At 37.4% G+C, this 54498-nt stretch overlaps 3 protein-coding genes across 3 annotated transcripts; 2 read left to right on the forward strand and 1 right to left on the reverse strand.

Annotated features, from left to right (window-relative positions):
• The first annotated feature begins 14117 nt into the window (after positions 1-14117).
• LOC149004617 (uncharacterized) lies at positions 14118-34172 on the forward strand. Its single transcript, XM_089135612.1, has 7 exons — positions 14118-16026; positions 28503-28593; positions 28710-28867; positions 28957-29008; positions 29430-29512; positions 29716-29809; positions 32711-34172. Exons 1-7 carry the CDS (start codon positions 14239-14241, stop codon positions 33304-33306), a joined length of 2862 nt encoding a protein of 953 aa, XP_088991738.1. The 5' UTR covers positions 14118-14238; the 3' UTR covers positions 33307-34172.
• Positions 34173-36562: 2390 nt separating this feature from the next.
• Positions 36563-38769, reverse strand: LOC149004618 (uncharacterized). The gene has a single exon (XM_089168655.1). It carries the CDS (start codon positions 38093-38095, stop codon positions 37145-37147), a length of 951 nt encoding a protein of 316 aa, XP_089024781.1. The 5' UTR covers positions 38096-38769; the 3' UTR covers positions 36563-37144.
• An 11548-nt stretch (positions 38770-50317) lies between these two features.
• LOC149004619 (protochlorophyllide reductase, chloroplastic) lies at positions 50318-52953 on the forward strand. Its single transcript, XM_089169200.1, has 5 exons — positions 50318-50515; positions 50612-50710; positions 51240-51777; positions 51918-52276; positions 52590-52953. Exons 1-5 carry the CDS (start codon positions 50462-50464, stop codon positions 52743-52745), a joined length of 1206 nt encoding a protein of 401 aa, XP_089025326.1. The 5' UTR covers positions 50318-50461; the 3' UTR covers positions 52746-52953.
• The last annotated feature ends 1545 nt before the right edge of the window (positions 52954-54498 follow it).

The following is a 54498-nucleotide window of genomic DNA, read 5'->3' on the forward strand; positions in this document are numbered from 1 at the left end:
TATAGCTTTACCTAATGACCTTGTCATCGTCGGATGTTTTAAGGTGCCGACTCATACGAACAGCTCGATGAACCCGGTCTATCGTCCATGGTATAACACTCTTGATTGCATAATACAAGACAAAGTTGATAATCCCTTGTTCTTGAAGTTTAAACTAACAGAAGCATGAACAAACACCCAGTCTTTTCCCAGCTAAACGGGGTTGGCTACATAAATCTTTGCCTCTCAGAATCAGTTTTCTTTCTTTCTTTCTTCACTAAGTTCTACTTCTAGGATCACCAAATCCTAAGCATTTCATAGGAAGGTGCTGTTTCAGGATGACCCCAGAAAGAGGTTCACCACCAGCCTTTGGCAGCCCAGTCTGGCTCAGCAGTGAGTTCAGCAGTTTGACACGCTTTTGTGTTCAGATCTGCCGGCTCTATATTCTATATAGACCACGTAGTGTGTACAACAACAGCCTAACCTCCATCAATATTCTGACACTGGCAAGCATGAAAATCTCTGCAAAGAAGAGTCCCCCATTTTGCCTTAAAAATCATTCAGTACCTAATTCAGCTTCTTCACCTACAGTGTAGGAGGATTAAAAGGTTTCCAGGAAAACCCAACAGCCCAGTCATTGATACCTCTCTACAGCATAGGCTTCTGAGTTAAAATGGGAAACCGAGCTGTTACCTACTGCCATGTCTCATAGTGAGAGAAAGGTGCAAATGGCTTCAATCCTTATTCAATAATTCAAACAATAAGTAGTACAAAGCACATGCAAGCTTTAAACACCCCAAAGATCAAAGACCATAGAAATGGCCCATTAAAGTCTATAAGATCTCACTTTCCACACTAAATTGATCTCTCTTTCTTTATTCATCTTTATCAGAAGTAAATTGCAGGCCAATAGAGAGGAAGCTACCTAGTTACACATGGGGCCTGCCTTTGTATTATTCAAAATAAACAGACATGTGGGCTCTTCACTTATAATTCTTAAGAAGAATTTAGTGTCTGATGGTTAAAATCGCATCATTTTAGTGCCTTGGAAGCTTATTAAAGGTTATTAGACAGAGTCACTGTCTGTCCCATGCATGGGATCCCATTGGTCCCCTCAGGTGGTGTTTATGCTTTCACTATTATGCCATGGGACCTAATCACCATTTAACTGTAATACCCTCCTCTCTCTCTCTCTCTCTCTCTCTCTCTCTCTGAGGATGATCTCATCTTGATGATACTTTTGGATAAACTATGCATGTAAGAGTAAGAAAGGTAATAGCATTAAAGCATGAAAAGTCAGGTTGTCAATGGATATAGAGTCACTCATATCTGATCCAAAACCCATCAGATTTTGGTCCTGGGGTGAAGCAAGGGTAACCTTCCCTTCTACTGACTTGTAAATCCAAAAGAAGTCACCCCAAATACAAACTCCTCGATCACCAAAAAAAAAAAAAAAACCCAGGAGGGGAAGCACACATTCCAAGTTTACTATAAAACTTGCCTAATTGCCTTCACCATGAGCAGGGAATTTTGAGGATTCAGTTACCATAGCAGATCTTCAACCCACAAGTACCAAAGATCCCAGGGAGGCGGGAGGGGACCATGGTTCTTCTGCAGTAAATGAATGGAAATAAGTGGAAAGCACACCCACCCATTAGCTACTCAAAGTATATCCTTAAAAGATCAACTGTTTTCTCCATATTTATGTTCATTAAGGTTCCATAAATGACTTCTTCCGTGGTGCTTGAGCATCTGGGTTGTCAGTTCTAAGTAAAAGCCCTGCCCAGAACATGGAGTTCTTGGCACTGGCAGAAGCTATTGCCAGGTCTGATTAAGCACAAGATTAATTAGGTTAGATCAAATTAACAGAAGCATTCACAAGTAATAACCTTTCTCCAAATCTTACAGCATTTTGGGTCCTGGAAATTTATCAATGTTCAGTCACGTGGAGAACAATGTAAGACAAATATCATATGCTAGGAAAAAAGCTTGGTATCACTAGCAGAAAGGAGGGTCACATTCACTCAACTTTCTCATTAATATGAAATTAAATACTGGATCATGGATTCTCCATAAACCTAGCAATGATCCTTGCAAAACAAGTATACCTAGGTTCAAATTTTCATCTTTTTTTCTCCTTCCCCTTAAAGAGGGACCTGCTGGCATGCACTTTGAGGAAAAGCTTCTTTCAAAGAAAACATTTACTCATAGGTAAGAAAGTCTGATTTTGGGCTGAGAGCTCTAATGAGGGTGGCCCTGAACTCTACAAACCCTAAGAAGCTCCAGAGTCTAAGGGAAGTCAATAGTGGAGCCATGGCATATGTCTAAGAACTGGGAATTAATTACTCCCTGAGAGCCACCTGTGAAGAAAGTCTTAATCATGAAAGTACTTAGAAAGGTAGAAATTAGCATTTAGCAAACTAGGCAAACAAATTACAGTGATCACAATCTTACAGTTTTAAGCATAGAATATACATTGCTTGTGTCTGAAACATAGAACTCAAGCACACAGATACTTATATACAATACCTAACTTGTTTCACATGACCATTATCAGGATCCAGAAGCATCAAAAAACATGTGTGTCAGCCATTCCCAATTTAGCAGCTAAAGCTAAAAACCCCAAAGGAGGTACCTTTTGAGATGTTCTCAATAGATGTAGGTGTAGCCCAGAACTATATCATAAAGGGCCTGAGAGAGGCTAAAACCTCCCTTGCAGACAGAGTAGTTTCCTTTAAACAATTTGTTTCTAAGCCCAGCTTTTGATGTATCTCTTTCTGATATTTGTTTTCTTTCTCCACCCTGTTTGAAATCTATGTTCAATTCATTCAATAAAAGATTGAATTCCACCAAAATCTCTAGTTCTTTTGGGAAAATTTTAATGCTGCTTATCTTCTTTGTTAATAGAGCACAAAATGTAGTTGTCCACCAATACCCAAAAAGGTAGTGTAGAGAGACTTTAAATTACTCCATAAGGGGTTCTGGGAATCCACTTTTCTGATGGATCTTCTACAGGTTATATGTCACTGTCTACCATTAGAGAATTGATACAACCTTCCTACAAAAGGGTTTTCAATAAAAAAGGAAAAAAAAATTGAAACCACATGTAGCATTAGGGCATGAATGAGCTAACAAACATCAAAGATGGAGAGAGACAGGTCAAGGTATGTGAACAAAATTGAGAGGTTGTTTCATAAAGATAAGTTCCTATACAAGTGCAAGAGGGGACATGTTTTCCTTTACATTGTGTGTCAGGTTGCAGTTTTGGAAATCTAGGACACTTAAGTCAATTTAAAAGGCCAATGCAAGAATTTTGGGTTATCTGATGTGGATTGATATTTCAGAATTTCTGTTTTTTTTTTTTTTTTTTTTTTTTTTTTTCACCCATATGTATGATTGAACAATAGTTTTTCAGAATAGTGATATGTATGAATTTCTTCTTATTTTTTATTTCATTCTTTTATTAACTTTACTAGTCTTACAAATTGTTTTAACCGTTGCGATGTAGATGTAGGTGAGGTCCTCTATGATATGGCACAGGCGATGTATTCTCAAGCGGCAAATAGTGAAGTGGCATATGTTACCAGGCATGGTGACATCTTTCATTGAAAAAAAAACTTGTGGATGCAAAAAATCCCCGCTGGGTAAGCAGCTTGGTCCGCTTAAGCAAGGTTCCGGTATCGAAACCTTGTGGATGCAAAAAATCATCGCTGGGAGACTCACCCACCATAGTCAGGTGTGCGACCCGGGTCCAACACCGGATTTTCAAGGCAAAGCCTTGGAAACCGGGGTTGGTAACCAAAAAAAAAATTATTTTCAAAAAAAATAATCCTTTTATTTTTTTGGTTAACGTAAAAATCCTTTCTTTTTTTTTTTTTTTTTTTTTTGGGTAGAAAAACATCTTCATTCAACAGACGGCCAAATCGAGGCTGTAGAGATCAAATCTACAAGCCAAGGAGTGGAAGTAGACCAAACAGTCGTTACCGCCAGAGACTGGGCCTTCCTAGCTAGGTGGTCAACAACATAATTGACCTGACTAGGAATAAAGTTAATATAACATAGTTCAAAATAGGGAGTAAGATGTTTGATATCTGCAATGATGAGCTCTAAGTCTCTTCTAATTGGACTGGCATTTTGAATGTAGCCCAGCACGAAAAATTCCTTTCACTATGCAATAAAGACTCACTACGCCATTTAAGGTCGACAAACTCCTATAGAGCTTTAGTTTGATCTCAAGTAGAATTGCAACTGGTTTAGATTGGGTTGGGGCTTTTTAAAGCTTTAACCCTAACCCTGGTTTCTTAGCCCGTTCTTAATCGTAACCTTATAAGACTGAGTTGGGTCAAGCTAGACTAGACACTTAATCTTGACCCTAATCCTAACCCTAACATTGACATGTAAACTAACTATCCATATTTCAACATCAATTTAGCATTAAAAAAATAAAAAGAAGAAGAAGCAATCAATTTGTCAAAACTTGCCATTAGTTAAAAACCCACTTCCTACAAAACTTTTGGCTTTGTTTACACCTTATGATAAATTTAGTGAGATAGAGTGGCTCATGTTTAGCCGAAATTTATGGTTCTTTTTGGTCTTAACCCTTTAATCAACTTTTCTTTTCTTCTTAATTTGTCTTTTCTAAATATAAAATCAAAAAATAATACAAAACCTTATCCCAATCTTTATCAAAGAATGTAAGTAATCATCCAATCATATTTTAGTTTACCAAGTAATAGCATATTCTTCCATGAACATGCCAAACTTTTGTTTGTGTTGAATTGTGAACTTAGCAATTTTTTTTCTTCTTTCAAATCTAACGGTTATGATCTCTCCTGATTTTATGTTTTTTTGGAAGTTGAGGTTCATCTGGGCTAACTTGCGCGCACTTTGATTATATCCTCAGGGGGAAGACGTTGTTTGCAACCCACGATCTCTCACTAAGAAGTATGGATCTCTACCACTCTATCAATTCTTCATTAGCAGTGCTAGAGATACTTACACAACAACAAACAAAGATTCAAATATCACAATCTAAAAACAGTGCTAGAGATATTTATGCAACAACAAACAAAGATCCAAATATGTACACCCTTTTCATATACTTAGATGTGGAAATGATATATTATTCCTTATGTGCTAAAGCCTAGCGTTTCAATGTGAAATCTTGGTTTTTCTTCTTCCCACAAAACAAGTAACTTGAACCATAATCCAAAACTACACATTTAGGAAGAAATTAAAAGTTAACAGTAATTGATAATCATTAAAGATGTGAAGTTTAAAGACTATTAACAGAGAAAGACAAATGCAAATGACAAGAAACATAGCTTTTAGACTTAATAAGTAAAATTAAGAAAAAGTATTGTCGGCATAGCACCAGAAGGTCTTGAGGATCAACCGGAAAAGGGAACCAGAGAGACCCACCAAAAGCAAAAATTGATGAGATGAATTGAATTGAATTGCTTTAGAAGACATGAAAACGAAGAAAAGACGTTATCAAGAAGATTAGAAAGTAAAACAATGGGAATTTGTTAAGCTTTGGATTAATGGTAAACACTCTTTTAGAGAAATGTCATTGAGATGTTTCGTTTTTATCAGACATTTGTAAAGACGATTAGAAAGTGAAGCAATGAGAATTTGTTTGCTTTGGTCTGTAACTTACTTTTAGAAAGATGATAATCAAGATGCTTCCCTTTTCTATTTTCCATCGCTCTCAACAGGGAAGAACCAAACCAATGAACAGCAAAATTTCTTAGACCAGGGTTCTATTTTGGCTTTTTTTTAAATTTCCTTTTTCTAGGGTTTTGTGTTTGTAATCTTTATTTTTGTTCGTAACCCTCACCAACCCACATGAAAATTGAAATGAAATTTGATCTGAAACACCCATTATCAAATAGTTACAGAAGGTTTTCCGGTTTTCTATTGGAATGAGATTTTTTTTCATCATTGATTCCTCACTAAAGTTAATTTCTTTTATCAAAAAAAAAAAAGGATTTGGGTCTTTATAATTGTTGCGATAATATTACATACGAAGAATTTGGATCCTTGGAGACCTAACTCTGTAGGGGTGCAAGTTTGGCCCTAATCCGCTCCTAAGCTCGCCCTAAGCTCAAATAGGGTTTGAGCTAAAGATTTTGGCCATAAGGGCGGGTTAAGGCCAAAATATTATGGCCCTGAACTAGGGTCAAGGATGGGCTTAGGATTACTCTCTGGCCCGCCTAGCCCAGCCCATCCCTGATTTTGGTCCTAATCTTGGCCCTGATTTTAACCGTGATTCTAGCCCTGATCTTGGTCTTGATTTTGGCCCTGATTCTGACCCTGATGTTGGCCCTGATATTGGCCATAATCTTGACCTTGATTTAAGCCCATGATTTTGGCATGATTTGAATCTGGACCTTCTACCCATATGGGAGAGGAAATAATTATAATCCACATGGGTGAATATTTGACACATGTCAAATTTTAAAAACATGATCATGTTTTGTAAAAAATTAATAAAAATAAATTATATCTTCATTACCAATGTAGTAAGCATCCACTTAATTTTTGACCCTTATCATGTATTAGATTTTTACCCTAATCTTCACATTAACATGGATATAACTATAAGTCTTGACTTTGACCTTCAGTCATTTTGATCATATTAGACTATGAGTTCATTTTTTATATTATTTTTAAGATAATTTTTATTTTTCGAACTAAGTCATTTTTAGTTTCAAAAAATCATTGATTTTTTTTTTTTTGACTAAGGTGAAATAATATATTATAAATAATAAAAACTAGTATATAGAGAATTAATATTAGCTAGTCCTGGAGACTTACAAAAAAAGGGATTTGGGTGATTTATAATTGTTGAGATAATATTACATAGGAAGAATTTGGATCCTTGGAGACTTACTTCTAGTCTATTATGCCAGTGCTAAGAGGTGGATCTATTCTTCTAAATTAATGTGTAGTGGAATAGTGTGTGAGGAGCACAAACCAAGTCAGCCCTTTATTTTCGAATATCGGCCCCCTTCTGTTCAATTGTCCATCAATTAAATAATGTTATGCGATCAAATAAGAATCCAATGATCAATGATTTACATATGGGTTTGTAGGTCAACTTTAAATTTCATCTCAACAATAGATATAGGGGCTCGACTTCAGTGCTGCTCAATTAATGCACAACACTGTGAAATCTCCGGGAGTTGCGCATTAATTATGCAACACCCAAGCAATTTCCCATATACACGGTTTGACATATCGAACAGTGTCACCATGTTGGTGACTTGTGACACCACCGACACGGTGACATTTTTGCCGATATGTCGACTTTTGGAAGGGGTGTAGATGAAAATTTGCCCCCCGGTTCGGAGGGTATGTAAGGTCATTTTAGTTTGAATATTGTTGTGTTGCCTAATTTGAGGCTAATAAACACATTGGGAGCATTATTCTAGCCTAAAACATCATTTAATCTAAAGTTTCTGATTGACACATGCCAAGCTATATGCAGCCAAAATTGGAAGTTTGGAAAACTCATATAAACTAATGTACAAATGTAAAGAGAATAAAAATATAAAATTGATGAAGAGAAGTATTAAACTCTATAATTCATTATACAATTATGTTGAGTATGGCTACATGCTTCACATTTTGTTGTCGACAGACACGGGGGAGGCCGTCCGGTGGGGTGTGGGGCAGTGCCCCCGGAACCCATAGAGGTCTTACATCACTTTGGCAAAAATAAAATGAAAAATTGGTGAAAAACCAAATGAAATTCTTGTAAATATGATGAATTTGGCGATATATCGTTGAAAAGAAAAATGCCTTCGCGAATCGTGACGTTTTGTATAAATCGTGTCGGGGACCCCCAAATGACAGGGCAATATATCGCCCACTTTGTTCATTGCCCATATACAGGGCAATAGGGTCACGCAACACAAAATCAAAATCCTCCAATCACAAGGTAAGATGTCAAAAGATTAAAAGATCCACTCTTCACCCAAATCTTACTTCTTAAAAAAAAAAAAAAAAATCCAATGCAATAATGGGGTGAGTAAATAATTTTTCATTGAGGTCGTGTGCTCTATATGCAAAGATCACATAGAGATTTGGATCTTCACATACACCGCATATATCCTTTTATGATCCAAATTTAATTTAATCCAGTTCATGCACGGCCACTACTATTTGCCTAATCAAACCCATTTCCATTAATTTTTATATAATTAAGCAACTCTATAAAGCAGCAAGGTTTAAAATCTTAATTCAAAATTACACCAGGATTATAGATGATTTAGCTCTGAGTTTGACTCATCACGTCTTGAGATTTAATTTAAAATTCTAATAAGAAAAGTCTTCCCATTGGATTATTACAATCAAACAACTTGCTTCAATAATATGAAATATTAATTTTGAATTAAAACAGTCTGAAAAAAACAGATAGAGATTATGGTTTGATTGATTAAATTATGAGGAAGAACATGAAATAATAGAGAATTATTGTGATCTCTGGTGCAACCCCTTTTGTCTTTCTATTCTATTAATTAATTAATTAATTAATTAAGATTAGAAGTTAATTAATAATCAAACATGAAAATGGGAATCCCTTCACCCTTTGAAGCAAAAACAGGCTGTGGAGGAATCAACCCACGCGGTCTGTTCTGTTCCATTCTCTTCTTCTACGTGGCTGCTTCAACTTAAAATTTTATTATTTCAATTTATTAATAATAGTGGAAGTGGAAGTGGAAGTGGAACCATGTAATGTAAAGTGAAAAGCCAACCATAAACCATTCTTTCTCAACCCTAATTGCTACACAATTAATCTTTAAAACTAATATGAGAGTTTCTTTTTAATGAAAAAAAAAAAACCCTAAAAAGGGAGTTGTTGAGTGTAGAAAATTTGACCTGGTTATCCTCATAAACTATTATTTAATATATTTGTGATTTCACACACTTGAATTAAAAAAATTTGAGGTCTACAAAATCAATATGATAATCCCAAAGTTATAAAATTTTGATTGATTTTAGTAGGTTTGAGATTTAGAAATCAGGATGGATGGTTGTAAATTGTGATGGCTCTGTTGCTGGGGTACGGTGGTTATGGTTTTATTGGTAGAATTTTCACTGGTCAAGTCATTCTTGTAGTAGTTGGAGAAAGTCCTGTTGCAAATGTTTTGAAGGATGAAATTAGAGGCAATAAGATGTGGGTTAGCACATGCTCACCAACATGGTGTGACTAAAATTCAAGTGCAGTTTAATTCCCAACTTTTAGTCCACACTGTCATTGGCAGGTTAAGTGCCCCTTGGGTTGTGCTGGACCTCGTGGAAGATATTGTCGACCTCGTGGAAGATATTGTCGACCTTCAATCGATGTTCCAACACTGTGTTGTCCTTCACCATGTATGTGAAACAAATCATTGTGCTGACTTTCTCGCCAACTTTGCAAGATTTTCTCCTAAGATAAGCCTGAGCCCTACCGCCCTCCCCCATAGGCTAGCTGAGCTTATTCAGTCAGATGCCAAGGGAAAACATTATCTCATAATATATTATTTCCTCTCTTTTTTCCTTTCATTTTTCTTAGTTCAATATAAAGCACCTTTTACCCCCAAAAAATTAAGATTTTTTTTTTATTATTATTATTATTATTGAATTTTAAGGATTTAGTTTGCTTCATTGAAACAGTCTTTCAACAAAAATTATTGGACTAAGGTTTGCATAGAAAAATTATCTTCCAGACTTTACTTATGCGAAAACTTTTCATACCAGGATTGCTTTTATTTGTTTATTTATTTTTTTAGAGTTTCAATTTATTATAATATTAAAGACAAATCTTTATATCTAGCTTGTATGAAATGAAATGATCTTGCTTTCGTGTAGGCAAACATGGGAACTACTTAATCTATGAGACTTGACTTTCTAATGAGCTTTTCAGTCAAATTTGATCTTCTAATTCGACGGTTAAGAGTAGTATGTAATAATTATTTAAAACTAAAATTGCATATTTGCTCACGTATATTGATTATGTAAAAGGGTTCTGTCATTCGTTTGAAATTATATTTAGATAATTATATTGAACCCTTTTAAACTCGAAGGGTTGCTTCGGCTGACAAAAATCAACGCCTACTAATATGAGGTCAAAAGTTTGAATTTCTTTACGGCTAGGGAAGAAACCCACATATGTATATAATAGTTATCTCCCCATATATAAAGCTATGAACACTTTTCTAGTGGGAACTAAAAAGACTAATCGGGTTTTGCTTCGTGGAAATTATGTTGAGAGGTGATGTTATTTTTGCTTGTTCTAGTGGCCGTGCTAATGTGGGTGTTTTTCATGCTGAGATGCTTGTAATTTGCACGACAATACTGTTGTAATAAGGTTTTGATGCATTCAAACTCCCAAGTGGCAATTAGGACTTTACTAGGTACTTACCGCCCACATTAGAGAGATATTACACATTGTTGAGGATATTCTTCACTTGAGATCTTTGTTTCACGAGTGTATTTTGGTGCATGGAGTTAGGGAGACTAATAGGTGCGCAGATTATTGAGTCGGATTGGCAACAGCAGACCAAGAAATTCTGTTGGATCCTCTATCTTTGCTTGCTCAATTCTCTCAATATGTTGTAGTCTTGTAGAAGAGCAGCAGAGTCGTCGGTTCTTTAGAACATAATCATGTATTATTGTATGTATTCTATTTATTTCTATTAATATAAAGTTTCATTTTCTCCACAAAAAAAAAAAAAATCAAAACCCATAAAAGTTTGAGTTTATCCAGATGAGAGGCTGCGAGAAATACAAACTTTGTAAATTAAAACCACACAAAATCATAGATCATAGCCCTAGACTATAGATATGTTAATCTCATAGCAATACAAGACCATTTTTAAGCCATCAACAAAGCAAATATCAGAAAATGGTGAGTAAAACTCGAAATCCTATATTGAACATCATTATTATCTTTATTTTCTTTCTTTTTCCCCATTAACCCAAGCATCAAGGCTTTGGTCTGATTGCTTACACGAGTCTACACTAACCCCATAATGACATGTATCAGACCATATCGAAGTTGAATAAGAACCATTCAACTGAAACCAACGAAGAACACCACGCATTGCGTGATCCCAAGTAATTGAGAAATCAAACTCAAGACGTTATACTTCTTTAGACGATCATCCTTTAGCCAACTCTGACTATTCGCTTGGGGATTTCTCTTATAACAATTTCATGGTCACCCCATGCATTTGACTATTTTCAGATAATGAATTTGATTAATAAAAATAATAATAAAATTAAAATTAATTTTACTCTAATCCCCAACCCAACAAAACAAATCCCCTTAATTTAATCTATGAATATCAGATAAGTGGTCCAATTCTGATATGATATGGTCCTAATCAAATTCAAAACTCAAGTGATTTTATCAAATCAACCTGAAATAGAATCAACCATGCCCAATTTCTGAGTTGGTTTATCTTTATCCTTACCCTTTCGGAGGTTCTAAGGTTCAGGCTTCAGGGATTATAATTAAAAATTTTGGAGATCAAAAAAAAAAAAGAAAGTCCATTGCATGAACATGATAATAATATAAATATATAATATGAAAATGGAATAAATGAGGTGGACCAGCTTGGAAACTACTTCTTCAATCAGCACAACTGTCCCCACAAATGTTTCTATTTCTAATTCTTAATTCCTAATTCCTAAATCCTTTTGTTTTGCTTTGATAATAATGTTTCTGTTTCTGTTTCTATTTCCACCGTCTCCCACCGTCCCTCTTTAAGCTACTGATTTCAAGCTCTTTCATTCTTTCTATGCTTCTTCCTCTCATTCACTTTCTTTATTCAAAAGGGAAGGGAATGGAATTAATAACACATTTACACTTAACCACCTTCAACACCATGCTTTAAGGTCTTTTCAACTACAAGAATGATTTTTGTTCTTCTTATTTTTTAATTTTCTTTTCTTGGGAGAATATGATTTTTCTTTCATTCACATTCTAAATGTGGAAATGATTCAAGTTTAATCTTCCTAATTGGTATTAGTAATTCTTTCCTTATTAATACTTGGTTGGTTCCTTACCAAGTAGTAAAAGCTGTATTACTTTTAATTATTTTTTTCTTCACATTTTACAAAGTCAAATAATATTCAAAGTTCTATCACCTAGGTCAAATAATATTCTAAGTTTACCCCTTCCACTGTTCAAGAGGCAAGTCCACAACTCTAGGAACCCTTTAACATGCTTTAGTTTATAGCTCAAATTATATATCGGAAAAACTCTAAGAACACTAACCCCACTTGTGGAGGTCGTATAACCTGAGCTAAATTCGACTATCATCCGAATCAGACTAAATTTGTTTGAAAAATGAAGGAATATTATCCGAATTTGTCCGATATAATAAGATTTGGATATGTTATTGTCATTATCCAATCTGAATCCGATCCATTTACTCCCCTACTTAAACACGCTTTAATTTACAGTTTAAGTACAGTTACTTCACTTGAGGAGATTGTATAACCTAAGTTGACTAACACAGAAAGCCAAGCTTGAGACTTTTGCAAGAAGCACTCCGCCTAACAAACTAAGATTTCAAAGAAAAACTTGTATCTCTTACAATCTTTTCCATCTTAGAATTCTATAGAATCTTCAAAAGCTACTATGGGGAAGCTTGTGCTTCTGACCCTTTTGTGAGATTTTCTCTAGGAAGGTTTTTTGGGTTTTTTTTTTTGGGTAGGGGGGATGTATTTGCTGTTTTGTTGGGTTTAAGAATTTTACCATAAATTTGAAACCAAACAGAGATGTAAGAAAAGAGAGTGTCTTATGAATCTTAAATGAAAGAAAGGGAAAGAGAGAGAGAGGTAGAGAGAGAGAGAATGAGAGCTATAAATCTAGAATGGGCAGAGTACCATATTGGTAGTATGGTCCCAAAACAGAATGGAAATAACAACAAACACTGAATTCCTACTGGGTGCTTCTCATCCTCGTCCTTTCAAGCTGTAAACTCTCTCTGCTGGAGCCACTCAGACACCATGTGCCCACCCCCTGCCATCCCCATCCATGACCCCCATCCATCCATCCATCCCATCCATCATGGAACTAACTATAAATAACTTCCTATTTGGGCTTGGGCTTGGGCTTAATAAAGGCCCACTTATCTAAAGCCCATCTTCCAAACCCAATTAATAAATACTGGATAAGGGTGGGTGGAAGAAAAAAAAGAAAGAAAGGAGAAATTGTGGAGAGGGAAAGGTATCTTCCGGTGAGTGTAAGTTACCGGTGAAATTGAGATAAATGAAATAATTACAGTTAAGGGAATTTTTAAATTCCAGTTATCTTCGGAGAGTTAATTAAAACTTAAAAGAGAGAGTAATTTATTTATATTTTTGTTAATAAAAAGTGGATAAATAAAGAAAGCAAGGAAGAGAAAGATGATGGTCGACGAAGAAGAACAAAGAAGACGGTGAGAGAGAAAAAGAAGGGAAGAGATCCTTAGGAACCAACTCATCAACTCAACTCATCAACTCAACTCAACCCAAACCAAACCCAACAAAGCAAATCAACCAAAACGAAGAAGAACAAATCCATCTACAGCAGCCGAAGCAGCAGTAGCAACAACAACAACAACAACAACAGGATTTGCACGAACCGCATAGGGCTTTGTTCCTTTTATTTGGGATTGGGATTGGGATTGGGCATTTGGTCTTCTAAGCTAGTCTCTCTTGAACTCTGCAACTTTTAACATCATTGGATCTGAGTTTCCCACCTTCAAGTACGGACAGATAGAAAGAGAGAGAGAGAGAGAGAGAGAGAGAGAGAGAGAGAGAGAGAGGAGATGATCGAGGCTTTTGAGTTCTAAAGGTTCAAACTTGTCGGATCTCCCTCTCTCTCCCGAATTTCGATTAGATTTCACATTTGCTTTGTCTTTTGTCTTGTTTCTCTGAGTTAATTTCTGGGAGTGGTTAGTTGGGCTGGTTGGTCTGTTCGTGGGGTAGTAAAATCGTTAACTGCAAATCGATGCGAGAAAATGTGGGCAAGTGTCGTCTTTGTGTTTCAGTTGTTTGCCAGAATCACTCTCTCTTGTTCTGTTCTTCCTCTTTCTTCGCCATTTGTTAGATAACACAAAAAGGACACGAAGAGAAAAAAAGATTTAGCAAGTCAACAATCAGTCGTCGTCGTCGTCGGCGTCGTCGCCGGCTGCGGTGGTGGGCGATCAGGCGATCGGATCGGTTTGGACAGAGACAGTGGCGTGGGGGCATTGGGTGCCCGATGGGAATGGTCGAATGACGACCAAGGTGGGGGTGGTCGTGGAAGAAGAGGAAGAGTGTTTCTACGAGTCACTCGATCGAATCCTCTCTTCGTCCTCTACTTCTTCTTCAACTTCAGGGGCCATCTCTGAAGACGAAGACTCCAATTATGCATCAGAGATTCCACCCGTTCCCAGATTCCCTAAGGCCTTCTCCAACTATGACATCTGGATTGCCGAACCTGCTTCTGTCGAGGAGCGCCGCAAGCGTCTTCTCCGTGAGATGGGTCTCGCTCGCGATCCTTCTCTCTCCAGGACCAGGTTAAAAAATTCTCTCTCTTCCTCCGAGGATCATTCCACCGTTACCGCCTCCGCCTCCGCCTCCGCCGCCGCCGCCGCCGCCGCCGCACCCTGCTCCAGGGAAACAGAATTTGGGAGGTCTGCGTCGGCGGATCAGCTGCTCTCTTCACGGAAGCAAGCGCAGCAGCAGGCATCTGACGTCGCCTTCGATTCGAACATCTCTCGATCTAAGTCCGAGGGCGGCGCCGCTGCCGCTGACGGCGGCCCTTCCTCCCTCTGCCGTCCACCTATCGGAAACTGTAATTCCTCCGTCCCTTCTACTTCTTCTGCTGATTCTTCTATACATTCCATTCAATCGGTTGGGGAATCTTATATTCCCGTTCAGTCGGTTGGAGAGTCCTCTTCTTCTCTTCACCTTGTAAATAATAATCGTCATATTCTTCTTTCTAAATCTCAAAGCAACAACGGCGGCAGCGGTGGATCTCCTAATGCCAATGTTGCTTCCTCTCCCAATAAACCCCCTACCGGCAAATCGTCCCGGAGGGTTGAAGAGACCAGAACAAATTCCTCACCCGCCGTTCTGGCAAATCCAGATTGTGGTGAGTTTGGTGATGACACGGATAGCCCTGGTATCGTCAGTGTTCCTGACCAGGTTTGCACAATCAAGAACTTGGACACTGGTAAGGAGTTTGTGGTCAATGAGGTTCGAGAAGACGGTTCGTGGAACAAGCTTAGGGAAGTCGGCACTGGCCGGCAGCTCACCATGGAGGAATTTGAGATGTGTGTTGGTCACTCCCCAATTGTTCAAGAATTGATGAGAAGACAGAATGTGGAGGCACAGAACGGTAAGAATGATGAACTGGATTCCAATGTCAATGGTAATGTTGGCAGTGGATCCAAAGTGAAGAAGAAAGGGAGCTGGTTCAAGAGCATCAAGAATGCTGCCAGCACGGTGACTGGTCATAGAGAGAGGCGCAGCAGCGATGAGAAGGATACCTCATCCGACAGGGGCGGGAGGCGATCAAGTTCAGCCACTGATGACAGCCAAGATGTCTCATTTCATGGTCCTGAGAAGATTAAGGTACGCCAATATGGAAAATCTTGTAAAGAACTCACTGCTCTGTATAAAAGTCAAGAGATACAAGCTCACAACGGTTCCATCTGGACCATCAAGTTCAGCTTGGATGGTAAGTATCTTGCAAGTGCCGGCGAGGACTGCATCATCCATGTCTGGCAGGTTGTGGAAGCAGAAAGGAAGGGTGATTTGTTGACGGAGAAACTGGAGGATGGGAATCTGAACCCTTTCTTTATGGCCAACGGTTCACCCGAACCAACATCTCTGTCACAAAGCATTGACAACCATTTTGAAAAGAAAAGAAGGGCAAGGACATCTACTGGCCGGAAATCTATGAACTTAGACCACATTCTGGTTCCAGAGACCGTGTTTGCACTTTCAGAGAAACCAGTGTGTTCTTTCAAAGGACATCTTGATGACGTGCTTGACCTTTCCTGGTCCAAATCTCAGGTTAGCCTACCATTCTGCTTTGCTGATATATTATTCTCCATTTTGTTATATAATTATTGAACCCTACAAGTGATGATTATCTGAAACTAAACCATGGAGAGAATTATCCATGTTATGGCACTTCCTTATGCTCTTATGGCAAACTTAAGTTATTAATGTTTGGAATAGACCTGATATGATAACAATTGTACCCTAGTTTCTGATTAGTATTATTTGAACTGGATTAAGGAAATAGAAGTTTCTTATGATTATTAGGGAGGAACTTTATTGCTATAGGCTCTGGAATCTTGAGAACCGAGGTGCATCATGTATAACTCCAAGTGTCCACTTTCATACAACTGTCAGTTTTAGGATGTAGGTAGTAGAAACTAAGAGCGACCATATATTTCTGTTCGTTTCGAACCCTTCTAACAGTCCCCATGAAATAATGCTCTTGATCAATTGCTTCTCTCCAAGTGTATATCTTGAGGAATGACCATGTCATGGGAATGCTTACATTATGATGGATATTTCACAAGTTCTATCATACTGTCATTTTCTGAAAATTCTTTAACTTGGTGAGGTGGTTGACATTTCAGATTTATGTATGTAATTCATTTCATTGTTGTGCTAAATCTAATCTTTGGTGTAAATTGGCTGTCTATTTTTGGCCACTTGTGTAGAGATTCTTCCCTACAACAGCAGTAAAGTAGCTTGGCACTAAAAATGTGGGACTAGACTAGATCTATTTGATTTTTATTTAAGTCTTTATTTGAGTTCTATTTGAAGTTGTAATCCTAATTGGGATTTAGTTGATAACCCAAGTTTTAGCTTGAGTCCATGTTTGAGTTTTATGTTAGCCGTTGTGGCTGTAAATATAATTGTAATTGCTAAATTGAGTCTGTGATTTAATGAATAAAGAAAGTATTGTTCTGAGCAATGCTGAATTCTTAGGTACTTATCTCTTCCCCCATACTAAAAACACCCCCTGCTGTAGTCTATTCGATCTCTTGAAGCCTCATTCTGGTTGCTCGACATTTTTTGTAAAGTTCAACTATTAGTGCAGCCATTCAAGCTGTTGTTCAAGAAGTTCTTCAACATCAGCAAGTTGTTTCATCCCCTGCCCCAATTCGTCTTCTCTTAATCCTCTCCATCCCCAGCTGTTCACGCTTCTGTTCAAGAAGTTCTCTTTCTCTGGACTTTTATTCCCAAAACCTGAATTCTTGATTGACCAATCTAGCTGTCAGAATACCACCATATTTGGATTGGATTTCCCTCCTACCTTGGGAAAACATCCAAACTCCTGCGTTGATTGCCCTGAAGTATTCCTTTTCCAAAAAGCCAGAAACCTAACCCTAAGTTAGTTGCTCAAATTCAAGTTGAACAGACTTGCTAACGTTAAACCTGAATGTAACCTTTGCTGGTATTATCCCCTTCGTAGCCACATCAATTTATCTAAACTTGTAATGCAGCTGCACTGCCTTGGACTGACACAAGCCCAACTGGTTTCCAAATAGAGATGAATCAAGTCCAACTTCAGTCATGGATCTAGTAGAATTTGGGGAAATAATGCTGTTTATTTATTTAGAAGTTAGATTCATAGGGTATATGTATATATATTTTAAAACACACACACATAGTGAAATGCGGTCAGAGATATGAATTGAGTTTACATATTTGATACTCAATGTGTCCAGTTGTCTTCGGAGCTACCAATTTGGGAGGTGTCTTATTTAATTTGTTAGAAGGTTAAAATGGATGCGTATAAGTTTATTTTGTTGCATCTACGTAATTTTAGGTGATCTTAATTGGGAAGATGGATTGAGGAATTTGACTACCTTTCACCAGACATGGTACAGGTTAAATTTCAAACATTTTTTTAATCATACGTCTGCCTAGCCAATCTACTGGAGTAGTATTGGCTGCTTTCAAGGCTTAGAATTTCCAATCCTTCTTTGGAACTATCAGTTTGGAAGAGTAGTCATGTTTAATTTGTTAGAAGGCTTAAAAGGGAACTTTAAATTGAGCAAGTATAGTTTATTTTGTAGCATTTGCACAAATTCATTATCAGCTTAGTGGGATAGTGGAATGAGGAATTTGGTCTTTGTTAAGGCCTACCTTGGCTACCGTCCAAGGGACATGGTACAGCTTGAATTTCCAACATTTTGATTCTTCGATGCCCTTCAAATTTGATACACTTAGGAGGATAACAGCTTTAGAGAAATTGCAGATGTTGGATGAGCTTAATACCAGTTGCTTTGGAATGGGAACTTAGATAATGAAGGCTAAATCTTTTTGAACGCTAATTTTCTACACTGTGAGCATAGTTGTGGTGGCATCTGGGCGATACAAAGCACCGGAGAGGGTAAACAATCAAATTGCCACTAATAAGGTGCCCAAATCAACCAAAGTGTTTGGACGCGTAGGCAATGACTTGACAATTATATTGGGTTGCAAGAATATTAGGCTGCGTTTGTTTGCTGGAATAAAGGTGGTGTGGGAAAATTCTTGAAAAAGCAAACGTTTCCTTTAAATCCTAAAAGTATAGTTTGTTTGGTTGCTTGGGGTGGGAAAGTTAGAGACAAGTTTCCTTAAATTAAGGAAACTTGTCTAATGAGGTGGCAATCTAACTTTCCCACCCCAAACCTTTTCAAATCCCCACAAAATGTGTGGGACTTTGTGGAAAAGTGTGGAAAACCAAAAAGTGGGACCCACAATTAACACTTTTCCACAAAATTCCTTCCTTTCCTTTCCTTCTCCCTCACCCCACTACACATGGGGCCCACATGTTTTTTTTTCCTCCCCTTTTTTCCCACCCACCTTTACAAACAAAAGCAGCCTTATGGAGTTCATATAGGATATTCATGTTGGTGGGTTGCTTCAGGGTATGTAAGAATACTTATGTTTTCATTACCTTTAATTGCTTCCAGGCAGATTCTTAAGTTACTCTAGGTTGGACATCTGTGCCCATTTGTAGGAATTGATGGAGGTTTTGTTGTCCACAGTCTCAGTAGAGAAGTGCATAATGAAGTTGTCTTTTAGTGAATGCCACTAAATGGTTTGTACATGATGCATTAATCTTGTAACTATATTATGATGTCAGTATATTGTTGTGTTGCCATGACATGATGGTTATGGCCAGCTGCTTTTATGCATAGGCAAGTTGCACTGAAGGTGAGTGCCAAACATGTGCATAAACCAAAGCAAGGATCTCATTATCAGGTGAATGCCAAATTGAGAAAAGTGCTTTTTTTGCAAATGATAAACATGTCTTATATTGGGAGTAACGTCACATCATCAAGCTATAATTTTCATATTTAAATTAATTAGAGCAAATTACATTTACACCCCTTGTGTTTGCAAACAATTATGTTTTCACCCTTGGAATTTATTCTATTATATTTACACCCCTTATGTTTTGAATTATATAACAACTGTACCCCTACTATTAGAATAATAGGGTTAAGTGATGAGTCAGCATGTATTGCATTTTCAAAATTTTCAGAATTATTATGTCAAACCCTTCAAAAAAAAAATATAAAAAAAATAACGGAAAGAAAGAAAAGGAAACGACCAAAAGTCTCCTATCTTTTACGATAAAATATATTATTCTAAGCATCTTCCTGAAAAGTCTCCTAAAAAAGTCGATTCACCATTGACTGACTCTTATGTATATTTTTATTTTTAGTTTTGTTTTAAAACTTACATTAACATTCAGTAAGGGTAAAAATGTCTTTCTATCTTTAAATCCAGCGGTGTTAGGCACAGGGAGACATTTGTAGTACATTAAATTTCAAAGGCTTTAAACATAATTGTTTGCAAACATAGAGGGTGTAAATATGATTTGCTCAATTAACTAAGACTTTCAATGCCTCATACTTCTCAAAAGTAATGTCTAATACCTTGCTATCACCTAAAAATAAAAAAATACAATGCCTAATCACCCAAAGAACTAATTGTACTGTTGGATGTGAGGCAAGGACTAGAAGATGTGCTTTGGAAGAACTAGAATAGTTACTGATCTTCTTATCAGTAGCAAAAAAATATTGTGAGAACATATGTAAACTCTAGGGGGAGGGAAGTCGTAGCAGGAATAATGTTGAGATGTCTTGTGAAGTCAGTATTACAACATTTATTGGAGGGTTGAATGATAATATTCAACCAGTTTAAGTATTTGTTTTGTTGATTAGTTCCCCCCCCCCCCCCCCGTGAGAACAATTTACACTGTTTATTCTATGATGGTTGATTGGAAGAAATTTGTTGAAATTCTGGTGCTGAGCCTTTTCCACTTTGTTAGATTGATCTTCAAATCCTTAGACCAAGTTGCTGAGATCAAATACTTAGACAAAGTACTTGTTTCTTTATCTAAATTTTGGTTCGTGATGGTTGGAATCACAACCCAGACCATGGAATGCTGTTACTGCATGAATAAAAAAGAAGCATTGCATGGTGTTCCCTAACAGAGGTTATTCTATCACGTATTGACTTGTTTGAGCTATCTGTTGATTGGCACAAACAATTTTTTGGAAAGTGTAATAATCCTCCCTTTTTCATTCTTCTTGGGAGCTGGTGGGGGTTCGGAAGAAGATTTTTCACCACAGGTGGTGGTAGTCTATTTACAAATGCCACTTTATTCTCCAGTGAAGACTAGCTTCTTAGTGTACAATTTGATTCAGCTTAGTGATATGTGGGGGTGGTTGATTGGAGATATTTCAGCAATATCATTTAAAATGTGAACAAAGATTTCAAGAAAGGTTGAGAAGTTGTAGAGTCTTCAATAGCACAGAAGTTTTGGTGAAAACTTGAAGATTATTTAAGGGGGAAGCACGAAAAGAATGACCATTAAATATTAAAGATAGTAAGAGGAAAAGAAACTCTAATCATACGTATCACACCAATATTTGACGAATGTTAGGGGAAAGAATGGTTAGTTTCATTAGTTTCATTTGCAAGATGACGTCATGTAATGGCAAAGAAGCGTGAAGCAAATGCCTGAAAGGATATTACAAAAGATGTTTTTGCCTATATAATTTTCTTGGTCCCTGCCTTAGCTAAAGTTGGGTTTTCCGGAGATCTCAATCAGGTTTGCTAGAAAGTCCATGGCATTCTATTTTTCTGACCATATCTTTGGGCCCCACAAGTATTTCCAGAGCAAAGTAAATAAATTATCTATTACTCTAAGGTCCTATTAATTTTAGTTGTTTAGTATGAAAAGTTTAGGGGCATAGGAAGATGTATTTGTGTTTCTTTGGTGTTCAGAGAGGCTTTGTTAATAGTTTGTCCTTTGTGGTCACATGTGGGAACAAAGGCCTTTATTTACTGGTTGAGAATTCGGTGGGAAAGCCCCAGAACATTACCGAGAAGTAGGAGAACAACATGGCTGGAAAAACCATTGAATCATAGCACTTGTTAGGTAGTCAACTGCTAGATGTAAGCTGAGGTTGCTGCAAGGAAGGCTCAGTGAACTTGTAGTGGGAGTAGAAAGGGTGTGGACACAGGATTAAGTCCATGGTTTTGTACCAAGAGTAGAGAGGACAATGTAGATGGTGCTGTAGGATATGTAGATTGCACACAGATGCAACCTTCATTCGTTTTCTCCCAAATTCCAACCCCTATCACTGAAATGATAAATGGGTTCAAAGCCAACATTGTTGGTGATGCAGGGCATGTGGAGGGATGTCAATGTTAATCGATAACCATATGGGGATAGTATTGATGAGAGTAGCTAACAAGCTTGAGAGAGCAATTCTGGACAAGCAGCTGCTCTAAGTTTCAAAAGCAGAACTCTTATTGGGTATAACACATGCAAAAACAATGGGCGCAGAGTTCCCTTAGGTGGTGGTTGGATCCTCAAATATGTCCCTGTGTTGTGCTAAATTGCAGTGTTAAAAGTTTGGGCTGGGTAATGATGGAGATGCACCAAAGTTGGTTCCTGTTGGAAGAAGTAATGCAGTGTTCTTGCAAAAACATGGAGATAGCCAATGTCTGTGATAATTGGAGACAACTCATGGCATGATGGCTTTCTTGGTCAACCTGAGCGACCTGTTTGAGGTTTGCAATGTTTTCCTTGAGTTTTGTTGAAGACAAACAGCAACATTACTCTCATTCATTCCTATAATCAAACATGCTGTTGGACTTGATTTCTTTTTCTCATTACTTCATTATGTATCCAAAGTGATAGGAAAATTATGGTCAAGCATCCAGCATAGTATCATTCTTTAATAATTTATGGTTGACTTTTAGTAGATATATTAGTAGAAATCTGATGGACATAAGAATGGTGCAAATGGAACTTGGATTCATGCGCAGTTTATTAGTTACTCCACAAAATTGTGATTTTTAAGTCATGGATGATAAAGGCTGACACAAACTTATAAGTTGATAAGGTCAATCTAAATCTCCTCTAGTTCTACTGTTTGTATTTTATATCTTTCAGTTCATTTTGTGTGAGTCTTTTGATTGTTAAAATACAACCATAACCTACACCATCATGTTTTTTGTCTACTAGAAAAAGTTAAGCAAGTAGTAACTTTAGCTGGGCTGTTATACACAGTGGAGGACAAGGATGTTATGACAAGGACTATCTATCTCTGATTGTGTCAGTTGAGGCATCAACATCAATTAAGGAAATGGGGTTGGAAAATTTCACTAGTCCATCAACAGAAGTCCTTGTAGGTCTAGGTAATGACGTCTTGAATCAGAAACTATCTACCAGTGAGTCTGTTTCCGACACCACCTCGGATCCTCTCCTAATACAATTACAATCAGTATAGGAGAGAGCATGAAAACAAATAGTGTGGGCAACCACTCATAAAAATAGGTTATACCCATGATTAAGGCTCAGTGAGATAGGACTGTTTTGCTCTGGAAAAATTTTTGGTTGTTAGATGAACCCAGGCATGCTTTTTACGTGCATAAGGTGAGGTAGGCTAATTTAGAGAAGCATAGGAGGGAGAAAACCAACTCTATTAAGTACTAGACCAAGTGGTTTCTAGATATGTGGAAGATGAGTTGTATTATTAGCTGTAGTAATGTAGGCAGTCCAGCTTGATCTGGCTTGACTAAACTTGGTTTTAAGTCCTCAATGGGTCATGGAATGAGTTTTAGGTACTACTGTTGTAATTGGCTTATTTTATGAGCATATACAAGATTGGTTTTCTTGTTAGGGACTAAGCTAGTTTTCTAGGTTTTTTTCAAGGAAGTTAATTGGAGAAGAAAGTTTCGCTTATTTGTCTTTCTAGAAGTCTTAGGATAGTTTCTACTTTCGGTTTGAGGAGTTACTATTTTTCTGTTTACCTGCTTTTTTAGTCTTGGGTGTCAGAAAGTGAGTTTGCTAGTTTTCAAATTAGAATTAGCCAAGTAGTCTATAAGTACGTGGTGTTGTACTTACTATTTTTCAACTGGGGAGAGTTTTGAACTAATGAGAGTTTGATTTGCTTGTTGCTGTGTTAGCTACTAGTAACCATTGTGCTGGAAATTTCTCATCTCCTTCAATTTATTATTCTTAATCTCTTATTAGTTTCTCCCATCTTCATTCTTTGTATTCGTCTATTTCATTCTCTATTTTTGGAGTGAATTCTTCACTTCTTCTATTTGTTTTAATTTCTAATATATCAGTAGACATGATACCAAGTATAGATATTTTCTTGGCCATGTTAATTCCATATAAATTGAGATTGGCGATGTTGATATGATATAGGACTAATAGACAAGTATTACCATTACAGTACCGGGAAAAAAAAATCAATATTACCCATTTCCAGGCTGGTTTCAACCCTGGCTGAACCTGAGATTTTGCAATTCCGGCTGAAACGGGTTTTTCTTTTTGTGTGTGTGTGAACTCAAAACAAGGTATCAAGATGTAAACAAATTTCTTTTTAACATTCTTATTTGTGTTGCCTACTTTAATATTTTATGTTGTTCAATGAATTATTTATCACAAAAAACGAAAAATATAAACCTAAAATGGTATTTGTGGTTCCTAGCAAAGTTTCTACGTTTCTCTGAATGTTGTTGTACACTACCCATATAACAACCATTGAAACACCAAATCATGGTTTAAGAGCGCGCGATGGTCGTGATTTTGCAAGATATCTCACTTTTTCTGCCAAGCAAGATCAGATGAGTGGAGAGACAAAAATTTTACCAAATCTCGCTCACATCTCATATGTCTTGATAATCTCTTGGCTACCTTGGTCAAATCTGAGCAAGATCTTTGTAAACCTTGGAACTTTATCGTAATTTTATGCAAGGAACAAATTTCGGTCGAAATTAGAGAAGGCCGGAATTTCAGGTTTCAACCGAAATTTCGGTCGAAACATGAGTTTTATTTATTTATTTTATTTTTATATATAATTTCAACCCTAGGTTTTGGGACTTATATGACGTCCATTTCATCTGATTTCTTGCCTCCTACCTATTTATAGCATAATAAACACAATGGAAATAGCATTTTGCCAAAAAAAAAACCACTGAAAATTTATTATTCAAGTATACTAACAAATGATTGGTTCCAACAAGTACAAATTGTATTGTATATAGGCATAGAATCATTAGCATACATAAATTGTTTGGTAGAATGGTTATATATACAACAAGTCAACAAAATAAAATGACCAACTAGATCAAGTGATGGTGTCTCACATATATTAAGTTGAAGCCCCTATATCATATATACATATGCATTTTGAAAAAATACATAATTTAGAAAATAATTATTAAAATCAGAAAATGGAAAAAATGGTAGCAAATAATAAAATAATAAGTTTAACAAACCACAATCATAGATCATAGTCCTAGGCTAAACATATATTAATTTCAAGGCAATACAAGATCATTTAAGGCATGAACAAAAAAAAAAGTTTCTACCTGTTGGGTATGGCTCATGCTTCACATTCTATTGTTGCCGGAGTTTCCTTTGTAGTTGGTGTGGCTTAGGAGGTGTTTGGATGCAAAAGATGAGCAAAACAAGTGTTTGAAGGCAAATGAGTCATGGAATTTAAGTGAAAATGGGATAGAAATCAACAAAAACTGAGGAAAAACAAGTCGGAATAAATGGTCGAAATTTCAGTCGAAATATTCTACTTTTGTGAAAAAACCTGTATTTTGTTTCGTTTCGAAAAAATGCAGGCATTTCGGTCGAAATGATTTTTCGACCGAATTTTATTCGATGATTTTTATGTTCATTATGTCATGTGAACTATGTAATTTGAACATTGATGATGAACATGTGTCTGTATAATATAGTGTAGTATATTATAATATTTTTTTGTTTTTAAACGTTAATGCATTCATAAATATCAAGTATTATGTGTAAAATGGGTTTTATAAGCATGCTGCTTCACTTCTTCAGTGTAGGGGTTTCAAACTTGGGGTCGAAACAGAGATAATTTTTTTTTATCATCATTATGAGGCCACAACTGTGTTTAGAAGGTCTAAAATGAGCTGGACAAGGAGTCTCAGTCCCAAGAGGCCCCTAATATCTCAACAAAGTTTTGTCGAGTTCTCAATGAGTTTATGTATTTTTTTGTGCCAACACTTGGTGGGAGGTTTAGGTGGCCATATAGCTGAGACATCCTCAAACTTAACGTCCCCCTAGTTTTTGGCCTTTTGAACACTGCTAATAAATCAAACCCAAAAATGGTACTTTGGCTTTCAGTCTCTAGGTAGTAGTCTACAGTGTTGGTGAACAGACCCTAGGCCATTCCGCACATTATTTAGAACACTTGTAATCAAACTAGAGATGTAAAACAAAATAATTAAGCACTAGGAATCACTTTTATGAGCATAAACTTGATAGTTTGACGGTTTGTTAATAATTTTTAGAAACTTGGGAAGAGAGAGATAAAGATTATAGTAGTGTAAGTGTGTAACAAGTAGTACCATTTTAGAGTAGCTATTACTGGAACGAGTGCCTAGGTGGATCATCAAAATGACCTTGTTTATATGGAAAAATAGTTTCGAGAAGTTTTCTTTTTCCTTTTTTCTTTTTTCTTTTCCCCTTAAAATCCTAAGACTGTCCTTCAGAAGAAATGCAGCTCCCTCTTTTGATGTTGAAGCTTCAATTTTTAATTGTTATGCTTTACTCTTGAGTTGAAGTGAGATCTGCCCCAAAAGAATTAACCAAACCCCTCCCTTGGAGGTGCTCTTTTCTTTTTTCTTTCTTCTTCTTCTTCTTAATTTTTTTTTTTAACCCACAATAAAGCAAGAGGAACAGGTGAGATAAAGTTGAGATTTCAGCTGAAAATTTGCTTCTATAAGAAAGGTTTTGGTCTGGTTCCAACCATGTCTAGTCAAAATCAAAACATGAACCAAGATCTTTGTCAAGATGACGAACTGCTTCATATTGCCTTGTGCCTTGGGAAACCAAGAAACGTAGATAATAGTGAGATCTTACCAGGATTTTGTAACATGCTCAATTCATCCATCAGTTATGCACCACTGAAGATGTCATAGCCACTCCTCAGAGGGTGGGCACATATGTATCCCATTACAAATTTGGCCTAATTGTTCTGATAGATGAACCTATCTATGGACGCTCAAGTGAAAGGTGGAGCCTGCACGCATAGTTGGGCTGGATGCTTGGAGATGTTTACGACAGAGATGACTCGTCACATATTTACCTATCTTCTTAAAAAATATGTTGCAGGAAAACCAAATTTTGAAGAACAATAATCAATATACCTTCCAACAACCTAAATGAAAATCCAACTTCATGATGTTGTAGATTGGCACATGCATCTAGCATACAAGTATTCAAAGACTAGTACCATGTTCACTAGTATATTCTACCAAAAATTAGGTTGAGGATTAAAGGAATTATTTTGAAGCTCCAATATATGAGTCCAAGGTATAGAATATTTTTTTTTTTGGGGGGGGGGGGGGGGGGGGGGGGGGAGGATGTTCAATTCTTGTTTACTTGCTCCTTTTTAGTTTTACTAGGTTTAATGTTGCATGTACCAATGAAGATTTGATTTTCATAGATAACATGAAGACAGTAATAACTTGAAATTGGTTTGCATTTCTTAATTTAGTGCTTTTTTATGATGCAAAATATTAAAATGCAGTATTTTTGCATGTATTGTAATTTACAAGTCTATCCATGCGTAAAGAGTATTTAGCATATTTTAACATCACAGTGGTTTGTCCTGGAACTTGTTTTCTGAGGCATGTTTGATATCAATACTTGTCACCTTTCCCATGACAATGGATTCCCTTTTTTCCCTTCACTTACAACCACCTTTCCTTCTTCATAACTTCATATTTTCGTTTCTAATTGCTCACAAACTTGGTATATCAGCTCAAGCCCATAAATACTTCCTGCAACATCTCAGTTTAATACCAGTTTAATACCCGACACATGCCTTGCCTGTTCTATCTGAGACAATACTCTATCCAATTGCACCCTTCATTTGTCAGTGGGTTTTCTTTAATTTTGGGCTTTAGTTTAACAAAACAGATGGGCCACTCAACATGAATTTCATCCCATTCCTATCTCTCATTTGTAAGTTACTGAATATCTCCTGAATACTCTACTGTTTTGATTTACTTCGATTCAGACCCTTATTCTCTCGGCAATTTTTAACAATGAATCCAAAGACAACATGAATTTTATTCCATTCCTACTCTCATCTGTAAGTTACTGAAAATCTCTTGAATACCCTATTTATCTAATTGATTTACACCGATTCAGACCTTTATTCTCTCCACAATTTGACAATAAACCCTATCTATGGATAGTGTTCCTGTGGTGCACCACATATCCTTTAGTTGACATCAAACTCTTGATTAGCTAGTATGTCTTATATTATTTTCCAACTACTAGATCAATTATATGTTGTTGTAAAATATTCCTAGGACTAGACTGTGATGCTTCAATATTCTCATTCATCAAATTAGGGTCACTTAATATAAAAAAAAGTACATATGTTGGTTTATATTGTTGTGGTGCTTGGCTTGTGCAGAGCAGTGTTGGGCTTTCCTGAAGAGTGGGATGGACTTATTTTTTGTCTTATTTTATTATTTTCATAGGCTTGGACTGGGTGGCTCCAATAAGAGTCATTTTGACAAATAGACAAATGAATCTAAGAATCGGCCAGTTTCTCCAGCTATGAGGTTAATTCCATTTAGAAACTTCAAAAAGCTTCAAAACTTTTGAAGTACTGATTACAAAAGGTGACTGCTAACTGACTGAATATGTCAGCATTTGAAGTTCATTTTTAGGATGACATTTTTATGCACAGCTATATAAGAAAGCATGGGTTATGCTTTATCCATAGGGGAATGGGGTTGGGTTAAAAACTGACCCATCTTGCCCAACGTAAAACCTTGCACAATAATAATTGCACACATCATTTTTCTTCTCTCTCTATCTCTCTCTCTGTCTGTCTGTCTCCATGTTGAGACCACTATTTTGTACCTTCCTTGTGACCATGAATCCAATTCTGGCCACATAAATATTTCATGATCTTATATTGTGACAAACTTTTGTTTTGCAGTATTTGCTTTCATCATCAATGGATAAAACAGTGAGGTTGTGGCACATGTCTAGCAGTACTTGCTTGAAAATTTTTTCACATAGTGATTATGGTAAGTGTTAACGTTCTAATTAGAACTTCCTTGAGATACTTTCCGCCTTTTATAGTTTATTCCTCTTTTAACATCTAATTAGCGTGCACTTGCAATATGGATTTCCCTTGTTACAGTAACTTGCATCAAGTTTAATCCTGTAGACGACAGATACTTCATTAGTGGATCATTAGATGCTAAGGTCCGCATATGGAGTATTCCAGATCGCCAAGTTGTTGATTGGAATGATCTACATGAGATGGTCACAGCTGCTTGCTACACACCTGATGGCCAGGTCTGGTTATTTAAAAACTTTGCTTCTTCTACAAAATTATGTCTGCATTGTCTTCTCTCACTTGATGGTTTATCTTTCTACTTTTGAAGGGTGCATTAGTTGGTTCATACAAAGGGATGTGCCGTATATATAACACAACTGGTATGACCTGAGAGACTCTTTTTCACTGCTTCACACCCCATGCACATCTAATAATGTTACATTCTTGAAAGTTTTTGTTATACCATCATTCTAATGCATACTGAAGGGCATACATGTTAAGCAATGCTGAGGTTACTTGAATGCCTCAGTAACATGTAAAACCTTTTCCAGGTTGGAGCATGGGTTTGATTATACATAATTAATGATGCTTGTCAGGCCTCTCTCTCAATAGTAGCCTTTACCCAGAATACGCCATTTCATAAACTGAATAAGTTATGCAAAGAATTGAAAAGAAATAAAAGCTTTTCTTGTTGGACTTATGTTGGTTTTGATTCCTACATGCTGTCTACACTTTTGTTCTTATCATTGTCTTTTAACTATTACTGGGTCATGATTAGTTTGTCTTCCCTTCTTGTCTCAGAAAATAAGTTGCAGCAGAAAGGTCAGATTGATTTAAAGAACAAGAAAAAGAAATCCCATCTCAAGAAGATCACTGGATTCCAGGTAATAAATAACTTGAACTGGCCACTTTATGCTTTTATAGATGTGCTTTCTGCATCAAATGAGATCTTTGTCTTCTTCATTCATATTTGCAGAGTTTACATTATCAATGTAGAATGTAGACTTTATGTTTTACCTTTTCATTTGATTGTTCAGCTTTTCCATCTGTTATTTGTTGCCAAGTGCTAATTAATTCCACTCAACAGTTTGCCCCAGGAAGCTCCTCTGAAGTTCTTATTACATCAGCAGATTCTCGAATTCGAGTTATCGATGATGTTGAACTGGTTCACAAATTTAAAGGTATGTGTGAAAGTTGCATCAATCTATTCTCCATTTATTATATATAGGATTCTATTTCATGGATAATGCACACACTAGTTATTTTTTATCTATAAAACTGACTGGAAGCATTTTGTGGCTAGCTGGATTAGAAATACTGGTAAACTGGATATCAATATTTTTATTAGTCGATACCTTCCAAATATTTTGAATTTTGAATCTTTAAAGAGGGGGAAATTAACAAGAAGTATATATTGAATAAGAGGACCATCCTCTAGAATAGGGTTTCATTAATTTGAGTTGAATTGGCATTACAATCATGAGTATCGAGTTTGCCCAAAAAAACAAGAATGAGTATCAAGTGGTTTCTTTATATGAAAAACTAAAGTGCTTTCATATGCTACAATTAGGGGCAAATGAACAACTATGGTTCAATTGATCTGCCCGAGATCACAAGAAGAATGTTGACATTGCAAAAATGATGAATGCTAGTTTCCCGCTATAATGCTTGGAATTGAAGGACAGACATATTGTAGGTTTCAAAAGCTTGCTTAGGCTATCAGATTAGGCACTGCTTGGAGGGAGCATAGTGTTGCTCAACAAAGAACAAGTACCTAAAAGAGGGTTACTGGATTGAGGGAGCTGAGATGGGTGGTGTGGCCAGATTGTAAGATAAATTGAAAATGCATTTGAGTGGATGCAGTAGTAGTGACAACTGATGACTAGTTGATAGAAAGTCAATTGTGAATGTTTAGCCATATGATACATATGGAAGAAGAACATGGTCAAAACTGCAAGTTTCAAATATGCTTGTGGCTTTTAGGGATTTTAATTTGCGGCAGTGACTGCCACAAGCTGCCAAAGGTGGGATTTTTGCCACGTCATCAGTTTTGGATTTAACGGTTCAGATTCAAAAGTGGTGGGTTTAAATGTAAATATAAAATTTTTATTTTACTAAATGTATTTTTAAGTTTTCAAATTTACAATATACCCTTCTAAATCGGGGAACTCATTCCGTCAACCATAGTTGAGGATAAGAAGAGGGTTGAAGATGAAATTGTTCTTTAAGGCCATAACTTAAAAGAGAAGACTAGCAGCAACCACAATAGCAATTTAGGGGTTGGAAATAGATTGCCTCAGTTGTTTGGGGTACCCAGTTGAGCTTCACCACAACAAGGTGCCGCTCCGCCTCATGGGTTTGATGCAATAGTGACGTTAAAGGCAGCATCATAGCTGCTACTGCTGCTGCTATTAGAGGGCATCTAGGGTCGACATCTCAAGGATCACAGGGAAATAGTTCTTCTGGGATTTCAAATTTTGAGAGCAGACTCAAGATCGCAAAAGCACATAATAATAAAAAAATTCAAGAAATGGAACAAAGGGATCAAATTGTCTAGATCTACATTACATTTACATAGTTTTCATGGGATCCAGGGATGAGTTTTATGTTTTGGGACTAAGAAAACAAAAAGTGGAGAGAAGGGCGAGAGATTGTTTCACTAGGGTATTCTGAAGACAGGCTACTGCTTGTGTGAGTAGCAGCAGTTCCAATTAGAGACGGAGAAAGGGCAACGCGAGAGAGCTCCATTTGACGGAGTCGGTGGAGAGAAACATCTCTTTCGCTCTCCAGGGCTTGTAAAATATGGGTTCAGCTAGGGTGAAAGAAGAAAATGGATTACAATCGAGTAGAGTGAAGGGCTCCATTTTGTAAATTTGCAAACTTTTAAAACCCTTGAGTGTAGAAACAAAAAGTTATATTTACAATTAAATCAACACCTTTGATTCCACACCGTTGGATTACTTTTTGTTCATGTGGCAAAATCTCCACCGTCGGCAGCTGGCAGCAGCTGCTGCTGCAAATAAAAATCCGGCTTTTAGGAAGTCAATCCGCAGTTCAACAATTGGATTTTTGGTACTAGGTGCATTTTTCAACTTTTAAATGCTGGGTTATTTCTTAAATCTAAAAATTCTATAAATCTTAAATGATAAAAATTCTGTCTTTTTTCTGGTTGGAATGATAAAACATTCCTAAAAACCAAAAAATTGGCAAAATATTTGTGTGTTCTGTGTAAAACCTTTTTTCTTCATTCTGAGTGATTTAAACAATGCTTCTTCAAAAGTTATGTTTGACCAGAACTTAACTTCTTCAGTTAAACCAGATCTGAAAAGGCTTGCCAACAAATCTGAGATTGCCTTTTGAAATCTGACTTGTGTTGAGGAGTATGTTCCAGCGAAACCTTATTCAATACTATGTCCAAGAACAAAATACACTGTCAAGTTTTCAAAACCACAAGCATATTTGATTGTGCTGTATGTGAAACTAATGCATGGATTGGGTACAAAATGTCAAAGATGGGCAGCATAACAGGATTGATGTCAAAAAAGAAAACTACTACTGGCCTTTGAAACCAAGGTTTTGAGTTAGCCTGGAGAAAGGACCAAGTTTCAATCAAGAAATGGTTGAACCTCGGAAACCAGAGAAGGCGTTGCTTATTTTGTTGCTAGGTAAAATGGATTGGTTTGAAAGGGAAAGCAAATACTTGAATTTTCTTTGGTTGTCAATGTGTGGCCTTAAAAATAATGGAATAACATAAGCCAGATCCAATTTTCTTACCAGTTCTCATGGTGCATCGATCATGTTGAGTTTGGGCAATTGAAGTATTTTTGTTTACCTGTACACTGATCTGAAAGCATAATGTGGGACAATTCATATCTACCACCGACTACAAGATCAATCCAGTTGCTGGAATTATACAAATTGGAACACCACTAGGATTGTACCTGCAGTTTCTGAAACACACCCAAAGATGTTATTGTTAATTTACGCAGCTAGATTAGTTGGCTTTTTCATTAATTTTGATTGCTTAGAGATTCATATCTGATTATTGCAAGTTGGTCCTTTTTTTGGTCTTTCTGTATCAGGATTTCGCAATACTAGCAGCCAAATCTCAGCGACATTGACAGCAAACGGAAAGTTTGTGGTCTGTGCCAGTGAGGATTCCCACGTGTACGTGTGGAAACATGAAGGTGATTCTCGACCAAGCAGAAGCAAAGGTGTCACTGTCACACGATCATATGAACATTTCCACTGTCAAGATGTTTCAGTGGCCATTCCTTGGCCAGGTTTTGGTGGCACTGAGGAAACACGGGATAGCTTTAGCAGGGAACTTAATGGACTGAATTCATGTCGGGACAGTTTCTCGTCAGCCCACTGTCTAAGTTTGCCACTTGAGGAGACTCTGGATGAGGGGTCGCCAGCAACATATGGCTGCCCCAATAGCCCACTGGACGGTCCCATTTCCAGTGTGAACAACAGTTTCTTTGCTGATAAGATCTCAGCAACATGGCCTGAAGAGAAGTTACTTGCAGCCACCAGAACCCAGAGTCCTCTTGGCAGCATGGATCTCTGTAAAGGAATAATGCAAAGTAGGTCAGCTTGGGGCATGGTGATTGTGACTGCAGGCCTTAGAGGTGAAATCAGAACTTTCCAAAATTTTGGGCTGCCAGTTCGAATTTAAGCTCAAAATTAGTCTTGAGCTTCAGGCATGATGATGAATTGGTTATTGGCTGCAACCCAGTCTAACCCATTTCATTTTCAGGCAGAAAATGTTAGTTTTGTGTATAGAGAAAATATATGGTGGTGTTTTGTAATATTTGCAAGCTTCTATCCCATTCTTGTTATATGTGCTATTGAATGTGGTGGAGGATGGAGATGATTGGGGCGGGGAGGAATAGATAGGGTTGTCAAAAAAAAACACACGATGGATTACGAATTCCATAAAACTAGTGCAAATGCGGAATTGTAGATTAAGATCGAGCTAAAGATGATTGGTTTTGGAACTTGGGTGAATCAATTTTTCATTCGTTCAGTCTCACATTCTTGTTGATTTTGATAAACCCAGGGTGGCTAATCTATCATGTCCAAGCAGGTTGTGATTTAAATTTACTGGGAAAAAAGTAGGTTATGCTTTAAAATTGCTACGAGGTGTAGATCTCTCTCTCTTGTTTTCCAATTTTAAAATTGCTACAAGGTGAAAAGATCTCTCTCTCTCTCTCTCTCTCTCTTGTTCCCCAGTATGCAAAAGAAATGCTTTAGGATAAGAGGAACCTGCCTATTTGGAGTTCTGAAATTTTGTGTTATTGGAATGAATCGTCTCGGTTCTGACTCGATTTAGCAAAAGCGAATTATGGAACTCTACCAAATAAAAAAAGATAAAGAATATGGAGAGATTGGATTGCCCTAGATTGAATTTTACTCTAGTGGTGTGAGGCTTGTCTTATTAAACAATGTAGTAAAAGCATCTTAGGACGATATAAGCCCCATGAGAGATGTATAAGCAAGCAGACAAACTAGTTCATCAAATTTTACAGGAGAAGAGAGTGGTAAACAGTAATGGGGACCCTCTTTAGTTTGAATCATATAACCACTTTAAGTTCAATTCTGAACCCAATTCAGAGTTTCTCTAATATCGTACACTTTGAATATATCTGTACTTTCAATTAGGGGGGCAAGTTTGGCCCTGACGGCCTTGACCCGCCCTGAGCTCGATTCGGGCTCAAGATTCTAGCCCTAAGGGTGGGTTAGGGTCAAAATATTCTGGGCGGGCCTGGGATTACTCTTCGGCCCGCCGGGCCTGTCTCGACCTGTCCCTGATTTTTTGCTTTGACCTTAGCCTTGATTTTGGCCCTGATCCTGGCCCTAATTCTGGCCTTAATTTTGTCCCTAATATTTGATCTCAATGAATTAAGAACATGGACAAGGACAAGAATAGGACCAATCAGGGCTTGAATGGGCTTGATTTGCTCATGTAGGGCTTAGAGTCAAGGACAATAATCATTGGCCTTGAATTAAAATTAAGGTAGAAATAGGCTTAGATTATAATATATAAGGTTAGGCTTGGGATTGCAAAAGCCCTGCCCAACCCGACCCTAGTGCATCCCAACCTTCAATTCAGTTATTAATACAATTTTGCTCTGTTGGGTGTTGGGGGAAGGTTGGTTATATCCAGCTATATGGAAGCTTTGTATTTTTTTTTTGGGTGCAAATTATATGGAAGCTTTGTAGCATGTTAGTTGAGGTACACATACACATATGAGCCTGTGCTGAATCAGAAGTAAATATTTCTTTTGCTTTAAAAGGTCTAACATATCACATCTCTTACCTATATAAAATTTTCAATCTGTTGTCTTCCTAACTTCTTCCACTTAATGATGGACAATTTTGTCTTGTTAGCTTCCTAGATCTTTTCATTTATAAGAAAATTTTAGAAGGAGAGTATAAATATGTATGATAGGACAGATCAGGTATCAAGATCACAAATCATGGGTTAAAATTTTGCTTTCTTTACTTAGAGAATCTCTTAATCACCCAAGGACTGACATTTTGATTGAGTTGAAAAACTATTTACAGGTACATGTGTTCCTATCAAAATGTCAATTCACTTTGAGATGAAGAGATTCTCTCCTGACACATTTGTTCTTAGAATTTAGAAAGGGTATCTCAACATTCAACAACAATGATGGGAATCAATGATGACATTCTCTGTATGACGATTCCAATCAATTTTTCAAATCGCCCTTACCAGAAAATATTCCCTCTTCCTGGAAAAGATCCTCCCCAGCTTACAATTTTTCATATATCTTAGTACAATTTTCCATGGTTTACTTGTGCCCCTCCATCATAGTCTCCATTTTAGACCCTTTTCTTACTTCACAGGTCCATTTAACACTGTGAGTCGGCTCCATTTGATTCTGAAATAGACCACCAAACTAGAAACCACTAGAGGTGGTCGGTTACTGCATTTTCAGTATTCTCCTACAATATTATACTGTCAAGTATCTTTTGTAATGTTTCATATGTAGTGGGTTAGCAAAGTTATATATTGAACAGGCAATGGTTGCAGGAAGATTGTTGACTTGTGGCCTAGTAATTGAATAAATAAGGTTTTTCTCATTAAGTTTGCATTGTAATGTGAATCATGACTTCCAAGAGGATTTATGTTTCTGGGAGTCCCTCACCTCCTCATCTTAGGCAAGAGGAGAACTATTACAGAATCTCGGGAAGAAATTGATGACCAAGATTTGGCATTGACAGAGTCGAATTTAAAAGGAATCTGTAGTTGCTCATTCCACCATACTATCAACATCTGATAATGCCACTACTATTCCTTGGTAGTATGGCTGAAATGAAAAGGGAATGGTGTAGATAATCAGACCCAGGAATAATTCATGAAAAGACTAGAGCAATATTTGATGGAAATCATGAACAATACTACTCTCAATTCTCACAATGGCAAGAGTGCGAATATTTCTTAAATGCAAGTGGGTTGCTAAGAAATACAAATAATGCCACTTTCAGTCTTCTTGAAGAAGGATTCATCTTCCATCTTCTACTATTGCTACCACTACATCTTCACTATTGTCATATATATCTTCTAGGTATTCTGGGTGCTAGATCGAACTGTCCCCATCTCTTGACTACAGCTAGCTTTTGTTAATGGCTACTTAAACATGGAACCTCAGGAATATCCCACCTCTGTGTGTATGTGTGTCTGTGTAAGTTACCAGACTTGAACCCAGATGGAGGGATGATTAGAAAATTTATTATACTAAGAAGAATGGGAGAAGAAACAAGTTCAGGACTAGGAAGAAGACTAGCTAGATTGAGCAAATAAATTTAGAATTACAGGGAATAATGAGGCAGATACACCCATACACAAGTTCAGGACTAGGAAGAAGACTAGCTAGATTGAGCAAATAAATTTAGTACAGGGAATAATGAGGCAGATACACCCATACATTATAAGAATATAAAATAAGTACAATAGAGATTAAAAAAAGTACTTAGGAAAAACAAATCCAATCAGCCAAAGCTACAGGTGAATCCATTGTCCTTGTCACAGAAAACACTCATTCCTAAGCTAGAAAAGAAAAAGGAAAAAAAAAAAAAAAAAAAACCACAATGAAAGAACTGTCTACAATACTACCGTAGGTTACATGTTTGTATTTTTCTGTATCTTTGATCTCTACCACTTTACATTCCAAAAAAAGATGGAAGAAAACAGTAGACGGAGAGAGTAAGGTGAATGCTAAGAGACCACACAGATAATGAACTTTGTTGGACTCTCTGCCATATTCAATATGAAGCTGATTCTCTGAAAACTCCACAGCTTCTCTAACCCTTTCACACATAATACTCCTTTTCACTATCAGTTATTATATGAGACAATATTACTTCGAGAAAGCTAAGATTAGAACGTAAAAGTACACCAAGAATGATCTATGAAAAAAAGAAAAAAAAATAGAAAAGAGTCAATCTCGATCAACACACCAGAGTTTTCTTTGAACACTTGAAGTTCAGATTTGTTTGGATGCTGGATCATCACCATATGGGTCATTCCAAGGTTGCCCAAGATCAGTAGGTACTATTTCTGTGAGATCCTCTTCCCAGTTCCAGAATTGAGAAGAATCCATTAAACTTCCACCAGCAGGGGGAGGTGTTTGCCATGGCATTGCCGTCGATACTGTGGTGGCCATGGTGGAAGCGGAGGTGGTGGTGGTGCTGATGGGAACTTCGGCTGTTTCCGTTTTGGCTGGGTAACTGTATAAATTTGCAGAAGAGAAGCCTCCGGTGAAAGGAGAGGAAATCAAAGTTGATGATGGGTTGTTGTCAAAACTAAAGGAGCTTGTAAAGGGAAAGTTTGGCAGAGGAGGTAAAGACAACGTCGAACCCAAGAAGCCGCTGCTTGTGCTGCTGACGTTGACGTCTAAGTTGAAATTTGCAGGCTGCGACGATGTAGGCGGCAGAAGTGCTTGGAAGAAAATCTCCGGCATGTTCTTCTGATCATCGAAAGGAAGAGTACTTAAGGGTTGTTGCAGAGGTGGAATTCCAATACTGGTGTTAGAGTTCTTGGTCCGAAGGTGAGGGGTTTCTGTGGCTGTGGTTGTGGTAGTGGAAGAAGAAGAAGAAGATGATGTCTTGAGACGCTTGTTCTTGCGGCCACCACCAACAGGAACATTGCGGAGAGTCCCTCCCTTGGTCCAGTGCCTTCTACATGTCTTGCAGAAATGGCGTGGCTGTGATTTATTGTAATTGTTGTAGTAACAAAACTTGGTGTTCGTTGAATCACACCTTGGGCACCTCAACTGTGCAGGCGATTGTTGTTGTTGTTGCTGCTGCTGTTGCTGCTGTTGTTGTCTGACCTGAGGTTGAGGAGGCTTGGGAAACTCCATTAATGATTTCGATTGCAAGAAACTCTGGCTCCAATCCAGAACATCCACAGAGATCTGCTTCGAGCACAGGCCCATCAGCTGCTCGATCGATCAAAAGGCTTTAGAAGAAAAAAAAGAAAACCCTGATGAAGAAAGAAGCAAAAAAAAAAACCTCAAGTTAAATCTAAAACTAACTAACTATCCTCTTTGACGATGAAGACAGATGAATCTGAAGAAGAGAAGGAATATAAGATTCTTCCGCTTCAACCACACCGCGTCTAGTTCAGAAGTAACCCAACAACACTGAACACCCCCACCCCCACCACCACCTCCTCCTCCTATACCTCTACAACCAATACCACAGGTGGAGATGCGATACTGAAGAGAAGCAAGCATGTCGAGGAATGAGAATCTCCTTCTCTCTCTCTCTCTCTCTCTCTCTCTCTCACTGTCTATTCTAATCTAATCTACAAGTCCCTACAAAGTCTTATCTGTAAAGGGTGAGTGAGAAGAAGAAGTGGATCGAGCAAATCTGTGTGTATAATTCTATGGAATGTGTGTTGTGGGTGAGAATTTCTCGAATGAATAGATTAATATTGTGAACAAGTGAGAATTTGAGAAAACGAACTTGCCCTTTGGCCTTTTTCCCTTAGAAGAACACTCTCCTGTTTGGGTTCCATCTACCTCCCTAGGCTCCACTCCTTCACAGTTTTATAATGAAATCAACGACCACCCAGCTCACCTCTCTTCTCTCTTCTCTCTTCTCTCTTCTCTCTCACAGGAAAGAAAGTTCCTTAGCCCTTAAGTACTGAATTGGCTCAAAAGTGTGTACACGTGGATCTCTATAATTATTTACTTGTGATAGAGATAGATACTTAACACAGTGTACAAGCATTCCAACAGGAGAAGTAAACGATTGTGGTGGCAGCCATGTGTGTGTGGAGAAGCTCTCTCTCTCTCTCTCTCTCTACCTACCACTACCACTACCACTACCAGAAGGAAGAGAGAGAGAGAGAGAGAGAGAGAGAGAGAGAGAGAGAGAGAGGAGAGAGGGAGGTGTGTACGCGTACTGCTACGGAGGTATGAGGAAGGTGGGGCCAAGAAATCTGGGAATCTACTTTGGTGGCAGCTTCATTTAGTGCGGTGCAACGAGACAAAAGAGTAGAGAGAGAAAGAGACAGATGCTGCCTTAGATAGCGACTAGAGAGAGATAGAGATAGAGGGAGAGAGCGGGAGGTCGGTCGGTCATTCGTGGGCCATACATGTGGGCCCAACTTGGAAAGGACAGTTGTCCATCACGTGATGGTTTTCTGGTGGAAGATGATTTGGATTTGGTTTGGTTTGGTTTGGGGTTCCATCTCTCTCTAGAGATATCACACTGCGGGCTCTCTAGTCTCTACTATATGCTATGAGCCTACGGAGGGAGGGCTATTAATTATTATTATTTAATTTTGGGCCATTGGATTTGATCATACATGCACGGTTTGATGTAGTAATGGTGGCTGTGATAATCCTTTAGCACGTGATGCCATGTTCTTGATGGAATGTATGGGTTGACACCACACGTGTTGTTGCCTTTTATTTATTCATTTATTTGTTTTTCTATGTTTTTGCATGGGACCACTTTACTACTACGCTAGCTCCGCTTACGTTAGCTAATTGGATGGCTTGACATGATTAATATATTATATATACAATATACACCCTTAACCCCCTTAAAAAAAAAAACATTCCTAATTCATATGTTTATTTTATTTCTAATTTTTTTTTTCTTCATAAAATTCACCCTAATAATTATTGAGAAAAGTTTATTCAAGCGAGATGAGTGTACCAATGAAATGTGATGGAATGGTTTCTACGTGAAAAGAGAGATGAATAAAAAAGGGATAATGGGTTTTGTATACTCTTGCTCTCTCTCTCAATTCAACCTTTCTCACATAATGTTAGGAGGCATCGATACTCAAAAACTTTAGATGAAACTCAGTGAAATTATTGAAAATTAGCTTCGCAATAATTGATGAATTCAGTTTGTTGGTGTCAAATCTTTCATTGAATCGATTCAAATTGTTTTGATTCCCGTTAGATTATGCTTTTGTTTGCCTACAAAAACTTAAAAACTCTGTTAAAAGTGGGTCAATCACAACGATTGATGGGCCACTTCCTACAGTCAAGCCAATCAATAGAGGAAGAAAGCTATGCATGTAGTGGTAACAAAGAGCGATTACAAATAAAAATGAGCAAAAAGATGGAAATGGGAGAGAAAATGTGATTTTCCTCCATACACCTATTTATCCAAAGTCAGGCACATGTCAGGCAGTTATGCCAATTCATCGCTAATCCCTTATTTGTTTGACAGCCTTGATTACTTTTTCATGTTTTGGATATTGACTCGCTTCTTAGTTCTAGGCAAGGTCCGAATGGTGTCTCCGTGTCGATGGCCGGCAACACCACAAAAACCCCGAAAAGTCGGCGAAAGGTCACCGACATTTAGTGGGGCGACTCCGGGAGAGTAGATTGAAGAGAAGACGGTACACCGTTGCAGATTGAGGGTCACAAACTGAGAGAGAGAGATGAGAGATCTTAGACTGAGGGTCGCAAACCGAGAGAGGGGGGGAGAGAGAGAGAGAGAGGGGGAGGGGGAGGGGGGGGGAGAGAGAGAGAGAGAGAGAGAGAGAGAGAGAGAGAGAGAGAGAGAGAGAGAGAGAGAGAGAGAGAGAGAGAGAGAGAGAGAGAGAGAGAGAGAGAGAGGGGGAGGGAGAGATCACAAACTAGCTAGGGTCATGCCGATGCGGGAGAAGAGTTGCAAGCTGCGGTGGAGGAGAAGAGTTGGAGAGGGAGAGATCACAGACTGAGGTAGTGAGGTCATGCGGGAGAAGAGTTGCAACCTTGCAGCCTTGCAGCGGTGGTGGAGAAGAGTTGGAGAGAGAGAGAGAGAGAGCAGAGAGGGTTTTTGATTAGTTTTGTTCTCGGCGAATGGAGAGATGACTGGATATTCAGTCTGTCGAAAAATTGGAAGAGCTGTGGCTTGTATCAGTTATTTTCTTCCTCTCTTCCGGCGGTAGAATGCACCAACGACAATTGTACTCATGCCGCCGGCAATAAAATCATTGATTTCATCGACATTTCACCAGTTCGATGAAAAATCTCCGATTTCCGATTTTCGCGACATTTTGTATATGTTGTTTCGATTGCAAGTTTCGTGTTGGACTTGGGCGACACAACGATATATCGCCGAGTGTCTATGATATATCGCCGACATGAAATACTGTGGTTCTAGGTTGGCGACAATTCACTAGGTGAATCGTCCTAAACGTTGGGTATTTTATCCATAGCACGACTATTGACATACAAATTATAATATTCAGAATTTTATCAAAACATGATGTACTATGGTGATGAAGATTAACTTTCACAAATATAAGATGTTTCAAAGCCCTTTTCAAAACCTAAACATATGCAGGTGATCACTTCTAAACTTTAGCAAAATAATTGATTCTGTACCTCAAAACTGTTTAGAGGTGCTATCTTGCTGTTTTGCACACTTTGAAGTTATGGAAATTTTGATCTTTTAACTTGATGTTAAGTTTTTACATGTTTCTCAACTTATAATCTCTCAAAAAAATTGAGAAGGATAATAGAGCAACTAGGTTGTACTTTGATCTTCTTTCTCATAGTAAAACCATTCATGTTCTGCCATTGAATTAGCCTTGAAGTGAATTATGTAAGACTTGTCTTTGCTCTTACTTTAGTAGTGAACAGTTATGTGTTTTTGACCGAGGACAAAAGACTTGCAGAACATAAACAGTGGATGCTTGGAAGGGGAGGGATCGATAGGGTTTCATCAGGGTTTAAATTAAAGACCTTTAGCAACATAAAGGCTGCTTTGTACTTGAGAGTAATAAATACACATTAAAAGATCTCTGTGATTTATAAACAGATACCCTAAAGTGTCATGAACTGTCTCCTAAACAATGGACACATTTTGGAAGATACAAAACCCTTCTCCCTCCCTCTATTGTCATTTCCTTTTCACCAGTTTCTTTTTCTTCCACATTGTATGAGGAGTAAACTAGGACACTTCAAGTCTTCAACACATGAATGAGAGGGATCTATACAAGCATTGCAATTTTTAGAGATTTATTAAAAACCATTTCTCTTTCTTAAACAAAATATGATTCAGTTTTATGTATTCTTTGATCATTTCAATTTAGACACAATATATATGATTCAAATTTTTATACCTAACTTTGACTATGGGTTTTTGTATCGACATCTTTTGATGGACGATCTGAAATGAAAGCAAAGAAAACCCATCAGTACTGATCTTGCTTGTCCAAGGGTGCAGGGACTGTGGTACGACTAGCCCTATGGGTTGACCGTATTTACTTGATTAAAACTCTATAAATATATCTTATATATGTTCTTTTAGTGTTTCGGGTTAGAAGTTTTAAAATGTCATTTTAGCGATTAACTAAGGGATACCCATCGTAATCTTCTTTATAAAAAAAGGGTGTATCCAGTGCCGAAGCTCCCACACTGTGGGGTCTAGGGAAGGGACTTTCTAGGCAGCCTTGTCCCTGCTTTTTGCAGAGAGGCTGATTCGAACCCGCGACCTCCAGCGCACAATAAAAATTCTTCTTTATACATAATAAAAATTCTTCGCTCATAGACATAACATATTGCAATTGTATGTAAATCATGCTAAATTTCTATATTCCTTCAACTTGTTTATTTTTAGTGATTCTTTCTTGTTTATTCTTACAAAAACTATTTGATCACGATAAATGTATGTGTGAGTGTGAGAAGTTCATGACAAGCTTTTAAAACAAAGAAAGAATGTCAATATGGATCCCACCATTTATTATATGAGAAAGAATATATTAGAATCTGCACAAGGGCGGCAAATGCTTTCCTCTTCATGTGAAAAATATTAAAGATAGTTCAACAAGGTTGGTTGGTTAGGTAAAGTTCTCTAGAAAAATAATTTTTCATTATTCAAAGTGCCGCCTTCCTTATTATGTTCTAAAACTGAGGCAAGAGTCACAGTAGACCCCAACGTTACAGAAAGAAAGAAAGAATTTTAATAAAGGCAAAAGGAATGAAAGAATAACGAAGATATTAATTAAATTAATTAAATTAATACAATGAACCACCACAAATCACTATAAAATGAAACCATACAGGCTTTTCTTTGTATAAATTATGGGTTAAATTATACCAAATGGTTTATTTAAGATAGAGAAGTTAGCTAGAAATTGTCTGAAAAAAAGAGAAGGAATAGATTGAGGTCCAGTTTGTATTCCTAACTGCTGCCACTGGTGTGCTGTGTGGAACACATGAATGGGGAAAGAACAAATATATGAGAACCATGGTCTCTTTATTTGACTATTCAAGAAATAATAATCAAATATTATAGGCAAACATGCCAAATTGCTATGAGCCATGAAACAATTAGAGAAGGTTCTCAATCCAGGTAAGCACCAACCTGGATTGGACCACTTGTATATTGATGATGGCTTTGATTTTGACATCATCTCGCCAAGAAATCCACCTATTTAGTCTCGCGTTGCTTTCCGTTTTGTCCGTCCATTTGTTGAATGGGTGACACGTGAACTGGTTTAATTAAACAGGAATTAGTCAGTTTCTCAAAAACGAAATTCTTCTATCCGACAATTATGATTAAGCCAATCCACACAACACTGGAAGGAGAAGAGTTGAATCCATCAAAGGAAATGGAGTGTGGCCAAAGAAGTTGAGAGACTCATGATAAATATTAAATAATTAATAATTTAGTTATGATTAAACTTAAATTTTCATCTAATCATTGCACCCAAAATAAAAGAATTAAACCTAATTGTAGTTAAGATTGATTCAACTCAAGCGCATTGTATGATGCATTGTTGTGACTATATCTCCAAAGTTAAATCAACCATTCAAGTACTGACACATTTTTAGCTGGTAAAAACAGTTAGGTCGTGTAATTTACAAGTCAAGATCGAAACTTGCGATCTGTTAGGGATAATGGATGCACAACCACAATCAGAGAAGAACACAAGCAAATCACACAAGGGAATTTAACGTGATTTGGCAAAACCATGCTTACCTCCACCAGAGAGAAAAAGAGTTCCACTATTTCCAGGAAACCTCACACCACTCTCACACCCACAAAGTGCTATCTTTGCTTGCCCCCCATCCTTATCCTCAGGATGAGTTTCTCCAATCCCCTACAGGGATTGATTCCCTAATCTCCTACAGAGATTGATGCCTATAAATTATCCCACAGAGATTATTTATAGGGAAACAAAAAACCCCAATCCTAATGTAATTACAATTTTATCTCAATACTAGTAATTGACCCAAATCCTGTTTCAATTACAAATACAATCTAAAACTATAATTATATGGACCCACATAATACAAGACACTCAAACCCAACACGATCAAACAAATATCTCAACTCGTCTTGCAGTTGAGCTTTAGCTTAAAAGAATTCATTTATGCAAAACAAGGCAAAATGAAATCTCGACCACACGTTTCGATTTCGAGCAAATGCTAGGACAACATTGAAGCAATTATAGGGTGAGGGTGTTTGGGTAATTAAACATGCTTTCGTGTCATGGTGCTATTGGATTAAACGAATATTCAACGATTCCCACATTTTGGGGTGACATGTCGAATAATGACTAGTGGATAGTGGGCGCGGGACATGTCAGCCAGATTCCTTGGTTGCTAAGGTTAACAATTGGACGGTTCAGATCTTCTAGTTATTAGGTAAATTGAGCTTTGGACGGTGGTGGGCCCTTTGTCTAGTTAGGACTGATTGATTGATTGATGGGACATGAAAGGTCAATTTAAGTAGTAGACTTGGAGTAAGGAAGAAGCAACGAATATAATATTTAATTAAGAGGTTTTAATTTAATCACTAACTACCAAATTAATTAATTATAATAAATTAAACCCCTTTTATGTTGTCACGTAACACGTTGGTGCTGAACGTACGTTCCATCTCATGCACCACTAAAACCATTAACGAGACCTTCCCATGCACTACTCCTATTTCGAAAAGGAAATTGAAATGACAGAAATTTTTATTTTTAATTATATATATGGCTGCTTTTAACTTACTTAACGACGAAGAAGAGAAAGCGTCCCCATGCAAAGATAAAAAGGAAAAAAGAAAGTATTTACCTGATAACGAACCTACCAACTTCAGGGACAAAAAGGTCTTTTATGTAGAATTTCATGGTCTTATCAATAGAGGAATGACTGTTAAATTTCTTACATACAAATCAGTGAGAGGATCTAGGAAGATTTTTATTTTAGTTAAAGGTGATCAAAGATTTCCTTCTTCAATGGGTAATTCTTGGAATTTATGAAATACGAAAATTTTAAAATAATATTCCAAGGCATGATGACTCGTAATCATGGTAGGGGTGTCAATTCTTGGAAAGGACCGTCGAACCCAAATTGAACCAGCCCAATAAGACCCAAACAAGAGTGAATTGAACCAAACCTAAATGGATTCGATCTTGTGGTTGAAGAAATGGTGTTACCATGTTGGTTTGGCACATGGGTTAAATTACATATGGGCTGTATATTATGACCCAAGCCCAGGACTCACTCAAGCCCATTATATAACTGAATTTGTAACAGCTGAAATGGGTTTCATGGGTTGGTAATTTTTTTCTTCAAACTGATTCAACATGGACCCAAACTGTTAGCCCAAATCAACCCAAAATCAAACCCAATCCGGAACTTTGCTAAGGGTCCATGTTTAGATTGGATGCTTACACTGCAAAACTGAAAACGATTCGCAACCCATTGATACCTCTAAATCTTGGTGTTTGTCTCAATTGATGTTGATCCGGATCTATTCCCGTCCGGGAAGCCCTCTGTGCTCCCCAACAGCTTTGTAATCACAAAATACAGTGGGGCCCACAGGTGAAAAAAAAGGAAAAAAATTTAAAAAAAATCTCATTTTTTCACTAGTGGCCCCACTGTATTTTGTGGTTGTAGAAGTCGTTAGAGAGCACAGAGTGCTCCCTTGAGGAGGAGATGATCCAAATTCGTGTCTATGGGCCTATTTAGCTCTTATTCTCCATGGGCCCTATGATTAAGTTCTGGTAACTTAGAAATCTGAACTCATGGTTCTGATTATTTTTTTTACTTTATTAAAATCTGCTATGTTTCTTTAATTTTATCTGGAACCAAAAATTGAGAAAGAGAAATAGTATCAGTGATTTGTATTCTCATTTAGATTCTCTCTGGTATCAATGATTTGTATTCTCATTTAGTATCATTCTCTCACAGAACCCTTTATGATGGAAAATTTTGGAAGCTTTGGAGACTAATAACACCACATGGGAAAATAAAATATTTTGTGTCGATTTTCGCTGCCTTATCCATATACAATTCTCCGTTGGGTTTATTGCAGATGTGCTGGACGAATGTGGATTACCCTGTGATGGGATTGACCAAATAATTGCTCTGCTGGTAATGATCTGCTCCAAGTTCGTCGAATCCTTGCACATTTTGGATATTTGATTATCTAGAAGCAGAAAATGTTAGTGAGGATTCTGCAGTAGTCATACCTTGTTTAAATGACCAAACAAAATTCTTTGGCTTGGATTAACATGAAGAGGGGACTTGTGGATTTTGCCCTGACCGGATGGGGATATGCTATTAAGTTTTGGTAACTTAGAAATCCGAACTCGTGGTTCTTATTATTTTTTATTTTTTCAAAATCTTCTATGTTTCTTTAATTTTATTTGGAACCAGAAATTGAGAAAAAGAAACAGTATCTGATGGAAGAATTGCGGAAGCTTTCGAGACTAATAACACCAAATGAGAAATTTTCGCTGCCCTGTGATGGGATTGCAGATATGCTGGGCAAATGTAGATTGCCCTGTGATGGGATTGAACAAATCATTGCTCTGCAGACAATGATCTGCTCCAAGTTCGTCGAATCCTTGAATCCTAGCACATTTGGGATATTTGTTTATTTGAAAGTAAAAAAATGTTAGTGAACCTTGGAAACCGGGGTTGGCAAATAAAAATAAATAAATAAATAAATAATGAGGATTCTACAGTAGCCATACCTTGTTTAAATGACCAAGCAAAATTCTTTGGCTTTGTTGAACATGTAGAGGGGACTTGTGAAAGCACAGGGTCTTGCCTTGACCAGATGGACATATGCAATTAAGTTATGCTAATTTAAAATCCGAACTCGTGGTTATGATCATTTTTTTACCTTTTTAAAAATCTACTATATTTCTTTAATTTTATTTGGAACCAGAAATTGAGAAGAAAATAAGAAAGACAATATGGGTGATTTGTATTCTCATTTAGATTCTCTGGTATAAATGATTTGTATTCTCATTTAGTATCACTCTCTCACAGAACCCCTTCTGATGGAGGAATTGCGGAAGTTTTCGAGACTGATAACATCACATGAGAAGATAAAACATTATGTGTTGATTTTGGCTGCTTTCTCAATATACAATTCTCCATCGGGTTTATTGCAGATATGCTGGGCGAATGTAGATTGTCCTGTGATGGGACTGAGAAAATCATTGCTTTGCCGGCAATGATCTGCTCCAAGTTCATTGAATCCTTGCACATTTTGGATATTTGTTTATTTGGAAACAAAAAAATGTTACTGAGGATTCTGCAGTGACAATACCTACTTCAAATGACCAAGCAAATTCTTTGGCTTGGATGAACACGAAAAGGGGATTTGTGAAAACACGAGGTCTTGCCCTGACCGGATGGAGATATGCTATTAAATTCTGGTAACTTAGAAATCCGAACTCGTGGTTTTGATTTTTTTTTTTTACTTTTTGAAAATCTGCTATGTTTCTTTAGTTTTATTTGGAACCAGAAATTGAGAAAAAGAAACTGTATCAGTGATTTGTATTCTCATTTAGATTCTTTCTGATATCAATGATTTGTATTTTCATTTATTACCATTCTCTCACAGAACCCCTTCTGATGGAGAAATTGCAGAAGCTTTTCGAGACTAATAACACCACATGAGAAATAAAACATTCTATGTTGATTTTCGCTGCCTTCTTGATATACAATTCTCCATTGGGTTTATTACAGATATGATGGGCGAATGTGGATTGCCTTGTGATGGGATTGAACAAATCATTGCTCTACAAGCAATGATCTGCTCCAAGTTTGTCGAATCCTTGAATCCTTACACATTTGGGATATTTGTTTATCTGGAAGTAAAAAATGTTAGCGAGGATTCTGCAATGGTCATACCTTGTTTAAATGACCAAGCAAAATTCTTTGGCTTGGATGAACATGAAATTGTGAAAGCACGGGGTTTTGCCAATTTGCCCTGACTAGATGGAAATATGCTATTAAACTCTGGCCAAACTCGTGGTTTTGATTATTCTTTGTTTTCTTTAAAATCTACTATGTTTCTTTAATTTTATTTTGAACCAGAAATTGAGAAAAAGAAACAGTATCAGTGATTTGTATTCTCATTAATCACTATTCTCATTTAGATTCTCTATGGTATAATTTTCTAATATGTTTTGTTTTTCGGATGTCTATAGATTGTTTGTAGTGATTTAAGAAGTAATTTCAGAATTTAGATGCATCTGCAAATATATCGATTAAATGGCTTGAGGGTTGGTGTAATCTGCACCGTAGGGATAAGAAGGCTGTGATGATTCCTTTCTGCTATGCATCGTTCATTATTTGGTCCATTTGGAATGCAAGGAATGCCCTTATTTTTTCAAGTCTATCTTCTTCCCCTACTAATGTTCTTAACAGAGCTCAAGATGCAGCTAGGGAGTTTTTAAGGGTATGGTCGACTCAGCCGATCAATGTTGATGAGCACTTCTTACCCGGCTGGTGTTGTCCTTCGCGAGGATGGATTAAGGTTAATACTAATGCAGCTTATTTTGATGGTCAGGTAGTGGGAGGTTTTGGTTTCATTGGAAGGGATCACAAAGGTTCTATATTGTTTGCTGTTTCTGACTTTGGCCAGATGTTCTCTACTTTTGAGGGGGAGCTTATTGCTATCAAGGAAGGTCTTCTATTTGCGCTACAAGCAGGTTTTAGATTAGTCATGCTGCAGTCGGACTGCTTGGTCGCAATCTCTGATCTGAGGAAGGGTAGATCTGATTCCTTTTCTCTTTCTCCTCTTGTTGATGAGATTCTGTCGATTTGTATTTCCCCTTCCCGAGTCTCTTTCTCGTGGATTTCCAGGTCGGTGAATTTAGCTGCTGCTGCTTTGGCCCGTGGTGGCCTGTCCTCTGGTTCCAGGTGTGTTTGTCCTGTGAGCTCTCCCTGGCTTCTGGACTTGCTGTCCCGGGAGCTCGGGTTGTGTAATCACCCTTCTTCTTTATAAAGTGGAGTTTACCAAAAAAAAAAGAAGTAATTTGGTTTCATTTTTTGTGAGTAAATCTCCATTATAAAAATTATTGGTGACTTTTATTTCCAAAAAGATTTTTTTAGATTTTATTACTTCTTGTTATTAGACTTCTTGGGTATTTATTGATATTTTTTTGATTATGGTGTTTTAAAAGTTGGCTGGAACAAAGCCCTGAAACCTTCTCCTGCTTTTCTATCGTCTGTATAAGTAAAACCATTTTAAGTAGAACCAATTTAGATTGGACAGAGTTTTTTATTGTTGTTGTTGTGTTAGTAGGACCAAGTATGTTGACTAGCTAGTTGTTTCAATTTTGAATTAAATGACCTATAAGGCATTTTGGTCATTCACATTTGAAATTTGAATATACTTAACTACAACTAACGGTGTTAGTTTGGTTAAGACCACACAAAATATATTACACTAAGAGAACCTAACATTAGTTTGTGGTCCAATAAAGAGACCCACACTTAAAAAAACTCTACTTAAAAAATCAGAGACAAAATAACAAAATGAACCTTCACACTAATGATTTTGTTGGAAAGGGTGTAATAAAAAAGATTCCAATCCGACAGTAGAAAAGAGGTGCTTTTGTCGGGATAGAATGCCAAGTCAACGCCCACATGGATAAAGATTTGCTGACATGGAACGACCAGATACTCGAATCCCTTGATTCGCATCACATGATTACTCGCAGTGTTTTCTGGTTGAGCCCATAATGGACGCCCCACGCTGCATCATATCTCTTTGGGCGCTGAGCCCATAGAGGCCCATTAAAATTTTATTATCTAATCCCAGAAGGAAATCTCAAGCACACAAACTGATTGGGTAAAAGATGCTGACGTGTAGCTTATCAAGCGATAATTACCTTATCCACCACTGGCCCACGGACCACCATATCCCTCTCTGCAATTCGCAGAGCTACCTTCAGACATGATTTGTATTCTCATAGATATATCTTCACGGCTCCACCTCCTTCAAAGCCTTCTTTTTTGTATAAATAGAGAAATTCAAGTTGCAGCTTCTCATTAACTCAGCTTTGTTTCAACCTCAGAAGGTCGCACATCCCCACCATGGCTCTTCAGGCGGCTTCTTTCCTTTCCTCTACTTTCTCTGTCAACAAAGAGGTCACCTAACAATTTACTTGGTAGTTGGTACCCTTTTTTTAAGTTCATCTTTAACATTCTATTAATACATCTCCTTCCCTTTTTGAATGTTTCCAGGGAAAGCCCAATGCATCTCTGAAGGACACAGGTTTCTTTGGTGTCTCCCTCCCTGACCATCTCAAATCTGATTTCAAGTCACAAGCCCTAAGATCAAAGGTACCCCATTCTTCTGTTTTTTTCTCTTTTTATGCTACTGCTTCTGGTTTCAAAAATTAAAAGAGTTTAGTTCTAAAATGGGAAACGGTGGGACTTGTTTCTGACGGATGGGTTTAAGGGAACATTGTTTTCAGCATTTCATTTTGGCTGATAAGAACAGTTCATACATCTGAACCTAAAACCATCAAATTAGTTGAATCTTTTATTTAAATTGTAAATTTATATTTTAAGACTTTCCAAAGGTGGAAAAAGATTGAATTCAGACTTTGGAATGGACTGTGGTTGTAGTGTATAAATGATGAACCTCAATTACAAACTCAAGCATGAGGATGTATTCCATTAGCGACAGAGACTTCATGAATGTGACAAGGGCACAGAGTGGTTGTTTTAATCCTCAGAATTAGAGCTTAGTTAACTTTGTCCAGAACTTGCACATTAGTTGAAGAGCATTGTGGTATTGCTAGCTCTGTCCTTTAAACCACTTAGCCCTGGTTTTGTCTAATCATGATAGAAAAATTTGGTGTTGCAGAGTGAATTTTATCAAAAGAAGCAATCAGTTGGAGTTGTCAGAGCTCAAACAGCAGTTACAACTCCTGCAATTAACAGGGCAACCCCAGAAGGGAAGAAAACTTTGCGAAAGGGGAGTGTGATAGTCACTGGAGCCTCATCAGGTTTGGGTCTTGCCACAGCCAAGGCCTTGGCAGAAACAGGGAAATGGCATATAGTTATGGCCTGCAGGGACTTCCTCAAGGCTGAGAGAGCTGCAAAATCAGCTGGCATTTCTAAGGAAAATTATACTATCATGCACCTGGATCTTGCCTCCCTTGATAGTGTCCGGCAATTTGTTGATAACTTCAGGAGATCAGGGAGGCCACTTGATGTATTGGTCTGTAATGCTGCTGTATACCTACCCACTGCAAAAGAGCCTACATTCACTGCAGAAGGATTTGAGCTCAGTGTTGGCACCAACCACCTCGGACACTTCCTCCTATCTCGATTGCTGATCGATGACCTGAAGCAATCAGATTACCCATCAAAGCGTGTTATAATCGTTGGTTCAATTACAGGTAACTCGGTAGACTTCATCCTTAAAAGCTACCCATTAGGGAGAGAGCACTGAAGTTCTTATAAGCCTCCATAATGGGTTATTCACATCAATTGAAAGATTGTTGCTGACTGTGGTTCCTATACTTGGTTATGAGTTCAGGAAACACGAACACCTTGGCTGGAAATGTACCACCTAAGGCCAACCTTGGGGATCTCAGGGGACTTGCTGGAGGTTTGAATGGCCTCAACAGCTCAGCTATGATTGATGGAGGACAATTTGATGGAGCCAAAGCCTACAAGGACAGCAAGGTCTGCAATATGCTTACCATGCAGGAATTCCACCGGCGTTTCCATGAGGAGACTGGCATTACCTTTGCTTCCCTCTACCCTGGTTGCATTGCAACAACAGGCTTGTTTAGGGAACACATTCCCTTGTTTAGGCTTCTCTTCCCTCCCTTCCAGAAGTACATCACTAAAGGCTATGTCTCTGAAGATGAAGCTGGCAGGAGACTTGCACAGGTATGTAGTTACTATAACAAACAGAAATTTCAGCAGTAATTGTATGGGGATTAGGTTTTTGGGTTACCCTAAAAGTAATCTTATGGGATAACCTAGAAAAACTAGAACAAACAAGGGATGGTACTTTGTTAGGTGTCAAGGGATGACGTTTTCAAGAATAGTGGAATCTCTCTCTGGTGGATGTAGGCAATTCTGCCGAACCGCCTTAAATTCCTTATGATTACGAGTCTGTTTTGCTTGTATTCTTCTCTGTGATTGTGCATCCGCCCCCAACATGATAAACCCTCAATTTTTCTTTTGTATTCTTTTTCAGGTTGTGAGTGATCCAAGCCTTACCAAGTCAGGAGTCTATTGGAGCTGGAACAAAGCCTCAGCTTCCTTTGAGAACCAGCTGTCCCAAGAAGCTAGTGACGTAGAGAAGGCAAGGAAGGTGTGGGAGGTCAGTGAGAAGCTTGTTGGTTTGGCTTGACTAAACATTCAGTGATAAGGTTTCATTTACTGATGGATCTTGAGTTTGAAAGGGAGATCAAGAAACATTTCAGCTCCAGATGATTGTGCTGTGTGCTTTTGTATGCAAAATTTCTCTTTGTAGAAATAGAAAATTTTGAATGGCCTGGAGACAATAAAATAACTCGGATTTTTATACATAAGTTTCTAAATCTTGGACTGCAAAACGTTTTCCTTTTTTTTATTTTTAGTTTTTTTCATGCTGCCTACTTAAGTTGAGCCTAAACACTTGTCCGTCCATTCAAGTGGCAAAATTACATGCTGTCCACCCTAGCCATATTGAGAAATTACAAGCTATTGTTACATTTTGACCATTTGACTACTAAGTGTTCAAAATTTGAAATTTGTTAAGACACAAATACCTTAACCCTGTCAATTTACATTATTGCCCCTAATAGTCACTATACAAAGCAGCTCCACCTCAACACCTCAGAAGTTGTCTTCCTCTTCTGACTCTGGCTACAAGAATCTGCCACCACCCACTTTTTGGTTGAGTGAAGCTCTATGGGACTCAATTCGCTAGAGGGGAAGAAGGTTTGATATACTTTCCTCTGGGAAGGTCTGAAATACTTCCCTCGTTAAGTTGTCATTTGCAGATCTTCCTTGAACTCGAATCCATGGGTAGAGATAGAGATCTTCTCCTCCAGCTCAGGTTGGTCATCTGAATGTGGCTACGAAAGTGCTCGGATGCTTTTGACGAACTCAAAGAATTTGGGGAAGTGATTAGGTGAGAAGAAATGAGACTCCCATCCTTTGATAAGTGAATGAATTCAACATTCCCAGTTCCTCATTCTTTCCAAGCAAGTTTTTCTTAATTTGTTCCAAATCCTTTGGGGTTCATATCAATATGGCAATCGATGCAACTTTTACATATAGAGAATCTACAACAACTGAGGATATTACCTAATTTCTTTTGGCTTTTGCACTCTAAGAAACCCTAGAAACGAAAAATAAGATTAAACGAAAAGCTAATTAAATATTCAAGCGAAGAGTTTGAGAGAACCACAAATCGATTCTCACAATTTTCTCTGTTCATAAATTCTATTCCTGGGTTACTTAGTTTTGGAACCTTCATCGTCAAAAACTCCCCTGACTTCCAATTTATGTTATTGTGAAACACAAAGTCTGAGAGAACTAGAAAAAAAGGGAACACAAAGTCCTATTACAAATTTGGATGTAAGCTTGTTCTTTTTAACTTGAAGATCCAGCCTTTCAACATAAATTATTCAAGTGAACATGGAGTATTTTTTTGTAGATTTGAAAAAATTAAGTGAGATTTTGTTAAAAAAAAAGCCTTAAATTTCTCTTTCACCCCAGGTAAAATGGCATTTCAATTTCAAAGTTAACAAAGAGTAGAGGTAACTTGTAATTTTTGAAAAAGGACTAATATAGGCAGCTTGATAATTTTTGCTACTTAAGTGGGCCATCAAAAGTTTTGGCCTAACTTAATTGGGCAGCATGAAAAAATAAAAATATTTTCGAGGTAAAATCGAATGAGTAATTGGGCCAAACGAACAAAAACAAATTGTTTAGGTACATTGACTGCTACACTTGGATAAATAAAAATCTATTTGATAAAAAGAAAACAGCCAACTGCGAAATTATTTTAATCTTAATGGATCCCAAATTTCCGTCGAGATCGAAATCTCGACGGTTGAATCTCAATGATTGATATCAAAATCTCGACAAGATCTCGATCCGACTAATCGAGATGT

The sequence above is a fragment of the Hakea prostrata genome, chromosome 9 (assembly GCF_041222555.1).
Source record: "Hakea prostrata isolate BN-2017 chromosome 9, UWA_Hpros_2, whole genome shotgun sequence".
Taxonomy (NCBI): domain Eukaryota; kingdom Viridiplantae; phylum Streptophyta; class Magnoliopsida; order Proteales; family Proteaceae; genus Hakea; species Hakea prostrata.

Excerpts from the sequence above, each read along its gene's own strand:
- LOC149004617 (XM_089135612.1), top strand. The coding sequence starts at position 14,239 with ATGACGACCAAGGTGGGGGTGGTCGTGGAAGAAGAGGAAGAGTGTTTC. Across the intron at positions 29,009-29,429 it reads CCGTATATATAACACAACTG|AAAATAAGTTGCAGCAGAAA; the intron begins GTATGACCTGAG and ends TTCTTGTCTCAG. Across the intron at positions 29,513-29,715 it reads AGAAGATCACTGGATTCCAG|TTTGCCCCAGGAAGCTCCTC; the intron begins GTAATAAATAAC and ends TCCACTCAACAG.
- LOC149004618 (XM_089168655.1), bottom strand. The coding sequence starts at position 38,095 with ATGGGCCTGTGCTCGAAGCAGATCTCTGTGGATGTTCTGGATTGGAGC.
- LOC149004619 (XM_089169200.1), top strand. The coding sequence starts at position 50,462 with ATGGCTCTTCAGGCGGCTTCTTTCCTTTCCTCTACTTTCTCTGTCAAC. Across the intron at positions 51,778-51,917 it reads AATCGTTGGTTCAATTACAG|GAAACACGAACACCTTGGCT; the intron begins GTAACTCGGTAG and ends TTATGAGTTCAG. Across the intron at positions 52,277-52,589 it reads CTGGCAGGAGACTTGCACAG|GTTGTGAGTGATCCAAGCCT; the intron begins GTATGTAGTTAC and ends ATTCTTTTTCAG.